This window comes from Callithrix jacchus, chromosome X (assembly GCF_049354715.1).
Source record: "Callithrix jacchus isolate 240 chromosome X, calJac240_pri, whole genome shotgun sequence".
Taxonomy (NCBI): Eukaryota; Metazoa; Chordata; class Mammalia; order Primates; family Cebidae; genus Callithrix; species Callithrix jacchus.
This window is the reverse complement of record NC_133524.1, coordinates 89,759,665-89,831,753: the sequence shown is the minus strand read 5'-3', so window position 1 is coordinate 89,831,753 and position 72,089 is coordinate 89,759,665. Positions and strand designations below refer to the sequence as shown.

At 35.5% G+C, this 72,089-nt stretch overlaps 1 long non-coding RNA gene across 1 annotated transcript; it reads left to right on the top strand.

Annotated features, from left to right (window-relative positions):
- Positions 1-50,135: 50,135 nt before the first annotated feature.
- Positions 50,136-55,719, top strand: LOC144581246 (uncharacterized). The gene is made up of 2 exons (XR_013531824.1): positions 50,136-50,285; positions 51,898-55,719. It is a non-coding gene; the product is annotated as an uncharacterized LOC144581246 (long non-coding RNA).
- Positions 55,720-72,089: the final 16,370 nt, after the last annotated feature.

Genomic DNA, 72,089 nt, shown 5'->3' with positions numbered 1-72,089 from the left:
TCTCAGAACTTTTATATCTTTTTATGGCCTGAGGCCTCAAAACAGTCTTACCTGTTAAACAAGAGGTAATCTCATTCTGAATTTAGGATAATTTCTCTTTCTTGATCATTTTGTAACATTTATTTCTAAAATGTTTCATAAGCAGGTTTATAATTACCATATGCAATAGGAAGTAACATGACCATTTTATAAACTCAGCATAACATTGCTAGAAAATCAGTTTTAAGAGGATAATTGCTACATTAAAGATAATCCTCACAAATAAGCAGTTAGGGAAAATTAACTCCCACTGGATACAGGCAATTTAGGTTAACAATATACCTATCAGGAGGCCCCATGATCCCAGGGAGGAATATGAACCTAAATTGCCTTATGTACTTTTTAAATATTGGGTAAATACATTTGAAAACTGTGTTATTTATTCTAGGTAATAGCAATTTAAATTACTGCAGCTTTCAACTTTTGTATCAAATACAGTGACATTTTATAGGTGAAAAATAATATCATTTTTGAAGGGAAAAAGCCATTGACAAAAGGATTGACCTAGCTTAGATGAAGATCAAAAAAAATTGAAAAGTACATTACAAAATCCATGATAAATCTCTAGAACAGTTCGTTCTGGCAGAAAATAAGTATCTATAAATATCAAGGATTTCTAATTAAATACAGGAAGTTCTGAAGACTTGCATTTGTCTCTTTGATATATGGCAATTTAACAGACAAATAAGAAACTTTGTTTCTCTTTCTATTTTTTGCATTAAGGAAGTAAGGTGAAGACTCCTCATTCTCTGGAACCCTCCCTTGCATTTCACCATTTTCCCAACTCTCCTCACCTTTACTTTTTGATAGCTTTCTGCCCACCTTTAGTGAAGATGAGGGGAACTGAAGAGCAGCCAGGTAGCTAATGAGGTTTGAAACACAGGTTTCAGAAAAATTGTGTGAAGTGCCAAGTATTGAATTAACTTACTGAGGAAATAATTAGGAAAGGTGATGAAGACTACGTAGAAAATGACTAGAAGTCCAGTGCTTTTCTGTCAACTCTCAAGGTAGGCAGATATCATGAGTTACTAATCCAGTCTTCGTGGCGTAATATGTAGCTCAAGACTGAAAATTAGAAAATCTTTCCTGTGTTCTGTAGCAAACTATAAACTGTAGATTCCATCACGTACGTTAGAAGAAGACAATTTAACAGAACCTAAGTTTAATGAACCATTGTTGCTAATGTCTTATAAATAAACATCTATTCTCTTGCCCATATAATCTAATAATAATGCATATATTTAATATTAGACCTTCATGTTATAATATATAATAGTGTGGAACATAGGTTCCTGGAGAGGAATAAAATTTGTTAGTTGCAAACATTTAATTACTATTTTGGAGATATTATAACTTTGGGAGTATTTAACATTTTTTCATGCAATAAAATTGGTACCCTAGAAGGTAAAAAGGTGAATACTTTTGTCACTTACTCCCTTATTCTCTTGTATATATCTTTAAAACTTTCAAATAATTCTAATAACCATATATATCCAGATATCAAAGATGCAATTCTGTTTTTGAGTCTTCCTTATGCATTCAATTTATAGTAATAATTATATGTAACATTGAATGTATTTCATGTCTCATAAATATTTATTTTAAAAGCTCTTGATCATCAAATATTTTCATTTTAATTGTATACATTGATTTGTAGTTTAACATTTTATATCTGAATGAGTAGAGACTAGTCATCATGTGGAAACATAACATCTAGAGAGATTCTGGACAATTTACCTACTATGGGAGAGCTATTGGCCTCCAACAAGTGGATGAAAGAAATAAGCTTTTTACCCTGGAGAATGAGCAAGAGGCACGTACAAGTGTAATGTCATTGATACCACGTAACAATCCAGAAAACTAGCAATCTAGATGGTCAGAGTGAGTAGGAGCTTACAGCTAAACAGAATTATAGTATAATGTATTAAAGAAATACAAATCATTTCTTATAAGATAAAGCATTCAGTGTTATAAATAGCTCTGATAGTTATCTTTACTCCTTGACCCAAGAACTTATGAAATTAAAACTGATAAACCATACACACTATCATTTTCCATTTGAGAGCCTTGTAGAAATAGCTAAATGCTTTGAGAGATAGGAATTAGGAAATTGGAGAAAATTAGTAAGAATGATTTAAGTATTTGAGAATGCCCAGAGAAAGTCAATATAATTTAAAAGGCAAGAAAATATCTGAGAAGTTCAAAACTCAGTAGAAACTGGTTTTAGGTAATTTTATATTAGTTCTGCTCTCCATTTTTGTCACTAGAGTAAAACTAGTTCTTACTGCTGTGCTTCATGCTGCTCAAAGGAGGGGTCTAAGTAAGAAGATGGGCTTGTTCTTATCATGCAACCTGAATACATTCATTTACTGGATGTCAACGTCAGACAGCAGTCCAACCTTGATTAAGGAAAGACATTGTTTTTGATATCATGAAGACACAAATAGCAATGTACTCATGAGCTCTAAGAAAAATAGAAATGCTTTTCAGGAAGGATCATGAGTGATTCATTCTGTCAGTGGTCTTGATGTAAGGTCATAAACATGACCAGCTCAAACATGAATTCAGGAATTTTCATGCCAGAATGTGTATTAGATTGTTATGGCATATTTGACCAGATGACAGAATAATAAAGCTGAAGGGGAAAAAAGTATGAAGCATGAGGGATTTAGCAGTTAATAAGTAGGTATATTTCTCACATCTAAAATGTTAAACCTTTGATATCAGCAGTTAGCTGCATCAAAACGAAGTAATGCAATCATCTTATGATCTTTGACACTGATGAAGTGTCCAGGGTCTTGGTTCAACACAGACAATTGCACCACAATGTGTATTTTCTCTCTCTCTTCCTCTCTTTCTCTCTCTCTCTCTCAATTTCTCAAAAAAACCGACAAACAGAAAATGTGTGAGTCAATTTAAGGTGTTCTAGATATCATAAGAATTAAGTACTAATTTACCAAAGATTACTCAGCAAATGACCTCTTTTGATTATGTTTACATTGACTATTTCATTTACTTCCCTGCACGATCTGTGAAGATCACTAATTATATTATAGTACATTCTCTTCGATCTTGTTCAGCTTCTTTTCTCTATTCATTTGAACTCTGAAGTACCCTTGATATTCAGTCTGGCTACCTTACTTTAGTTTTGTAACTGTAGAATTTTTTAATTTAGTTTTTCTCACTATTTTGGGGAATCACAAAAATAGGACTCCTCTGATGCTTCTAGTGTCAGAGAGATGATGTGACTGATGAAAAAAAAAATAGAAATCCCAAGAATACCAAAGGAGATGAGATGCATGTTTGTTTTCCCAAATAAGTTTTTAAAATGATAACCCTATGGGTCAGTGTTAATTAAGTGGCAAATTTAACAGCACTAGTCGTGCTCAGTAATGTTATAGATTTCTTTCTGTAGCACTGTAAGTAGAAAGCATATAGAGCTAATTCATTGTTACCAATATACACTATTGACCAAGTCTTGAAATATTCCACTAAAGCAGACAATTTATAAGTCTCAAAGAAATATACATGAAGTATTTCATTCAGTCTAATTACTCTCCAGAAAAAATAAATGCTAACTAGTGATTTTAACTCAAGTTGCAGCTGATATGACTCACTCATATCCAAAATAAAGAAGATATATGGAAAACATCTTATAAAAGAAGAAATATCAGATCTTACCACTTGATCAGCAGAAGAGTTTAAATGCTGTGCTCTACTAGGAGGTGTAAAACCTTTAGACCAATTATATTAACTATTATAATTTCAGTTTTCAGCCACATGTATATTATTTGTATATTATTTCATAGACATTATAAACTTCTAATTTACTGTTTCTGGATATGTCAAACACTTTGTTTTGTACCTTCATGTGTACTCATGTGCATCTCATTACCTTATCCTATTATGTTACCTGTGAAAATTCTCCCCATCCTCTAAAAACAATTTCAGATGTTATCTCTTCTCTTAGGGCTTTTCTTACCCCCTTTAGCTAGTAAAGATTGCCATAAATATGTTGGTACTTCTCTCATTGAAAGGTGGGGTCTATGTCTCCTCCCCTTTAATTTATCTTGGCTCTGTGACTACTGTGACTAATATAAGATGATAGAAGTGACACTATGACAGGTCTCAGATCTGGGCCTTAAGCGATTAGCAGTTTCCACCCTGAGACTTGGATCGTTGGCTCTAGGGTAAGTCTACATCCATGAAAGAAGTCTGACTATCTAGGACTATCAGTGGTATAAAGAAACCCAAGCTTCCAACATTGAGGGGCTGTGTGTAGAGAGAGGGATGCTCGACCAGTCCTTGTTATTCTGGCCATCGCATTATAGGTAAAAGATACATGAGTGCAAAAGACATATAGGCCATTACAGTCTTGGCCGACAAAACAGAGAGGAAAAAAATTCAGCCAACGGCCAGAGTCAGTACCCAAGACATATGTAACCCCTTGAGTTATCCCAGCCACAACTAGCTGTTTGAGGAACCTGCAGCTATTTAATCCACGCTAGCTGAGGCGACAGTCATTGCTCTGTAATAATAAACATAATTGAATATTAATTGTTTTATGCCACAGAACTTTTGGATACATTGTTATGCAGCAATATTTAATTAAAACGTCCCATAAATTGGATATTCTCTACCTTGTTTTTGAAAACCAATAGTAAGCACTATACGTGTTAATTCATTAAATTTGTCATATTCTGCCTGCTTTACATTTAAAAATTTGTCTTTGGACACCGAATTTAATTTACATTCCTTACTTGTAAACAGTTGTATTTGTCCAAGTACCTAGCTTGATATATCCTGCACAAAGAAAGTGTTCAGTAAATATCTATTGAAATAAATTTCCTAGCTGACAATTCTCATAATACTTTGTCACATAGTTTATAGTTTCAGTATGTATAGAAATGCAACATTACAGAACCTTGATTTCCAACCAAATAATTTATATTATTAACTAGAAGCTGCAGCTAAAAGTAGGGATTAATCACAATGTGTCCCTCTAAAGATATACTATAGTGAAAAGAAAAGATTTAAATCCTAGCAGAGGAATTCATCTTTAACTTGAAATACTATTTCCAATGAATATTACAGGATGAGCAAAACTAAAACGAGAAGCTCAGACCTGAGTTTCAGGGTATGTGAAAGAAAAATATTAAAAGGGAGTCCAGCTATCTGCCCAAATGAACAACATGCAGAGACTGTTTCTTCAGGTCAGCATGTGATCTGCTAACATACAATTAATGAAAGTACTGAAATAACAGGCAAGATTGCTTGCTTCAGAGAACACTGATAATATTCTGCTGAAACTGATGACATGCAAAGTAGCACATTCAAAAGCAATTAAAATATGCCTCTAAGAAATTACAAAAACACATTTTATGAAATTTAGCCTAGGCAGAAGTCCGTTTATTGGATTATCAAGATCCCAGCAGCCGATTTGCTCACCTTTCAAATATAACATCTTATCATATCAGAAAAAATTCAAAACATTTATTATTTTCTTGTCAAAACAAGTTATCTGTTACTTCTAAGCTACTTCTTTTTTTATCATAAGACAATGTAGGAAATCAGCAATTCATTGCAAATGTATGCTCAGTACTAATCTACTTTTTAAAATATTACATATACTTTAAAAGCATGTTCCAAAAGTATCTTCTTGGTTAACAGTTGTTACTTTTATTGCAATTGTTTATATTTTCCATGCCTCCTCCAGTTGGTTATACACTTAACATTAAGTTTATTCTTTCAGAAGTCATTAAGAATTGACTGTGTATCAGGCCCATGAACTCAACCCTGGGCATAAAAAGATTAATAATATTAGAAGAAACAGATTTCCTCACCCTAGAGTTTTCATAAGGAAGCATTTGTAGTTAAGCACATGCTGGTCCTCTGTCCACGCTGGACATTTAATCACTGTTTCTGGGAACCATGCTTGACTTGTTCGCGAAATTTGGAAGCAATAACTAGAAATGCATAAGCTCTATTCTTCTTTTGCTTCTTCCAGTTGAGTCTTTTCCCAGAGTTGTCAGTTATCTTCTACCCTTCCTTAATGTTTACCTGAGCAGTGTTTCCATTTTAAGTAGAAAAATTTGGATTTGGGGTGACGGTGACTGGATGGGTAAGTCTGCCTAATTGTGGGGTTAATTCAGCTTGTTCTTTTGTTTCTTAAAGTAAGATTACCTTTTACAACTTAGCCCCTCACAGTAATAAAAGCAATAGATTGGCTACCAATTTTGCCATTTGTTTTTTGTTCTCAATATTTTCAGAATCAGGTAAAATATTTTGTACTAAGTCTTTGAAACCTCCTGTGTTTTTCACATACAGATAACAATCCTCAATTAGGCTTATCCACATTTCTAGTGCTCAGTAGTCACATGTGGTAAGTGGATAATGTATTGGGAGATAGAAGACATTATCAAGCACACATGTACTTAGAATATGTAGTACTCATGAGTGATGAAAAAAGAAATTAGATGATAACCACATTCTATTGATAGTGAAATATGATCATCCAAGGAAGTAATACACATTAAGAATCCAGTAATGGAAAAGACATGATAAAATGACTAGTAGTATGAATTAAATCATCTTCACTTTTTAAATATATTTATCAATTTATCAAACATGTTAGATTTATAAATATATTTATAAATTTATCTATTTATCAAATATATTAGAAATATGTTTCTCTTCTAATATTATTAATGTTTTTATTCCCAGGGTTTAGTTCATGGGCCTGATACACAGTCAATTCTTAATGATTTCTGAAAGAATAAACTTAATGTTAATTAATGTTAATTAACTGCAAGATTAATGATTACTGGAATTGTTATGGAAAATACATAATCATTTTTATATTATCAATGTTTGTTACTAACAAAACTCCAGAGTTGGAGGTGCATACTTTGGAAGAAACCATAGACTAGTTTTCTCACTTTTCCTAGCAGGAAGTTAATAGATACTATGTCTAATAGAAGGTATATGTACCAGACAGTATTGAGAGTACTTGACAGGAGTGATCTTGTACAAACCCCACAACAATGCATGGAGACAGGTATCATTATTTTCCTAATATTAAAGGTAACAAAACTCAGACTCATAAATGTAAACTAACTTGCCACCTTTCTAAGTGGTGGAAAAGGTTTCAAACTCAGAAAATTTGATTCTCGTGCCCATGTTGTTAACCCATTTGCTATGTAGCCTAAGGTAGAAAAGCATGACAAAAATACATGTATAAAATAATGAAAAACAATGATTCTGATCACTTAATATTTATGTAATGCTTAAAAAAAAGAACATCAGATAATTCTGTTAGAAACTAATGTCTCGTGTTATAATGAAATATTTACCTGAAGTGCAGTAATTCCCTATTTTTTTCTCTGCTTCTTTTACTGCTAAAAATGAATGAAATTAAAAATGTTTTCCATAAACAGTATTTGTTTCTATTGGTAACTATTGAACTATCTCTCAAGTGTGAGAGTACTTATTTTTGCCTGTGGATGGTTTTCATGCAGAGAACAATCAGCAGAATGAAAAGACAGCCTATGGGATAGAAAAAGCATTTACAAGCCATATATCTGACAAAATATTAGTATCCTAAATATACAAGCAATCAAACAACTAAGTAGTAAAAACAAAAATAACCTAATTAAAAAATGGGCAAAATGTCTGAACAGGCATGTCTCAAAAGAAGACATACAAAAGGCTAACACGTATATGTAAAAATGCATCTATTGAGATAATCATGATTTTTTTTTTGGTCCTTGGTTTTGTTTATGTGATGGATTACATTAATTGATTTGTGTATGTTGATCCAGCCTTGCATCCCAGAGATGAAGCTGACTTTATCGAGGTGGATAAGTTTTTTGATGTGCTCCTGGATTCAGTTTGCCAGTATTTTCTTGAGGATTTTCACATCGATGTTCATCAGGGATATTGGCCTGAAGTTTTCTTTTTTTGTTGTGTCCTTTCCCGGTTTTGGTATCAGGATAATTCTGGCTTCAGAAAAAGAGTTAGGGAGGTGTCGCTCCTTTTTGATTGTTAGGGAAAGTTTCAGAAAGAATGGTGCCAGCTTCTCTTTTTATTTCTGGTAAAATTCAGCTGTGAATCCGTCTGGTCCTGGGCTTCTTTGTTGTTGGTGGTGGGCTATTAAATACTGCCTCAATTTCAGAACTTTTTATTGGTCTATTCAGGATTTGACTTCTTTCTGGTTAGTTTTGGTAGGGTGTATGTGTCCAGGAATTTATCAATTTCTTCTAGATTTTCTAATTTCATTCTGTAGAGGTGTTTATAGTATTCTCTGATGGTAGTTTGTATTTCTGTGGGGTCAGTGATGATATCCCCTTTATCATGTTTATTGTATCTATTTGATTCTTCTCTTTCTTCTTCTTTATTAGTCTAGCTAGTGGTCTATCTATTTTGTTAATGGGTTCTATGATTTTTTGGAGGGTTTTTGTGTCTCTATCCCCTTCAATTTTTCTCTAATCTTAGTTATTTATTGTCTTCTGCTAGCTTTTAGATTATTTTGCTTTTACTTCTCTAGCTCTTTTCATTGTGATGCTAGAGTGTCAATTTGAGATCTTTCTAGCTTTCTGATGTGGACATTTAGTTATATAAATTTCCCTCTTAACACTCCTTTAGTTGTGTCCCAGATATTCTGTTACATTATCTCTTTGTTCTCATTGGTTTCAAAGAAGTTCTTGATTTCTGCCTCAATTTAATTATTTATCCAGGAGTCATTCAGGAGCAGGTTGCTCAATTTCCATGTAATTGTGTGGTTTTGAGTCAGTTTCTTGATCCTGAATTCTAAGTTGATTGCACTGTGGTCCGAGAGACTGTGATCATTTCTGTTCTTTTGCATTTGCTGAGGAGTATTTTACTTTCAATTATGTGGTTGATTTTAGAATAAGTGCCATGTGGAACTGAGGAGAATGCATATTCTGTTGATTTTAGGTGGAGAGTTCTGTAGGGTCTACTGGGTCCACATGATCTGGAGTTGAGTTCAAGTCCTGAATATCCTTGTTAATTTTCTGTCTCATTGATCTGTCTAATATTGACAGTGGGGTGTTAAAGTCTCCCACTATAGTTGTGTGGTGTCGAAGTCTCTTTGTATGTCTCTAAGAACTCGTTTTACGAATCTGGGTGCTCCTGTATTGGGTGCATATATATTTACAATAGTTAGCACTTCTTGTTGAATTGTGCCCTTTACCATTATGTAATATTCTTTTTTGTCTTTTTTGACCTCTGTTGTTTTAAAGTCTGTTTTATCAGAGACTAGGATTCCAACCCATGATTTTTTTTCTTTCCATTTCCATTTCCATTTTTTTCTTTCCAATTTTTCCTCCATTTCTTTATTTTGAGCCTATGTGTGTTTTTGCCAGTGAGATGGGTCTCCTTAATACAGCACACCAATGGGTTTTGACTCCTTATCTAGTTTGCCAGTCTGCATTTTTTAATTGAGGCATTTAACACATTTACATTAAAGGTTAATATTGTTACGTGTGAATTTAATCCTGTCATCATTGTGCTATTCAGTTATTTTGCACAGAGTTGATGCAGTTTCTTCATAGTGTCCTTGGTCTTTATATTTTGGTATGCTTTTGCAGTGGCTGGTACTGGTTTTTCCTTTCAATAGTTAGTGCTGGTTTCAGGAGCTCTTGCAGGGCAGGCCTGCTGGTAACAAAATCCCTCACCATTTGATTGTCTGGAAAGGATTTCATTTTTCCTTTGCTTACAAAGCTTAGTTTGGCCGAATATGAAATTCTGTGTTGAGAGTTTATATCTTTAAGAATGTTGAATATTGGTCCCCACTCTTGTCTAGCTTGTAGAATTTCTGCTGAGATGTTTGCTGTTAGCCTGCTGCTCTTCCCTATGTAAGTGACCTGGCCTTTCTGGCTGCCCATAACAGTTTTTCCTTCCTTTCTACCTTAGAGAATCTGGTAATTATATGTGTTGGGTATCTTAATGGTGTTCTCTGTATTTCCTGAATTTGCATGTTGGCCTCTTGCTAGATTGGGGAAGTTCTCTGGGATAATATTCTGATATTTGTTTTCCAGTTTGTTTTCATTTTCCCTGTCCCCTTCAGGTATTCCAGTCAATCCTATATTCAGTCTTTTTATGAAGTCCCATATTTTCTTGGAGGCTTTGTTCATTCTTTTTTATTCTTTTTTCTCTATTCCTGTCTACATGTCTTATTTCAACAAAGTGATCTTCAAACTCTGATAAACTTGGTCAACTCACCTGTTGATGCTTGCGTATGCTTCACAAAGATCTTATTCTGTGTTTTTCAGCTCCATCTGGTCATTTATGTTTCTCTCTAAACTGATTATTCTAGTTAGCAATTCCTGTAGCCTTTTGTCAAAGTTCTGAGTTTCTGTGCATTGGGTTAGAATATACTCCTTATCTCAGTTTAGTTTTTTTATTAATATAAAGATACATGCACACATATGTTTACTGCAGCAATATTTATAATAGCAAAAATATGGAACCAACCTAAATGCCCATCAATGATAGACTGGATAAACAAAATTTGGTAAATATACACCATGGAATACTATGCAGCCATAAAAAGGAATGACATTATGTCCTCTGCAGGGACATGGATGAAATTGGAAGCCATTAACCTCAGCAAACTAACACAGGAACAAAAAACCAAACACCACATGTCCTCATTCATAAATGTGAGTTGAATATTGAGAACACATGAACACAGAGAGGGAAACAACACAGGGAAACAACGTTTACCATGGCCTGTTGGGGGTTGAGGGTTTAGGGGAGGGAACTTAGAGGATGGGTCACTAGGTACAGCAAACCAGCATGGCACATGTATAGCTATATAACAAACCTGCATGCTCTGCACATGTGTCTTTTTTTTTTAGAAGAAATATAGAAATTATTTAAAAAGAAAAAAATGCTTAACATCACTAATCATCAGGGAAATGTAAATTAAAACCAGAATGAGATATCATCACTTATCTGTTAGAATGCTATTATCAGAAAAACTTAAAGTAACAAATGTGGGTGAGAATGTGGAGACAAAAAGAAACCCTTGTCCACTGTCTATGGAAAGGTAAATTGGTATAGTCATTGTGGCAAACAGTATAGGGGTCCCTCAAAAACTTCAAAATGCAACTACTATTTGATCCAGCAATCCCATTACTGGGCATATACTCCCCACCCACCAAAAAATAAAATATTTAAGTTGAAAAGATAGCTGCACTCCACTGTTTGTTGCAGCATTATTCACAATAGCCAAGATATAAAAACCACCCATGTGTCCATCAGTAAATGAATGGATAAAGAAAATGATAAATGATAAATACCCCCTATTATTTATACATGGAATCTACAAAAGTTGAACTCACAGAAATATAGAGTAGAATAGTGGTTGCTAGAGGCTGGAGAAGAGTGATGTACAGGAAATGGGAGATGTTAATCAAAGAGTATACAATTTCAGTTAAGAGGAATATGTTTTGGAGATCTATTGTACAGCATTTTGAGTTTAGTTGATTTATTGTATGCTTAAGAATTGCTAAGAGTAGATTTTATTTTCTCATCAACAAATGATGCATATGTGAGTTGATGGACAGTTTTATTAGCTTGACTTAGTCATTTAATATGTGTACATCTAGCAAAATACATTTTATGTCATAAATATATAATAAAAATTATGATAGGTTGAACACAGATAGATTAGATAAATAGATTTTTAGACAATAATTTGAAACAGATGAATCAATATATAAATAAAATCATAAGAAAGAAAATATGGTGTGTGTGCTAGACAGAGAAAAGTTTTCCATTTATCTTAGTGTAAGTGGGTGAAAAGATATAGAGGAAGATAGGACTGAACAGCTAGTTTGAGTTTTCATCTAGGAAGACTTTCGGTGCTGAATTTAATTTGTTGGGAAAAGTCAGGGAAGATGAAGGGCATCTTAAGATTAATAAAGAAAAATACAAGGCAACTCTCACACTTTGCTTGATGGCAAAGAAAGAAGTTACACCTATAGGCTCCTAGTGATCTAATTTATTTCCCGATATGCCCCCATTTTAAAAAAATATTAGCATACATATTTGTATGTCCTAGCATATTTTTTCTAAGGTCTTCGCTTGAACTTCAAAACTAACACAATTTTCTAAGATATTCATAAAAGGAGTCTAGAAACTCTTGTGGTAATTTTAGTGCTGACCAGAATTTACATGTTCTATATAGCTCTTACCAAGATATTTTACTTTAAATTGTATTGATTGTCTTTTCAAATAAAATCTTTCCCTTGAGTGACATTTTTATGTTAAAATTATATTGCATTTGATTTGAAAAGCAGCCTTTTTAAGGTAGACATCTGTATGTGATTTAAACCTGACATCCCAATGGAATCATGAAACAGAAAAATAATGAACTACATCTTATATAATCTTTATTTCTACTTTAAAAATGAGTAATATATTCAGTTTTAGTAGAAATATCTCTGAGGAACAATTTGTTTTCACAAGTTAGATTGGTTCCTCAGATGGAAGATTATTAAGTATTAAACAAGAGGATATTGGACATTGTATTCCCTGTTGGAGTAGTTTTTTTATTTTGAGAAATAAGCTCTGTTCACTGATTGATGGCAAAGGAAGTTGATAATAAAATAGAAAAGGACGATGCTCCTCTTTTCTTAACTTTTTACTCTTCTTACCTCCTTTCATTTTTAACTGGTTGTGACTAAGTGAAAGTTAAAACTTGGCAGTGTTTACTTTAGGAATTATTAAAATTACTCAGGTTAATAGTGTAGTTATATGATCATCTTTAGTAAAAAAAATCATTTGGAGTCATAATCACACCTATGAATATCACAGAAGAAATATGTGACTTTGGGGTTTATTTGTGGAATTTCTTTGAGATATTGAAGGCAAAGTGCACTTTTACTTCATTTATTTTTATCACCCCCCTTTTTGATCTCAGAATAGGTAAGGTTTTCAAAATGCTAGAGGCATTTATCTACTAAAACTATGAACTAATTGAAACAAATGGAATATTATTTACTTAAAGAGAGTTGAAATCATTGAATTATTTAAACAAGGTGATTTACAATATGTCTATTTTTAGCCTATTTTCTTTATAATAGTTAAGACAATTAATAGAAATCACATAATGTTGAAGCAGAAAGGGCCAAAGGACATGAGTAAACTAATTTCTAGAAGCCTCTGCAGAACAAGGAAAATTTAAAAAAATTAAATATTTAATTGACAAAAATTGTATATATTTAAGGTGTAAAAGATAATGATTTAATACACATATGCATTGTCTAATGATTATTATAATCTAATTAATTACCACATCCACCACTACCTATCCTGTACATTAGATTCCCAGGACTTACTAATTTTGTAACTGAAATTACATATTATTTAACATAAATCTCTCCAGTTCCACTATCCACAGATGGGGGCAACCTTATTCTATCATCTGTTTTTATGAGTTCAACTTTTATGGATTCCATATATAAGTAAGATCGTGTAGATTTGTCTTTCTGGGCCTGGCTTATTTTACTTAGCGTAATGTCCTCCTAGTTCATCTGTATTGTTGCAAATTGCAACAAGATAAAATTTATAATAAAATGTCTTTCATTGTTAAGTCTAGATATGGTTCAGGCAAACAGAAATGACTACTAAATCCTTTTGCCCGTTTTTTATTGGATTATTAGATTTTTTATAGATTTGTTTGAGCTCCTTATATATTCTGCTTATAAATCCCTTGTCAGATGGGTAATTTGCAAATATTTTACTCCTTCTTCTGACTGTCTCTTCATTCTGTTGATTGTATTCTTTGCTGTGCAGAAGCTTTCTAACTTGGTGTGATCCAATCTGTTTATTTATGCTTTGGTTGCCAATAGTTATGGTATTTGAATTTTTTTGCCCAGACCAGTATTCTGAAGATTTTCCACAGTGCTTTCTTGTGTTAGTTTCATATAGTGAAGTGTTATATTTAAGTGTTTAATCCATGTTTTTTTTTTCTTTTTGTATATGGTGAGAGGGGTCTAGTTTCATTCTTCTGTAGATGGGTATCCAATTTTCCCAGCACCATTTGCTGAAGAGACTGTCTTTTCACCAGCCTGTGTTCTTGGCACCATTATCATAAATGAGTTCATGTTAGGTGTGTGTATGCATTTCTGAGTTCTCTATTCTGTTCCATTGGTCTATGTGTCTGTTTTTATTCCAGTACCATGCTGTTTTGCTTACACTAACTGTGTAGTGTACTCTGAAGTCAGTTAATGTGATTCCTCCAGTTTTATTCTTTTTGCTTAATATAATGTTGGCTATCCTAGGTCTTTTGTGGTTCCATATAAATTTTGGAAATTGTTTTTCTATTTCTGTGAAGAATTGTATTTGTATTCTGATAGGGATTATATTAAATCTGTAGACAGTTGTGAATGGTATAAACATCTTAAGAATACTGATTCTTTCAATTCACGGACATCAAATATTTCTCTACTTTTTAGCGTCTTCTTCGATTTCTCTTACCAATGTTTTATAGCTTTTATTATGGAGATATTTTATTTATTGGATTAAAGTAATTTGTAGATATTTAATTTTATTTGTGGTAATTACAAATTTGATTACTTTTTTATTGTACTTTAATTTCCGGGATACATGTGCAGATCTTGCAGGATTGTTACATAGGTATACACGTGCCATGGTGATTTGCTGCATCCATACCATCAACTACATTAGGTATTTCTCCTAATGTTATCCCTACACAAGCCCCCCACCCCCTGCTATTCCTCCCCTAGTGCCCCAACCCTCCAACAGGCCCCAGTGTGTGATGTTCCCCTCCCTGTGTCCATGTGTTCTTATTGTTTAACACCCACTTATGAGTGAGAACATGTGGTGTTTGATTTTCTGTTCTTGTGTCAGTTTGCTGAGAATGATGGTTTCCAGCTTTATCTATGTCCCTGCAAAGGACATGAACTCATCCTTTTTATGGCTGCATAGTATTCCATGGTGTATGTATCACATTTTCTTTATTCAGTCTATCATTGATGGGAATTCGGGTTGGTTCCAAGACTTTGCTATCATAAACACTGCCACAAGGAACATACATGTGCATGTGTCTTTGTAATAGAAAGATTTATAATCCTATTGGTATATACCCAGTAATTTGATTGCTGGGTCAAATGGTATTTTTATTTCTAGATCCTCAAGGAATCACCACACTGTCTTCCACAATGGTTGAGTTAATTTACACTCCCACCAACAGTGTAAAGGAGTTCCTGTTTCTCTACATCCTATCCAGCATCTGTTGTCTCCTGATTTTTTAATGATCGTCATTCTAACTGGCGTGAGGTGGTACTCAACATGGTTTTGATTTGCATTTCTCTAATGACCAGTGATGATGAGCATTTTTTCATATGTTTGTTGGCCACATAAATATCTTCTTTTGAAAAGTGTCTGTTTATATCCTTTGCCCAGTTTTTAATGGGGTTGTTTGTTTTATTCTTCTAAATCTGCTTTAGTTCTTGTAGATTCTTAGCCCTTTGTCAGATGGGTAGCTTGCAAACATTTTTTCCCATTCTGTTGGTTGCCTGTTGACTCTGATGATTGTTTCTTTTGCTGCGCAGAAGCTCTTAGTTTAATTAGACTCCATTTGTCTGTTTTGGCTTTTGTTGCCATTGCTTTTGGTGTTTTAGTCATGAAGTCCTTGCCTGTGCCTATGTCCTGAATGGTATTGCCTATGTTTTCTTATAGAGTGTTTATGGTGTTAGGTCTTATATTTAAATCATTAATCCATCTGTAGTTAATTTTAGCATAAGGTGTAAGGGAGGAGTCCAGTTTCAGCTTTCAGCACATGGCTAGCCAGTTTTCCCAACACCACTTATTAAACAGAAATCCTTTCTGCACTGCTTATTTTTGTCAGGTTTGTCAAAGATCAGATGGTTGTAGATATGTGGCGCTACTTCCGAGGCCTCTGTTCTGTTCCCCTGGTCTATATCTCTCTTTGGCTACCAGTGCCATGCTTTGTTGATTACTATAGCCTTGTAGTTTAGTTTGAAGTCAGGTAGCATGATGCCTTCAGCTTTGTTCTTTTTGCTTAGGATTGTCTTGGCTATGTGGGCTCTTTTTTGGTTCCACATGAAGTTGAAGGTGTTTTTTTGTGTTTTTTTTGCTTGTTTTTTTGTTTTTTTGTTGTTGTTCTGTGAAGAAAGTCAATGGTAGCTTGATGGGGATAGCATTGAATCTATAAATTATTTTGGGCAGTATGGCCATTTTTATGATATTGATTCTTCCTAAACATGAGCATGGAATGTTTTTCCATCTGTTTGTCTCCTCTTTTATTTCCTTGAACAGTGGTTTATTGTTCTCCTTGAAGAGGTCCTTCATGTCCTTTGCTGGTTGTATTCCTAGGTATTTTATTCTCTTTATAGCAATTATGAATGGACGTTTACTCATAATTTGGCTCTCTGTTTGTCTCTTTTGGTGTATAGGAATGCTTGTGATTTTTGAACATTAATTTTGTATCCTGAGACTTTGCTGAAGTTGTTTGTCATCTTAAGGAGATTTTGGGCTGAGACCATGAAGTCTTGTAAATATACAATGATGTCATCTGCCAATAGAGACAATTTGACTTCCTCTTTTCCTAGTTGAATACCCTTTATTTATTTTTCTTACCTGATTGCTCTGGCTAGAACTTCAGTACTATGTTGAATTAAAATGGTGAGAGAGGGCACCCTTGCCTGGTAACAGTTTTCAAAGGGAATGCTTTCAGTTTTGCCCATTCAGTATGATATTGGCTGTGGGTTTGTCATAAATAGCTTTTATTATTTTGAGATACCTTCCATCGATACCTGGTTTATTGACAGTTTTTAGCATAAAGGGCTGTTGAATTTTGTTGAAGGCCTTCTCTGAATCTGTTGAGATTATCATGTGGTCTATGTCTTTGGTTCAGTTTATGTGATGAATTATGATGATAGATTTGCATATGTTGAAGCAGCCTTGAATCCACGAGATGAAGCCTACTTGATCATAATGGATAAGCTTTTTGATGTGCTGTTGGATTCAGCTTTCCAGTATTTTATTGAAGATTGATTTTCACATCAATTTTCATCATGAATATTGGCCTGAAATTTTCTTTGTTAGTTGTGTCTCTGCCAGATTTTGGTATCAGGGTGATGTTGGTGTCATAAAATGAGTTAGGGAAGATTCCCTCTTTTTGTATTGTTTGGTGTAGTTTCAGAATGATTGGCTCCAGCTCCTCTCTGTACCTCTGGTAGTATTCAGCTGTGAACCCATCTGGTCCTGGAGTTTTTTGGATTGGTAGGCTATTAATAGCTACCTCAACTTCACCTTTTTATTGGTCTATTCAGGGATTCAACTTCTTTCTGGTTTAGTCTTTGGAGGGTGCAAGTGTCCAGGAATTTATCCATTTCTTCTAGATTTACTGGTTTATGTGCATGGAGACGTTTGTAGTAATCTCTGATGGTAGTTTGTATTTCTGTGGAATCAGTGGTGATATCCCTTTTATCATTTTTTACTGCATCTATTCAATTTTTCTTTCTTTTCTTTTTGATTATTCTGCCTAGTGATCTATCTATTTAATTGGTCTTGTCAAAACACCAGCTCCTGGATTCATTAATTTTTTGAAGGGTTTCTGTATCTCTATCTCCATTTCTGCTCTGATCTTAGTTATTTCTTGTCTTCTGCTAGCTTTGATTTTGTTTGACCTTCCTTCTCTAGTTCTTTTAATTTTGACATTAAGGTGTTGATTTTAGATCTTTGCTCGCTTCTCATGTGGGCATTTAGTGTTATAAATTTCCCTCTAGACACTGCAGTGTCCTAGAGGTTCTGATATGTTGTGTCTTTGTTCTCATTGGTTTCAAAGAACATCTTTATTTCTGCCTTCTTTACATTATTTATTCAGTAGTCTTTCAGGAGCATGTTGTTCAGTTTCCATGTAGTTGTGTGATTTTGAGTGAGTTTCTTAATCCTGAGTTCTAATTTAATTGCACTGTGATCTTACAGACTGTTTGTTATGATATCCATTCTTTTGCATTTGCTGAGGAATGATTTGCTTCCACTTATGTGGCCAGTTTTAGATTAAGTTTGATGTGATGCTGAGAAGAATGTATATTCTGTGGATTTTGGGTGGAGAGTTCTGTAGATGTCTCTTAAGTCCACTTGGTACAGACCTGAGTTCAAATGCTGAATATCCTTGTTACCCTGCTTTTTTATTTTTTCTCTACATTTGCTTGGTAAATCTTCCTCCATCCCTTTATTTTGAGTCTATATGTGTCTTTGCACATGAGATGGGTCTCCTGAATATAGCACGCCAATAGATCTTGACTCTTTATCCAATTTGCCAGTCTGTGTTTTTTGATTGGGGCATTTAGCCCATTAAAATTTCTTTTCCTGATTGTTCACTGCTGGCATATAGAAATGCTACAAATTTTTGTATGTTGATTTTGTATCTGCAACCTTATTCAATTTGTGTGTCAGTTCTAATAGTTTTTTTGGTAGAGTCCTCAGGTTTTTCCAAATATAACATTATATCATCTACAAACAAGGATAATTTTACTTCTTGCATTTCAGTTTTTATTCTTTTTTCCTTCCTTCCTTCCTTCCTTCCTTCCTTCCTTCCTTCCTTCCTTCCTTCCTTCCTTCCTTCCTTCCTTCCTTCCTTCTCTTTCTCTCTTTCCTTCTCTCTTTTTTTCTTTCTGTTGCTCCTTTAAGGACTATGAAAAGTAACTCTGATGGAAGTGGGCATTCTTGCCTTGTTCAATATTTTAGAGGAAAGGCAGTTTGTTTCTCCCCATTTAGCATGATACCAGCTATGGATGTTTTACATAGCTTTTATTATGTTTTGGTATATTTCTTCTATTCTGAGTTTTTATCATAAAGGAATCTTGAATTTTGTGAAATTCTTTTTCAATGTCAATTAAAATAATCATATATTTTTTATCTTTCATTCTGTTGATACGATGTATCACATTGTTTGATTTGTACATGTTGAACCATCCTTGCATCCCAGGGATAAATCCCATTTGGTTATGATGAATGACCTTTCTATTCTATTTTTGAATTTGTCTTGCTTATATTATGCTGAGGAGTTTTGTGTCAATATTCATCAGAAATATTGGCCTGTAGTTTTCTTTTTTAAATTAGTCGTTGTGTGCTTTTGATGTCAGGGTGATGCCAGTCTCATAGAGTGAGTTTGAGAGTATTCTGTACTCCTCTATTTTTCAGAACAGTTTGAGGAGGATTGACATCTCTTCTTTATTTATTTTTTTTCTTTTATATTGCATTTTAGGTTTCGGGGTACATGTGCAGAACGTGCAAAATAGTTGCATAGGTACACACATGGCAGTGTGTTTTACTGCCTTCCTGCCCTTCACCCACATTTGACATTTCTCCCCAGGCTATCCCTCTGCAACCCCCCCCCGCTGTCCCTCCCCATTCCCCCCAATAGACCTCAATGTGTAGTACTCCCTTCCCTCTGTCCAAGTGTTCTCATTTTTCCTCACCCGCCTATGAGTGAGAATATGCGGTATTTCATTTTCTGTTCTTGTGTCAGTTTGCTGAGGATGATGTTCTCCAGATTCGTTCATGTCCCTACAAACGACACAAACTCATCGTTTTTGATTGCTGCATAGTATTCCATGGTGTATATGTGCCACATTTTCCCAATTCAGTCTATCATCGATGGGCATTTGGGTTGGTTCCAGGTCTTTGCTATTGTAAACAGTGCTGCAATGAACATTCGTGTGCATGTGTCCTTACAGTAGAACGATTTATAGTTTTTTGGATATATACCCAGTAATGGGATTGCTGGGTCAAATGGAATTTCTATTTTGAAGGCCTTGAGGAATTGCCACACTGTCTTCCACAATGGTTGAACTAGTTTACACTCCCAACAACAGTGTAGAAGTGTTCCTATTTCTCCACATCCTCTCCATCATCTGTTGTCTCCAGATTTTTTACTGATCGCCATTCTAACTGGCGTGAGATGGTATCTTAGTGTGGTTTTGATTTGCATCTCTCTAATGACCAGTGATGATGAGCATTTTTTCATATGTTTGTTGGCTTCATGTACGTCTTCTTTTGTAAAGGGTCTGTTCATATCCTTTGCCCAATTTTGAATGGGCTTGTTTGTTTTTTTTCCTGTAAATCTGTTTGAGTTCTTTGTAAATTCTGGATATCAGCCCTTTTGCAGGTAAACTGCAAAAATTTTTTTCCATTCTGTTGGTTGCCGATTCACTCTAGTGACTGTTTGTTTTGCCGTGCAGAAGCTGTGGAGTTTCATTAGGTCCCATTTGTCTATTTTGGCTTTTGTTGCCAATGCTTTTGGTATTTTGGTCATGAAGTCCTTGCCTACTCCTATGTCCTGAATGGTTTCGCCTAGATTTTCTTCTAGGGTTTTTATGGTGCCAGGTCTTGTGATTAAATTTTTAGTCCTTCTGGAGTTAATTTTAGTGTAAGGTTTCAGGAAGGGGTCCAGCTTCTGCTTTCTGCACATGGCTAGCCAGTTTTCCCAACACCATTTATTAAACAGGGAATCCTTTCCTCCTTGCTTGTTTTTGTCAGGTTTATCAAAGATTGTATGGTTGTAGATATGTTGTGTTGCCTCCGATGCCTCTGTTCTGTTCCATTGGTCTATATCTCCGTTTTGGTACCAGTCCCATGCTGTTTTGATTACTGTAGCCTGTAGTATAGTTTGAAGTCCGGTAGTGTGATGCCTCCCTCTGTGTTCTTTTTGCTTAGAATTGACTTGGCTATGCGGGCTCTCTTTTGGTTCCATATGAAGTTCATGGTGGTTTTTTCCAGTTCTGTGAAGAAAGTCAATGGTAACTTGATGGGCATAGTGTTGATTCTGTAAATTACTTTGGGCAGTATAGCCATTTTCATGATATTGATTCTTCCTAACCATGAACATGGAATGTTTCTCCATCTGTTTGTGTCCTCTCTTATTTCTTTGAGCAGTGGTTTCTAGTTTTCCTTGAAGAGGTCCCTTACGTTCTTTGGTAAGTTGTATTCCTAGGTATTTTATTGTTTTTGTAGAAATTGTGAATGGCAGTTAGTTCTTGATTTGGCTCTCTTTAAGTCTGTAATTGGTGGATAGGAATGCTTGTGATTTTTGCACATCAATTTTATATCCTGAGACTTTGCTGAAGTTGCTTATCAGTTTCAGGAGTTTTTGGGCTGAGATGATGGGATCTTCAAGATATACTATCATGTCATCTGCAAATAGAAACAATTTGGCTTCCTCCTTTCCTATTTGAATACCCCTTATTTCTTTTTCTTGCCTGATTGCTCTGGCTAGAACTTCCAGTACTATATTGAATAGGAGTGGGGAGAGAGGGCATCCTTGTCTAGTGCCGGATTTCAAAGGGAATGCTTCCAGTTTTTGCCCATTCAGTATGATATTGGCTGTTGGTTTGTCATAAATAGCTTTTATTACTTTGAGATACGTTCCATCAATACCGAGTTTATTGAACGTTTTTATCATAAAGGGCTGCTGAATTTTGTCAAATGCCTTCTCTGCATCAATTGAGATAATCATGTGGTTTTTGTTTTTGGTTGTGTTGATGTGGTGAATTACGTTGATAGACTTGCGTATGTTGAACCAGCCTTGCATCCCCGGGATGAATCCTACTTGATCAGGATGGATAAGTTTTCTGATGTGCTGTTGCAATCGGTTTGCCAGTATTTTATTGAAGATTTTTGCATCTATGTTCATCATGGATATTGGGCTGAAGTTTTCTTTTCTTGTTGAGTCTCTGCCAGGTTTTGGTATCAGGATGATGTTGGTCTCATAAAATGATTTGGGAAGGATTCCCTCTTTTTGGATTATTTGGAATAGTTTCAGAAGGAATGGTACCAGGTCTTCTTTGTGTGTCTGGCAGCATTCTGCTGTGAACCCATCTGGAGTTGGGCTTTTTTTGTGTAGTAGGCTCTTAATTGATGCCTCGACTTCAGACCTTGTTATTGGTCTATTCATAGTTTCGGCTTCCTCCTGGTTTAGACTTGGGAGGACACAAATGTCCAGGAATTTATCCATTTCTTCCAGGTTTACTAGTTTATGTACATAGAGTTGTTTGTAGTATTCTCTGATGATGGTTTGAATTTCTGTGGAATCTGCAGGGATTTCCCCTTTATTGTTTTTTATTGCATCTATTTGGTTTTTCTCTCTTTTCTTTTTTATCAGTCTGGCTAGTGGTCTATTTTTTTTGATCTTTTCAGGAAACCAGCTCTTGGATTTATTGATTTTTTTGAAGGGTTTTTCATGTCTCTATCTCTTTCAGTTCTGCTCTGATCTTAGTTATTTCTTGTCTTTTGCTAGGTTTTGAGTTTTTTTGATCTTGCTCCTCGAGCTCTTTCAATTTGAACGATAGGGTGTCAATTTTGGATCTCTCCACTCTTCTCATATGGGCACTTATTGCTATATATTTTCCTCTAAAGACTGCTTTAAATGTGTCCCAGAGATTCTGGTATGTTGTGTCTTCATTCTCTTTGGTTTTGAAAAACTTCTTTATTTCTGCCTTCATTTCATTGTTTATCCAATCAACATTCAAGAGCCAGTTGTTCAGTTTCCATGATGCCATGCGGTTCTGAGTTCGTTTCTGAATTCTGAGTTCTAACTTGATTGCACTATGGTCTGAGAGACTGTTTGTTATTATGTCAGTTGTTTTGCATTTGCCGAGGAGTATTTACTACCTCTTATGTGGTCAATTTTAGAGCAGGTGTGATGTGGTGCTGAGAACAATGTATATTCTGTGGTTTTGGGGTGGAGAGTTCTGTAAATGTCTATCAGGTTTGCTTGTTCCAGGTCTGAGTTCAAGCCCTGGATATCCTTGTTAATTTTCTGTCTGGTTGATCTGTCTAATATTAACAGTGGAGTGTTAAAGTCTCTTACTGTTATTGTGTGGGATTCTAGGTCTCTTTGTAAATCGTTATGAACTTGCCTTATATATTTGGGTGCTCCTGTATTGGGTCCATATATATTTAGGATCGTTAGCTCTTCTTGTTGTATCGATCCTTTTACCATTATGTAATGATCTTCTTTGTCTCTTTTGATCTTTGTTGCTTTAAAGTCTATTTTATCTGAAATGAGAATTGCAACTCCTGCTTTTTTTTGCTCTCCATTTGCTTGGTAAATCTTCCTCCATCCCTTTCTTTTGAGCTTTTGTGTATCCTTGCATGTGAGATGGGTTTCCAGGATACAGCACACTGATGGGTTTTGGCTTTTTATCCAATTTGCCAGTCTGTGTTTTTTGATTGGTGCATTTAGCCCATTTACATTTATGGTTAATATTGTTATATGGAATTTGATACTGCCATTTTGATGCTAGCTGGCTGTTTTACCCATTAGCTGATGCAGATTCTTCTTTTTGTTGATGCTCTTTAGCATTTGGTGTGTTTTTAGAATGGCTGATCCTTGGTGTTCCTTTCTATGTGTAGTGCCTCTTTCAGGAGCTCTTGTAAAGCAGGCCTGGTGGTGACCAAATCTCTGAGTACTTGCTTTTTTGCAAAGTATTTTATTTTTCTTTCACTTCTGAAGCTCAGTTTGGCTGGATATGAAATTCTGGGTTGAAAGTTCTTTTCTTTAAGGATGTTGGATGTTGGCCCCCACTCTCTTCTGGCTTGTAGGGTTTCTGCCAAGAGATCTGCTGTGAGTCTGATGGGCTTCCCTTTGTGGGTGACCCGACCTTTCTCTCTGGCTGCCCTTAGTATTTTCTCCTTCATTTCAACCCTGGTGAATCTGACGATTATGTGCCTTGGGGTTGCTCTTCTTGCAGAATATCTTTGTGGTGTTCTCTGTATTTCCTGGACTTGAATATTGGCCTGCCTTGCTAGGTTGGGGAAATTTTCCTGTATAATATCCTGAAGAGTATTTTCCAGTTTGGATTCATTCTCTTCGTCACATTTGGTACACCTATCAAACATAGGTTAGGTCTCTTCACATAGTCCCACATTTCTTGGAGACTTTGCTCATTCCTTTTTGCACTTTTTTCTCTAATCTTGGTTTCTCTTTTAATTTCATTGAGTTGATCTCCGACTTCTGATATTCTTTCTTCTGCTTGGTCAATTCGGCTGTTGAAACTTGTGCATGCTTTGTGAAGTTCTCGTGTTGTGTTTTCAGCTCCTTCAATTCATTCATATTCCTCTCTAAGTTGTCCATTCTTGTTATCATTTCCTCAAATCTTTTTTCAAATCCTTTTTCAAGGTTCTCAGTTTCTTTACATTGATTTAGAACATGTTCTTTTAGCTCACAGAAGTTTCTCATTATGCACCTTCTGAAGTCTGATTCCATTAATTTGTCACAGTCATTCTCCGTCCAGCTTTGTTCCCATGCTGGTGAGGAGTTTTGGTCCTTTCTAGGAGGCAAGGTGTTTTGGTTTCTGGTGTTTTCCTCCTTTTTGCACTGGTTTCTTCCCATCTTTGTTGATTTATCCACCTGTTGTCTGAGTAGTTGCTGGCTTTTCGATTGGGTCTCTGAGTGGATGCCCAGATTGTTGATGCGGAAGTATTTCTGTTACTTGGTTTTCCTTCTAACAGTCTAGCCCCTCTGCTATATGACTGCTGAGGTCCACTCCAGTCCCTCCTGCTGTGGGCTCCACCCTGCTGCTGTGGGCTTTGCCCTGCTGCTGTGGACTCCACCCTGCCATCCTGGGCTCCTCCCTGTTGCCCGTGGGCTCTGCCCTGCTGTTGTGGGCTCTGCCCTGTTGGAGGAGTCTCTGTTGTGGCAGGTAGCCTTGGCAACGGCAGGCTGCATCAGCAATGGGCGTGTACCTCAGTAGGGGCAGAATGCCTTGGTAGTGGCAGACGCCCCTCCCCCACGGAGCTGCACCATCCTGGATTCAGCTGTGCCCGCAGTGAAACTCTCAACCCTGAGCGTTTCCAATCCCCAGTTTGTTTGTCCCTGTGGGGATGGGACCTGTCAAGCCTGATCACCTGGCTCCCTGCCTCAGAGCCCTTTCTCCCTCTTATTTTTTTTTTTTAAGTTGAACGGTTGACTCTCTCCCATGTGTTTTAGTCGCCTGCTGGTAGGGCACCGGGATCTGTGTGATTTCCCGTGCAGGGGCCCACTGCACCGGCTCAAATTTCGCTTCCCGGGAATCTCCTTGTCTGGCTCACTGTCCACATCCTGTTTAATCAGATGGATATGCTAATCTGCCCTCCCAAATCTCAGATTGCTGGTTTAACAGGGCACTCAGATCAGCATGTTTTGTGCGGGGTGCCGCTGCGCTGTGGCTCCAGCTGAAACGGCCTGCGCTAGCCGGGAGGGCTGCACTGGCTTCCCGCATCTCTCCCACCCCTGGGAATTTCTTCGTTCTGTGGGCAACAAAGATCCGTCTGGAAATGTGGCTAGGACTCACCCTCTGCGCCTTCACTGAGAGCTGCAATCCTAAGTTGTTCCTACCACACGATCTTGGAAAACTCCAACATCTCTTCTTTAAAAATGTGGTTGAATTCAGCGATGAAGCCACTGAGTTATTGGCTGTTGTATACTGAGACTTTTTATTATGGCTTTAATGTAGTTACTTGCTATTGGTTTGTTCATGTTTTAGATTCTTCCTTTGTCAATCTTGGTGCGTTGTATATGTCCAGGAATTTGTCCATTTCTCCAAGATTTTCCAATTTATTGGCATGTAGTTGCTCATAGTAGCCACTAATAATCCCTTCCATTTCAACAGAATCAGTTGTAATATCTTCTTTTTCCTTTCTGATTTCATTTATTTGTACCTTTTTAAATTTTTCTTAGTTTGGCTCACGTTTTGTCAATTTTGCTGTGAGATACAGCAAAAACAGAACTAAGAGCAAAGATTAGAGCTGTAAGTTCTTATATCAAAAAGGAAGAACTTCAAATAAACAATTTAATGATGTATATTAAAGAACTAGAAAAATCAAGTACAAACCAAACCCAATCTTAGTAGAAAAAAAGAAATAATAAAGATCAGAAAAGAAGTAAGAAAATTGACATTGAATAATCAACATCTTTTAAATAAAACTACTCAACCAGCTACAAATCTACCTAATATTATTTGCATATAGAACACGTAGTTCCATTCTGTATTCAAAGATATCTCAGAGACCTTTCCTAATATATAATTACACTGTCTACAGAATTTTCTTAATCTATCAATCTGTAATAACAATCCTGTAAAACAGAGAATAAGGTTAAAAACGATTAAAAAATGAAGTTATTTGAATCTCCTTGGATTATTAGGCAAGCCTCAAGAAAAGTAGCGATAAACAAAAGAAAACAAGTTTAGTCAAAACTAGATTGGCAAGACCCAAGACTATCAGCAGTCAAGGCCTTCTTAAGTAACATAATAGTGAAGGTATTACTGGAATTAACAAAGTATACCCCACTTCTGGACTTCTCAGGTTATGATTTATCTGCTAATTCCACTAAGAATGCCCTTGGTGATTAATCTTTTTTTTCTTAGTTGCCCTCCATACATTAAAAGAGTTAAATAAAACAACACAATTGGGGAAGTTCCTCAAAGAATACCTAATGAATAAAATTTTTCATAAATAAGGTTCCTTGTTTTCACTATCTAGTTTCTCTGATATCATAGAAAACATAACAAGCATGCATTTGGAAGAAGTTTAATAAAAATCCATGTTGTGAGAAAGGATCCATGTGCTTTGTAATGTTTATTTTCTGTTTGTCATCACTTCTTAATAACCTCTTCTCTGCTAACAGAACAATGATTTGGCAGTCACCCAGGGTATTCTGTAAAGATGTCATGGTTAATTCAGAAAAAATATTAGATTATCTGCATATCTGTAAGCAGAGGTTATTGTTCCATACTAATGCTTCTAGCAGTAATAAATATTATCTGTGGGTGCATGTTGGCCAAAAGGTAACTTGGGTAAAATATTAGTTAGTAAGAAAGAAATAGTAAGAAGAAAATATTAGTTAGTAAGAAAGAAATGTTAGTAAGAAAGAAATATTAGTAAGAAAGTGATTGCTTTCATAGCCACTTTTTCAGAGTCTCATTTTTTTTCTTCCTTTAACCCGTTTTATTAAGAGATGTTTTTATTTTCATTTCAAATGCTATTGGCTGTGGAAGTAGAATTGAGTGTCACTCCTTTGACTCTGTATTCAAAATTTGTATAACCTTTTTTTTAAATATTGCCTTCTCTCTAAATATTTGTATATAACCTTAGATTTGGATTTTCTTGATAAAACTTGTGTCTAAGATATAATTTGAAGCTCCTTATACATATTGCTGTTTTACTATTGATCACTTTTCATTGTGTTACACCATAACTTCCTACCTCTTCTGATTTCTCATCTATGCATTATTAGCTATTAAAAATAAAGATTAGCTTTTGTTTTAATTTCTGTCTTATCAGATATTTGAATCATTAGCTTAATTTATTTGTTCTTCATTTCACAAAATTATAACAGAATAAGTGAATTGTTAGAGGTTTATACTATTGCTAAAAAAGGTTATTGGTGACATAAAGGAGGCATCATCTAGTTTCCTGGTCATCAGGAAAGGTTTCTAAGAGGAAATAACATCTGTTTCCAGGCTTCAGAGATGAATAGGACTTTACAATTATTATTATTTTTTAAAGTGAGAAGGGCATGGTAGGCAGAAGAAATGCTATATGTGGAGGCATGTAGGCGTAGTAGGCATAAAGCAGGATGGCATATATGGAGAAATCGTAGTAATTCAGGATGACTAATGTAAAGTGGGAAGGGGAAGGAGGCTGGAAATAAGTATAAATGAATATACAGAATCCAGATCACGAAAAGCCTTATACCTCAGTGGATGATGCCGAGCAATGAATGAATTTTGAGAAGAGAGTGATATGATTAAGGTTGCGTGTTAGAAGTATTATTCTGTGGATATTTTAAAGCTATATTGGCAAAAGTGAAAACTGGAGGCAAAAAAAATTATTAAAATAATTCAAGTGAGAGTCAATGAGTGCTTGACCTAAAGCAGTGACAGTGGAGATGGAGAGAATGGGATAGGTAAAAAAGAAATTCAGAACTTGATGATTAATTGTGTGCAAGGGAAGAAAGAATAAAAGATTACTTCCTGGTTTCTGGCGTAGGTGACAGGGTGCATCATGATGACATTCAGCAGGATGGGGAGTATACGGAGTAGGGACAGAGTGGAAAAAAAATTTTAGTTTTAGAGATATTTGTTATGAGAGTGATTAGGGCCAAGCAGTAGGGAGATGTTTAGTATGAATTTAAGGGCAGGAGAAAAAAACTGGGAGCTTTTGGCAGATGTGGGAGTCAGCATAAACATGGTATTTGAGGTTGCTCACACTGAGTATGGGAAAATATATACAGAGGGAAAGAGAAAGAGTACCCTGCTGAATTTTTCATAGTATTTAGTAGAATTATTATTCATTCTGTGTAAATTTTTAATCATTTTAGTGGGTCTCTAATTCTCTGCCTCTCCATTGTGATAGCAGAATTGTGTTTGAAAGTTGAAAAGACATAGCTAAGTTTTAAATACGATTTAAATATCTAAGTTTTAAATATCCCATTCAGAAACTATTTATCTTCAGGAAACAATGTTGAAATTATTTCAATGTTAGTGGCTGAATGTATATTTTTTTAAGCTTTATAGTTTAACCCTTACTTTATATTTAAATTAAAATGCCTCAGGTACTCATTTCAAAAATGATTAAAAAAACCTCAACATTTCTCAACATCTAATGATTCACATGAAATTTGTTTCTTTTCATCTCTTCTGGTTATCTCTTTTTGCTTCTGAATTTTCATTATATTCCTGTTTTGCTTTGTGTTTTTTTCTTTTCCCTCAGGTTTGTGCACTTAAACATGGAGTATTTTCTTCTTTCTTTCTCCAAAGTCCTTCACATACATTGGTGGTATTTGTTACAAATTCACTCAAGTCTCTGGGGGATGATGAATGGGAGCTTTCATCACAAAACTGCCCACCAGAAAAGTAAAATTAAAAAGTGGAGATCTTTGTTCTTAAAAATTCTTTTGTTATATTATGCACAGGAAATACTTTTGTCTGTTTTTTTTTTTTCCTCAATACATCTGGCCTCTTTCCATGTTTTTGGCTGATTTCCTAACTATGTATATTGGTTCTAGAACTCAATTGCTTTCGTGTGAAGTCTGGTCTTCACTATGTACTTGTGATGTGATTTGGGGAAGTTATCTAGTCTCTCTGTGGCTTTCTTATCCAATCAGGAAAATAAAGAAATTACTTTCCTCATGTGATGGTATTGAGGATTAAATGAGCTGATGTATATAAAAGTGATAGGACAATACCTAGCAAATTCCATAAGATTAGCTCTTAGTAATTTTTTTTTGATCGTTACCTTGTCCTTTCCTCTGATACTTAGCATTGTTTTCCTACAAAACCCTCTTCGCCTCTAAAATTAAAAATTGCTACAAGTTTATGTGAAAAACAACTCACCTGTTTGTTTAAAAACTTCCTTAGAGAAGCAATAACTGTGCCAAAATACGTATTAGACATAGAAATAATTCAGAAGATACCTTATAAGTGTATTAGGATTTCTATGCAGTTATATTTTTACAGATAATGTATCTGTAAACAGAAGTCAGTTTTTATCTGGTAACAAAGAATTATTTCTTAAATAAAAGAGAATGAGAAAACTAGGGGAAAATATTCTCTTTACATCAAATAGGTTCAGTATTGAAAAATACAGTTCTTATCTTTTTTTTTTTTTTTTTTTTTTTACCTAAGGCAATTCACATATTTTCTACCGCAAGGGAGATTACCTCAGTGCTGTCATGTACTGAGGTTTTCTAAAGTGTTTGTATTATATGACAAATATGTTTTATTCCAACTGATACACAAACTACATCCCAAAACTTTTCTGCTATTAAAGGAAATTTTCAGACAGAAGAGGTACAGCAAGATAAGAATAACACTCAGTTCCATAACATATCTTCTTATCATAACCCATTAGAGCTTAGAAATATTTCTTTCCTTTTACATATTGAAAACAGCATTATTCAACAGTAAAGTCGTCCTTTTTACCTGATTTTTTGGTAAATGAGTAATTAAAAATCTATTAAACAGCTATTAAGGGATAAAATTATATTGAGAAAATGGTCTTATTTTGTAGTCAAACAGACCTGAATTGGAAGTCATGCTCTTCCACTTACCAGTTGTGTTTTCTTGGGTAAGTTATCTGAATATTCTGGGCTTTAGTTTTCTCATCTGAGAAATGAGAATAAAAATATCGCATACTATAAAAGTCACTGTAAAGATTACCATAATGCATACAAAATACCTAGCAAGATTTCTGATTCATACCATATGCTCAAGAGGTGACAGCTTTGAGTATTATAAGGAATAATTATTTATTTGAAAATATTTATCTAGTAGCTTTCATAAGCAAGCTACTAAGTTTGATGCTCAATATATTGTGTTGAACAAATGATACATGGTCCCTACCTTCATAGAAAGTAATTATCATTATTATTGCTACTATTTTTTACTCCCATATATGGATTACCAATTTCCACAGACTAGGAATACAAAAGTAAGCACAACAATGATATTTATGATGAATATGGCTTGTTCTTTTATTTTAACATCATTTCAGTATTTGGAATATCTTAGGACCATTGTTTCAACTACTTAATTCTTCTATTTGATGATTATGGAGATTCAAATGATGTAGGCGTTTATAATGGTTCTGTATCAATTCGAGGGCATATCCTGTTCTGTGGACTGAATGTGTTCCTCCCAAGTTCATATGTGGAAATTCTTACTCCCAAAGTGATGGGAGTAAGGAAATGGGGTCTTTGAGAGGTGATCGGAGTAGAGCACTCATGAATGAAACTAATGCCTCTGAAATGGAGACCTGAGAGAAACTTTTGCTCCTTTCATTATGTGGTGACTCAGAAAGAGCTGTCTATGAATGAAAGTGAGTCCTCACCAGACAATATACTGGAATCTATCCTTCTTTTCTCAAGAACTGTGAAAAATAAATTTCTGGTTTTTTTAAGTTATCCAGTACATAGTGTTTTTTCATAGAAGCTCAAATGGATTGGCACTGTGGAAGCTGACTGACATTTAATATTTTTAAATGACCTATTGCTAATATGTTTTGAAATATAGACAAAAACATTTTCAGGATATTTTAGCTTTCTGACATTTTGAAATCTGGATAAATTGAGGTAGAGTAATATTTTGAATAATATTGTGTAAACATATGGGAATAAACTATTATTACTTTCCAAATAATAGCAATACCATTAATTTTAAAAATAATTTTGTTTTTTAAAAAATGGTTTGTATTTCTCAAAACTTATACCTGAGGAAAACTTAAGTACTGAAGCAATTAATATATGCTTAAGGATCTCTGAGAAATAGAAAATTTTTCAGTTTAAGATATCAAGTGATATTATACTTAGTAAGTAGAATAAAGAATACTAATAATGATAACTAATGATAGCTAATACCTTTTGAGATACTACTATTTTCAACTATTGTAGTAAGTGCTTATATTAATTGAAGTTCTTCATTCAAAGTTCACAGCAACCTGTAAAATAATGTATTAATTTTCCAATTTTATACTTATTTTCTGAACATGTTCTATGCCTACAACGCACTCTTCTGGGTACTTTGGCAAAGAGATGTCTGTCAATCACATGAAAAATATGATGTATATAAGAAGTTCCAGATAAGTGATAAGGAGGTTTCTGATAAGTGATAATCAGATTTCTGATGGTAGGATTACTAGATATCACATAGTGGGACAAGAATGTGATCAGAACCTTAAATGATGTGTTTCACTTCACAAGGTAAAGAAAATGAAGGCAGAATTTTAAGGCAGATAAATGTCATGACCAAACATATTAAGGTAAGAATTACAAAGTTGTAGTTCAACTGGAATAGAGTGCTTGGGCTGTTTGGAATATGAGAGCTTATGATGGAGATAAACGCCTGGACCAGAATTTAGAAGACCCTGAATACAAGGCAAATAAGTTTGACCCTAGCCTACAGGATATATTTACTTTTTATTTAAAAAAGGGGACAGTATAATAAAAGCAAAGTTTTAAATAAAAAATTCCTAGACATAAGCAAATTTATGGATCTAAAAATCCAAGTTAATTAGCTACTGTAATAGATAATATTGAAGGCATTAAAAGATTCCAACTAAGGAGTTGAACATGAGAATGGATAAGAAAATGAAGGTAAACCTTATCATCAAAACTAGGGAGAGATTCTTAGCTAAATAAAAGTATATTCGGAAATGGTTCAAATATTTGGTATCCTGTTAGGTGAATAAACACATTAACTGAGATAAGAAACTAAGGTAATGTAATGGAATGTGGGAGAAAAAAGAAGAAAGTTTTCATTCCTCCACATCCTAACCAGTATTTGTTATTGCCTGTCTTTTGAATATATCCAATTTTAAATGAGGGGAGATATTTCAATGTCATTTTAATTTGCATGTCTCTGATGATCAGTGATGTTGAGCACCGTTTCATATGCCTGTTTGCCATTTGTATGTTTTCTTTTGAGAAATGTTTCTTCAAATACTTTGCCCAATTCTTTATCAGATTGCCACAGGTTTTTTTTCCTGTAGAGTTGTTGAGCTCCTTGCATATTTTCGTTATGAATCCCTTGTCAGATGAGTAATTTGAAAATATTTTCTCACATTCTGTAGGTTATTGCTTCACATTATTTTATTCTGTGCTGTGCAGAGGCTTTTTATCTTGATGTGATCCCATCTGTTCACTCTTTGATTGCCTAGGCTTATGGTATGTATTAGTCTGTTCTCATACTGCTGATAAAGACAATCCAATATTGGGTAATTTATTTAAAAAAATAGGTTAAATGGACTCACAGTTCCACATGGCTGGAGAGGCCTCACTATCTTGGCTGCAGGTGAAAGGCACATCTTACATGGCAGCAGGCAAGACAGAAAGAGAGCCAAGTGAAAGGAGCCATCAGATCTTGTGAGACTTATTCACTACCAGGACAACATTATGAGGAAAACCAACTATATGATTCAATTAATTCCTACTGGTCCCTCCCACAACATGTGGGAATTATGGCAGCTACAATTCAAGATGAGATTTTGGTGGGGACACAGCCAAACCATATCATTGTGCCCCTGGCTTCTCCCAAATCTCTTGTTCTCACATTTCAAAACCAATCATGCTGTCCCAACAGTCCCCAAAAGTCTTAACTCATTTCAGACTTAACTCCAAAGTCCACAGTCCAAAGTCTCATCTGAGATAAGTCAAGTCCCTTCTGCCTATGAGTCTGTAAAATCAAAAGCAAGTTAGTTACTTCCTAGATACAATGAAGTACAGGCATGATGAAAATATATCCACTGCAAGTGAGAGAAATTGGCCAAATTGAAGGGACTACAGAATCCATGCAAGTTCAGAGTTCAGCAGAGCAGTCAAATCTTAAAGTTTCAAAATTATCTTCTTTGACTCTATGTCTCACATTCAGATCATGCTGATTCAAGGAGTGGGTATCCATGGTCTTTGGCAGCTCCATCCCTTTGGCTTTGCAGGGTACAACTCTTCTTCTGGATGCTTTCAAGGGCTGGCATTGAATGTCTGTGGCTTCTTCAGGTGCATGTTGCAAGCCGTCCACAGATCTACCATTCTGAAATTTGGAGGAAAGTGGCCCTCTTCTCACAGCTCCACTAGGCACTACCCCAGTGGGACTCTGTGTGGGAGCTCCTACTCCATATTTTTCTTCCGCACTACACTAGCAGAGATTTTCCATGAGGGCTCCACCCCTGCAGCAAAGGTTTGCTTGGACATTCAGACATTTCCATACATCCTCTGAAATCTAGGCAAAGGTTCCCAAACCTCAATTCTTGACTTCTATACACTCGCAGGCTCAACACCATGTGAAAGCTGCCATGGCTTTGGGCTTGCACCCTCTAAAGACATGGTCCAAGCTGTACCTTGGCACCATTTAGCCACAGCTGACATGGCTGGGATGAAGGACATCAAGTGCCAAGGCTGCAAAAAGCAGGGGTTCCCCAGGCCTGGCACATTAAACCATTTTTTTTTCTCCTAGACCTCCAGGTCTGTAAATGGAGGGCTACTGTGAAGACCTCTGGCAGGCCCTGGGAACATTTTTTTCCCCATTGTCTTGATGATTTACATTTGGTTCCTTGTTACTTATGCAAATTTCTGCAGCAGGTTTGAATTTCTCCCAAGAATATAAGATTTTCTTTTTATTTGCATCAATAGGCTGCAATTTTCCAAACTTTTATGCTCGCTTCCCTTTTAAAATTGAATGCTTTTAACAGCACCCAATTCAAATATTGGATTCTTTATCAATTAGAAATTTTTTATGCCAGATACCATAAATTATCTCTTTTAAGTTCAAAGTTCCATAAATATCTAAGGCAGGGACAAAATGCTGCCAGTCTCTTTACTGTAACATAGCAAGAGTCACCTTTACTACAGTTCCTAACAAGTTCCTCATCTTCATCTAAGACCACCTCAGCCTGTATTTCATTGTCCATATCATTATCAGCATTTTTGTCAAAGCCATTCAACAGGTCTCTAGGACATTCCAAAGTTTCTGACATTTTTCTATCTTCTTCTGAGCCTTCCAAACTTCCAACCTCTGCCTGTTACCCAGTTCCAAAGTCATTTTCACATTTTTGAGTTTCTTTATAGCAGTGTCCCACTCCTGGTACACATTTACTGTATTAGGCTGTTCTCATGCTGCTGATAAAGACATAATCAAAACTGGGTAATTTCAAAAGAGAAATTAAGATTGTTTTATTAAACCTGGTTCAATAAACCTGGTTCATTAAACCTGGTTAGGAAAAGTTCATTAAACCTGGTTAGAAAAAGCCTCACAATCATGGTGAAGGCAAAAGTCATGTCTTACATGGTGGCAGGCAAGGGAGAATGAGAGCCAAGTGAAAGGGGAAAATACTTGCAAAACCATCAGATCCTGTGAGACTTACTCACTTCCAGGAGAATGGTATGAGGAAAACCACCCTTGTGATTCAATTTGGGTCCTTCCCACAACATGTGGGAATTAAGGGAGTTATAATTCAAGATGAGATTTGGGTGGGGACACTGCCAAACCATATCATGGCTCAAAAAAATTTTTCCCAGACCAATATTCTGAAGATTATCCACAATGTTTTCTTGTCTTAGTTTTATAGTTTAAGGTGTTAGATTTAACTCTTTGATCCATATTTTTAAATTTCCATATATGGTGAGATATGGAGGCCTAGTTTAATTCTTCTGTATATGGATATCCAGTTTCCCTATCACCATTTATTGAAGAGACTGTCTGTTTACCAGTGTATGTTCTTGGAGCTATTATTGTAAATGAGTTCACAGTAGGTGTGAGGATGTGTTTCTGGGTTGTCTATTCTGTTCTATTGGTCTACGTGTCTGTTTTTATTCCACTACCATGCTGTTTTGGTTAGTATAGCTCTGTAGTATAATGTGTTTCTCCAATTCTGTTGTTTTTGCTTGGTATGATGTTGGCTATTCTGGGTCTTTCGTGGTTTCATATAAATTTTAGAATTTGTTTTTCTATTTCTGTGAAGAATGTTATTGATATTCTAATAGGGATTATGTTAAATCTGTGGATAGCTGTGGGTAGTATGGGCATTTTCACAATATTGATTCTTTCAAACCACAACATGGAATATTTCTCTATTTTTTGGTGTCCTCTTCAATTTCTGTTATCAGTGTTTTCTGTTTTTCATTATAGAGACATTTTACATATTTGATTAAGGTAATTTCTAGCTATTTAATGTTACATTTTATTATAAATATGGTTATTACTCTTAAAATTTCTTTTTTTGATTGTTCACTGTTGGTGTATAGAAATGCTATAAAGTTTTGTATATTGATTTTGTATCTGCAATTTTACTGAATTTATGTATCAGTTCTAACATTTTTTTGGTAGTGTTTTTAGGTTTGTTCAAATATAACATATTATCTGCAAATATGGATAATTTTACTTCTTCCATTCAAATTTAGATGTTCTTTATATCATTCTCTTTTCTCATTACTCTAGCTAGTATTTCCAGTACTAGTGAATAATAGTTGTGAAGGTTGGCATCCTTGTCATTTTCTAAATCTTAGAGAAAGCTTTCAGTATAATACTAGCTGTGGGTCTGTTGTATGTGGCTTTTATTTTGTTGAGATATGTTTCTTCTATTTCCATTTTAATGAGAATTTTTATCATAAAGTCCCATTATATTTTATTAAATGCATTTTCAGCATTAATTAAAAGAATAATATCATTTTCATCCTTTATTATGTTAAAATTATGCACCACATTGATTGATTAGCATATGTAGAACTAACTTTGCATGCCAATGATAAATCCAATTTGGTCATAATGAATGGTCTTTCTAATGTATTGTTCAATTTGGTTTACTTGTATTTTGTTGAGGATTTTTGTTCATATTCATCATAGATATTGGCCTGTAGTTTTCTTTTGCAAATGTGTCTTCATCTTGTTTTGGTATCAAAGTAATGCTTATCTCATAGAATAAGTTTGGAAGTATTCCCTTCTCCTCTATTCTTAAAGTTTAAGTAAAATTAGTATTAGGTCTTCTTTACATATTTGGCAGAATTGAGTAGTAAAGCCAATGGGACCCAGGCTTTCCTTTACTGGAAAATTTTATATTATGGCTTTGAACTTGTTGCTTCTTGTTGGTTTGTGCAGATTTTGGTTTTCTTCCTTGTTCAATCTTGGTAGGTTGTATGTATATAGTAATTTGTCAATTTCTTCTATGTTTTCAAATTTATTATCATATAGTTGTTCATAGTAGCAACTAACAATACTTTGATTTTTTTGCAGCATCAATTGTAATGTCCCCCTTTTTATTTTGAATTTATTTATGTGGCTTACCTCTTTTATTTTCTTTGTTTTGTTAAATGTTAGTTCATTTTATTTAACTTTGCAAGAAACCAATATTTTGTTGCATTGATATTTTGTATTCTTCATTTCAATTTCATTTATGTCTGCTCTGATCTTTATTATTTCTTTCTTCAACTAATTTTTGGTTTGGTTTGTTCTTGCTTTTCTAGTTATTTGAGATGCATTGTTAGATTATTTATTTGAAGTTCATCTTTTTTTGATTTAAGCATTTATAGCTATAAAATTCTCTCTTAATATGGTTTGTGCTCTATCCTGTAGGTTTTGTATGATGTGTGTTCATTGTCATTTGTTTCAAAAATTTTTCCAATATCTTTCTTAATTTCTTTATTGACCCACTGGTCATTCAAGAACATATCATTTAATTTGCATGTATTCGTATAGTTGTCAAAATCCTTCTTATAGGACTAAGTCTGGTAGTTATAAAAAACTCTCACCTTTTGTTTGTCTCTGCTTTTATTTCTCCTACACATTTGAAGGATATTTTTGCCAGATACATTATTCTAGGTTTTAAAATTTTCTTTCAGCACATTAAATATGTCATGTCACTCTTTCCTGTTCTGTAAGATTTTCACCAAAAGTCTGCTGGCAGATGTGCTGAAGCTCCCTTGTGTGGTGTTTGTTTATTTTCTCTTATAACTTTTAGGATTCTTTCTTGATCTTTGATCTTTGGAAGTTTTATTTTTCAATGCCTTGAGGTAGTCTTCTTTGTGTTAAATCTGTTTGGTTTTTTATAACCTTCTTGTACTTAGACTTGATATTTTTCTCTAAGTTTGCAAAGTTTTGTTTTTTTCTTATTTTGAATAAACTTTCTTACCCTATCTCTTTCTCTACCTCCTCTTTGGGGCCAATAACTCTTAGATTTGTCCCTTTGAAGATATTTTCTAGATTCTATATGCATGCTTTTTTATTGTATATTTTCTCCTCTGACTATATATTTTCAAATACCCTGCTTTCAAGCTGTCTAATTCTTTCTACTGCTTGATCCATTCCGTTATTAAAAGACTCATGCATTTTTTAATATGCCAATTGAGCTTCAGAATTTCTGCTTCATTTCTTAAAATTATGTAAATCTCTTTGTTAAACTTATCTGATATAACTCAGAATATATTTTCTGAGTTATTTTCAGCTGTTTTTTGTATCCTCAACACAGGTATTTTGAATTTTCTTTCTCAAAGATCATATATCTGTCTTTCTCTAGGATTGGTTTCTGGAGGCTTATCTAGTTCACTTGGTGAGGTCGTGTTTTCCTGAATTACCTTGATATTTCTAGATGTTCATCTGTATCTGGGCATTGAAAAGTTAAATATTTATTGTAGTTATCACTGTCTGGTAAAGTTTTTCCCCATTCTTCCTGGGAAGGCTTTTCAGACATTTGAAAAGACGTGGGTGTTGTGGTCTAAATTGTATCTACTTTAGGGGGAAGCCAAAGCTCAGTAATGTTGTGGTCCTGGCAGACTCATAGAGGTACTGCTGGATGATCCAGGACAAGTTCCCTGTGGCCACTACCTCTGTGACTGCAGTGGGTCAGATTTGAAGCCAGCACAGTACCGGATTTCACAAAAGCCCTGCTACTCATTGATTACTGTCTGTGTTCACTTAAGACCTTGGGGCTTGGCCGGGTGCGGTGGCTCAAGGCTGTAATCCCAGCAATTTGGGAGGCCAAGGCGGGTGGATCACAAGGTCAACAGATCGAGACCATCCTTGTCAACATGGTGAAACCCCGTCTCTACTAAAAATACAAAATATTAGCTGGGCACGGTGGCGCGTGCCTGTAATCCCAGCTACTCAGGAGGCTGAGGCAGGAAAATTGCCTGAACCCAGGAGGCAGAGGTTGTGGTGAGCCGAGATCGCGCCATTGCACTCCAGCCTGGGTAACAAGAGTAAAACTCCGTCTCAAAAAAAGAAGACCCTGGGGCTCTACAATAAGCAAGTGGTAAAGCCAACCCGGCCTGAATCTTTCCCTTCAGGGCGGCGAATTTTTTCAAGTCACAGGTTTTATCCTGGAGTTAGAAACTAGTCACAGAATTTAGAAGTCTATCTGGTATTCTACTGTATTGTGACTAAGCTGGCATTCAAACGACAGGATACAGCCTTTTCTACTTTTCCCTCCCCTTTCCAAAGACAGAGGAGCCTTACCTCATTGCCACTACCACCCCAGGTCCATGCAGAAAACTTCCAGACTACTGCCCATGTTTTCTTAAGGACCAAGCACTCTTAAATCTGCTTGTGTTGAATGTTTCCTGACCTGTGACTTGCCTTTCAGAGTAGTATGCCCCTCTTTAACCCAGGGCATGTCCAGAAATGACATCTACACATCAAGTTCTATAATTGAGAGGCCCAAATGTCCACTTGGTGTTCTACCACCCTGTGGCTGAGCTGATACCTGAAGCCAGCAAGACTTAGAAGCTCATTCAAAGCCTTCTATGTAGTACCTGGGTATCACTGGTAGATGTTCAGGGAACAAGAGCTCTTCAGTTGCAGGTGATGAATGCTGCCAGGACTGGATTTTTTCCTTTAAGATGGTGTGTTGTATTCTGGCCTGGGTTGTGTCTATAAATGGGATCTGGCAGCTAGCCTTAACCAGGTTCCTCAAGACTCTGATAAGTACCATAGCCTGGTGTGGCTGAGCTGTTATCCAAGTTGTAAGACAATGTCCTCTCCACTCTTCCCTCTCCTCTCCTTAAGGGGAGAGAAAGGATCTCTTTTGGAGATGTATGCTGTGCAGCCTGGAGGAAGGGTGATAGCAGCACTCCCTTAATTTCCCTAGCTGGTGTCTCAGTAGGTCACATGGCTCCCCAGTCCTCCGTACCTGAGCCTATTTCAACCCTAGGACACATTTAAGGTTTGCAATCTTGTGTCTTAGACTGCTTTTCAAGTATACTAAAAGACTTGAAGAACATTACCCCACGGTGGTGTGGTTTGCAAGAACTCAAGTTCCAATCGCTGGCATGGGTGATTCCCATCTGGCTAGGGCTGGTTTAAATGCTTTCTCTGTGGGTGGGCATCAGCTGAGTTTGGTCCAATTTTCCTATCAGCTCTAACAGGACAGCACTGAGTTCAGTGTCTCATAATTGCTGTGCTCTCTTTCCCTCAGTGCCCAGAGAAGTTCTCTGCACCATGCAGCTGCTAGAGGGGAAAAGGGGAGAGGTGTCTCTGGCAATTAAAGATTTTTTTTCCTACCTCTTCAGTCCTTCCTTCAATGATATGAGGTTAAAACTACGTACTATGAGTGCTATCCTGATTTTTGGTTCTTATGAATGTACATTTTTGTGTGTAGGTAGTTGTTAAATCTGTGTCTTTGCTGGAGGGTGTGATCAGAAGAGCCTTCTATTCTGCCGTCTTGCTCTGCCTCTCTCCCACTCCTCCAAATTAACACTGTTTTCTTCACACAATAATCAGAATGATTCTCACGAAATGGTCAAATTATGGCTCCTGAATTATCTCTTGGCTATCCACTCACTATATGTAAAATCCACATCAGGAGCAACAAGGTTCTACATTATCTGTCAGATTAATGTGACTTTATCTACCATCACTTTCCTCTTACTCTGTTCATGCTGGCCTTTTTATAGTCCCTTAAAAACATCAAGTTCTTTTCCTCTGAAGAAACTTTCCATTGCTATTACCTTTGCCTGTAATATTCTTCACCATCAAAGCTTCTTTATTTCATTCAAATCAGGTCTCTGCTTAAATGTCACTTTCTCAAGGAGGCCTTCCTTCACCACCCTATATAAAACAGTTCCCACTTTAGTAGCCCCATTCCCCACTTTGTTTTTCCATATAGCATGTGTCCCTGCCTGGTGTTATATATTATATTGTATTTTATTATATTATATGAAAGTATGTTTTTATCTCAACCATATCACTTTCTCTTTACCTCTTAGCTTTATTATAAATAATACAAATGTATTATTACTAAAACATGAGCTCCATTACAGTCAAACTCTTTTGGTTAATATTAGTTACAAGTATTAAATGTTTGCTACAAAATTTTCATTATTTCTTGAAATCACAGAAATGGTGAAGCTGGCATGTACTCTAACCCCATGAGAAATGATTTTGTAAAAGTTTTAATGCCTGATAAAAGAGTTCTGATCCTTCGCTAGTTGAGAAAAATAAAAACACAACGAAGTTCATAAAGTAAGTGCTTCATGGAGCTTACTATTTGATAATTTGTATTTTTAAAAATAGGCTCCTTTATAAAACACCATTCTTATGCAATCGAAAAAGTATAGAAATATCTACACACATCAAAAACTCCTATATTGACTAATCTAAGTTTCTTCTCATTTTCATTCATAATTAGAAACAATCTCCAGTGCAACCCCTGTCTGAAGTATAGTGTATCTTCAATTTCCCCACTTTCATTATTGTTTTTTTCTAAAATAGAGTCATTGGTCCTAGGTAATACGTTTTTTGTTTGTTTTGCTGAAACTATTACAGTGATAGGATATGGAAGTGTTTTCAAAATAAAGTATGTATGCATATTGAAAAACTAATGGCTAACCACAATATCCATTGTGTGGAAGACAGCATTTTGAAAATATCTATATGAACCATTTGAGATAAAACTTTCTGAAGAGGAAGTATGTGAGGTCTTAAAAATTTTATCTGGATCAGCTTTTACAAAATATCCCATAATCGATAATTGAATCCTTCCACTTAACACATGTCTTCTACTTATGATTTTTATGCTTGTTAAAACATAAATGCCTCTATGAAGACTCATGGCTGTAGCTGTAAAAGATTTATTAGATCATCTGCAGAAAAGTGTTCAAAGGTAAACAGAACTTAAAGGCATAGAGTACACTTAAAAGGTACTATATCATTTAGAAAAGGAAAGAAAAAAGACTGAAGAGTGTAGAAGATAAATATAAACTTATCTGTAACAAGTTTTTCAACCCACCATCCCTCCTCTTTTGTTTTCCTTCTTCCCTTCTTTCCTAATTCTTTCTTTTTTTCCCAAGATATATAACTTGCACTCTGCTAGGGTGATTGGAATACAATAGTGAATATACTTCTTGCCCTCATGAAACTTACTATCTGATGAGCGTGGGGGGCTAATATTAATCAAATAGTTAATCACTCACACACAGTTAAAAAGTAGATACATTTCTTGAAGTTGTGATAATTACGTACTCAAAGTCTGTAATGATGGCTTATCAGTTAGGGTTGGATTTAACTGAAAATAAGAGACTATCCCATGAACAGTTAATTTAACAAGATAAATATTCTCTCACACATAAAAGTCTAGAAGAAGACCACCTAGAACTGACATGGTGGCTTTGCTTCAAGGTGTTCTTAGAGACTCAAATTCCTGTTAGCTATTGCTCTGTCCTCCTCAGATAGGGTAATGTTATCATCATTATGTTCAAACATGTTAGCCAACCTATCAGTTCTCCTAGAAGCAAATAGAAAAAGAGAGAAGGAAGAAAGAATTCAATAATATATTTTTAATAACTTGAGTTAAGAACTCTGTTTTAGCTCTGTAACTTAAACTAAGAGATGAGATAAGAATAAAATTTAATAAGGATAAGAATCAAGGAAAGAACATTTCAGTAAAGGCAGATAAACAAACACAAAGTTTCTGTGATATGAAAAGCAATGGTGAGTAGAAATATCTTTGCTTCTGTTTACTGCATCTGAGAAAACAGTAGTGTTATACCCCACACTGTAAATAACCATATTTATTAAAATGACTCAGGACAGGAAAAAAAAAAACCTTAACAGCTTCTTCCATTTCTGGAAAAAGTTTGCTTAATTTTTTGATGAGTGTTAGTTAAATCACTTGGTTTAAAATATATATATATATATATATATATATATATATATATACACACACATACATATATATATATACACATACGTATGTGTGTATATATATATGATATCAAATATCATATATATATGATATATATACACACATACGTATGTGTATATATATATATGATATCAAATTTCACATGAAATTTTTTTGCAACATAATTTTTTTGCCACATCTTATACAGAAATGTATTTTAAAACACAACACTGCCGTGCTTAACTTTAAAATAATGGATTTTTACCCCTTAGAAAATGGGTCAAGGAATTTTTATGGATGTAAAAAATACTTTGCAATAATTTGAAAAGTCTAGTAGTAAGATGAAGTGTTATTAAATGTCATTTAAAAATTATTTTTTAATATTTATGTGTACACAGTAGGCATAGGTATTTATGGGGTACATGAGGCCTTTTGATATAGGCATGCAATGAGTAATAATAACATCATGGAAAATGGGATATTCATCTTCAGAAACATTTATCCTTTGTGTTATTAATACATAATCTTACTTATTTTAAAATGGACAATTAAATTATTTTGACTATTGTCACAATGCTGTGCTATCAAATACAAGTCTTATTGATTTTTTCTAAGTTATTTTGTTACCCATTTACTATTCCCACCTCACCCCTTCCCCAGCTACTTTCTCAGCCTTTAGTAACAATCCTTCTACTCCCTGTTTCCATGAATTCAATTGTTTTGATTTCTAAATTTCACAAACAAGTGAGAATATGTGATGTTGGTCTTTCTGTGCCTGGTTTATTTCACTAAACCTAATGATCTTAAGCTCCATCAATGCTGTTGCAAATGATGGAATCTCATTCATTTTTTATGGATGAATAAAAGTATCACATTTTCTTTATTTATCTTTTTTTATTATTATACTTTAAGATCTGTAATACATGGGCAGAACATGCAGGTTTGTTACATAGGTATACACTTGCCATGGTGGTTTGCTGCACTCGTCAACCTGTCCCTTACATTAGGTATTTCTCCTAATGCTATCCCTCCCAAATACCCCTAGCCCACAATGAGGCATAGTGTGTGATGTTCCCCTCCCTGTGTCCATGTGTTCTCATTATTCAACTCCCACTTAAGAGTGACAACATGCAGTGTTTGATTTTCTGTTCCTGTGTTAGTTTGCTGAGAATGATGGTTTCTAGCTTCATCCATGTCCCTGCAAAAAATATGAACTCATCAATTTTTATGACTGCATGGTATTCCATGGTGTATATATGCCACATTTTCTTTATCCAGTCTATCGTTGATGAGCATTTTTGTTGGTTCCAAATCTTTGCTATTGTTAATAGTGCTGCAATAGCTATACGGTGCATGTGCTGTTATAGTAGAATGATTTATAATCCTTTGGTTATATACCAAGTAATGGGATTGTTGGATGAAATGGTACTTCTAGTTCCAGATACTTAAGGAATTGTCACACTGTCTTCCACAATGGTTGAATTAATTTACACTCCCACCAATAGTTTAAAAGCATTCCTATTTCTCCACATCCTCTCCAGCATCTTCCTGAATAAACTGATAACAAGTTCTAAAATTGAGGCAGTAATTAACCGCCTACCAACTGAAAAGTGACCAGGACCAGAAGAATTCAAAGCCAAATTTTACCAGAGATACAAAGAGGAGCTGATACCATTCCTTCTGAAACTATTCCAAACAATACAAAAAGAGATGCTCTCCCCTAACTAATTTTATGAGGCCACCATTGTCCTGATGCCAAAACCTGTCAGACACAACAAAAAGAGAAAATTTCAGGCCAATATGCATGATGAATATAGATGTGAAAATCCCCAGTAAAATATTGGAAAACTGAACCCACAAGCACAACATAAAGCTTATCCACAATAATCAAGTTGGCTTTATTCCCTGGAATGCAAGGCTGGTTCAACATATACAATCAATAAACATAATCCATCACATAAACAGAACCATTGACAAAAACCACATAATTATCTCAATAGATGGAGAAAACATCTTTGATTAAATTAACACCCCTTCATTCTAAAAACTCTCAATAAACTAGGTATTGATGGAATGTATCTCAAAATAACAAGAGCTATTCATGACAAACCCACACCCAATATTGTACTGAATGGGCAAAAGCTGGAAGCATTCCCTTTGAAAACTGGCACAAGACAAGGATGCCCTCTCTCACCACTCCTATTCAACATAATACTGGAAGTTCTACATAGTATTGGTGATTGGGCAAGAGAAAGAAATAAATGGTAATCAAATAGGAAGAGAGGAATTCAAGTTGTCTGTATTTGCAGATAACATGATTGTATATTTAGACAACCCCATCGTTTCAGCCCAAAATCTCCTTAAGCTGATAAGCAACTCCAGCAAAGTCTCAGGATACAAAATCAATGTGCAAAAATCACAAGCATTCCTCTACACCAATAATAGACAGAGAGCCAAATTATGAGTGAACTCCCATTCACAATTGCTACAAAGAGAATTAAATACCTAGGAATACAATTTACAAAGGATGTGAAGATCCTCTTCAAGGAGAACTACAAACCACTTCTCAGAGAAATAAGAGAGGACACAAACAAATGGAAAAAAACATTCTATGCTCATAGATAGGAAGAATCAATATTTTAAAAATGGCCATACTGACCAAAGTAATTTATAGACTCAATGCTATCCTCATCAAGCTACCATTGACTTTCTTCACATCATTGGAAATAACTACTTTAAATTTCATATGGAACCACAAAAGAGCCCATATAGCCAAGACAGTCCTAAGCTAAAAGAACAAAGCTTCACATGTAACCCAAAACCTAAAATGCAATTAAAAAATAAATTAAAAAATATACACCCTTGATTTATATTCTGTTATAAAAAATATACAAACTCTCAAAATACTATGTTATAAAAAATATACACACTCTATTTGTACTGTGTTATAAAAATATGCAAACTCTATTTGTACTCTGTTATAAAAAATATACTAACTCTCAAAATACTCTATTATAGGAAATATGCACACTCTATTAAAAAAAAAAAAAAGAACAAAGCTGGAGGCATCATGCTACCTGACTTCAAATTATGGAAGGCTACAGTAACTACAACAGCATGGTACTGGTACCAAAACAGATATATAGACCTGTGAAAAAGAACAGAGGCCTTAGAAATAATGCCACATGTCTACAACTATCTGATCTTTGATAAACCTGACAAAAACAAGCCCGGAGGAAAGGATTCCCTATTTAATAAGCGACGTTGGGAAAACTGGTTAGACATATGCAGCAAACTTAAACTAGGCCCCTTCCTTACACCTTACACAAAAATTAACTCGCGATGAATTAAAGACTTAAACGTAAGACCTAACACTGTAAAAACCATAAAAGAAAACCTAGGCAATACCATTTAGTACATAGGTGAGGAGCAAAGACTTTATGACTAAGACATCAAAAGCAATGGCAACAAAAGCCAAAATAAACAAATGGGATCTAATTAAATTAAAGAGCTTCTGAACAGAAATAGAAACTATCATCAAAGTAAACAGGCAACCTACAAAACGGGAAAACATTTTTGCAGTCTATCCATCTGACATAGGGCTCATATCCAGAATCTACAAGGAACTTAAACAAATTTATGAGAAAAAACAACCCAATTAAAAAATGTGTGAAGAATATGGTCAGACACTTCTCAAAAGAAGATATTTATGCAGTCAACAAATATATGAAAAAAGCTCATCATCACTGGTCATTAGAAAAATGCAAATCAAAACCATAGTGTTATACCATCTCACGCCAGTTAGAATGGCAACCATTCATCTTTTGATGGACACTTAGTTTGCTTCCAAACCTTTGCTATTGACTATTGTGAAAAGTATTGCAACAATCATATTCTGTGTTTTTTTGTGTGCTTAGTGTTACCAGTGATTTTGTTGCTTTGTTTTGATACTGGGTCTCACTCTACCACTCAGTTTGGAGTGCAGTCATGTAATCAAAGATCACTGTGTCCCCAACTTTCTGGGTTCAAGTGAGTCTCCCACCTCAGCCACTTGATTAGCTGAGACCACTGGTATGCGCCACTACACCGGCTAATTTTTGTATTTTTATGTATAGACAGGATTTCGCCATGTTGTCCAGGCTGGTTGCAAACTCCTGGGCTCAAGCATTCAGCCCACCTCAGGCTCCCAAAGTGCTGGGATAAGAGGCATGGGTCACTGAACTTGGCCACCACTGAGTTTTGTACCTTTAGATGATTTCTTCTTGCTCATCAGAATCTTTCTCTTTCAGATGAAGAAACTATCTTTAGCATTTCTTGTAGGACAAATATGGTGTTGATAAAATCCCTCAGCTTTGGTTTGTCTGTTTAGTTCTTGATTTTTCCTTCATACATGAAGGACATTTTTACTGCATAAAGGATTCTAGGATAAAAGTCCCCACTCCCCCTCCCTGGAACTTTAAATATGTCATGCCAGCCTCTCCTGGCCTGTGAGGTTTACATTGAAAAGTAGATTGCCACATGTGTTGGAGTTTCATTCTGTGTTATTTGTTTCTTTTATTTTGATGTATTTATCATCATCTTTATCATTGAAACTTTAGCAGTTTGAAGATTAGATATCTTCTTTGGGTTAATTCTGCTTAGTGTTCTATAACTTTTTGTACTTCAATGTTGGTATCTTTCTCAAGATTTGAAAAGTCCTATAGTATTATTTCTTGGAATAAATCTTCTACCCCATATTTTCTTATCAACCTTTACTTTTAGGACAATCACTCTTAGATTTTTCCTTTTGAGGCTATTTTCTCAATCTTGTAGGAGTGCTCTATTTTTTTGTTAATTTTTCTTGTCTCCTAAGTATGTATTTTTAAATAACCTGCCTTCAAGTTTACTAATTTTTTCCTCTGCTTAATCAATCCAACTATTAAGAGACTCTAAGTCATTTTTCCGTATGTAAATTGTACTTTTCAAATCTGGAATGTTTACCTTATTTGTTTTAATAATTTTAATCTCCTTGTTAAATTTATTTGATACAATTATAAAATTCTTCTGTGTTATCTTACATTTTATTGAGTTTCCTCAAAATAGATGTTTTGAATTTTCTGTTTCAATATTGAACATGTTTCTCTCTCTCCAGGATTGGTTTCTCATCGTTATTTTGTTCATTTGATGAGATCAAGTTTTCCTGGGTAATCTTGATGCTTTTAGATGTTTGTCAGTATCTGGGCATTGAAGAGTTAGGTATTTATTGCATCTTCAGAGTCGGGGCTTGTTTGTGCCTGTCGTTCTGGAGAAGTCTTTCTAGGTATTTGAAGGGACTTGGGCCCCAAGTCTAATATCACTGTGATTTTTGCAGATTTGCAGAGATACTGTCTTCGTGCTCTTGGAGAAGACCTGGAAGAATTCTCTAGATTACAATGCAGAGACTATTGTTTTTGTTTGTTTTTTTTTTTCCTCTTACTTTCCCCAAATAAATGGAGTTTATTTATTTGTGCTGAACTTCCTGGAGCTTGGAGTGTAGTGATGCAAGTCCCATTGTGGCCCCCACCACTGGGTCAGACTTGAAGCCAGCGCAACACTGGATCTCACCCAAGACCTGTTGTAACCACTAACTGGCAACCATCTATGTTCATGTAAGGTTCTAGGGCTCTGTTATCAGAATACAATGATGTCAGCCACATTTATGACTGTTCAGGACAATGAGTTCCCCCAAACCCCAGGTGGCTCCAGAGATGCTATTTGGGAGTCATAAATTGGAGTCAAAAAGCTCAGAATTGTGCCTGATGTTCTATTATCCTGTGACTAAGCTGGAACTGAAACCACAATACAAAGTTCTTCCTACTCTTTCTTCCCCTTTTCACAAACAGAGGACATTCTTTCTGTGGCCACCACCACCACTGGCCCATAGTGAGGTTCTTTCAAGTCATTGCCAGTGTTTGCTTAAAGCCCAAGGGCTCTTTGTTTAGTTTTTGATAAATCCTGCCAGGCCTGGGACTCACCCTTCAGGGCAATGGGCTCTCCTCTGTTCCAGGGCAGGTCCAGAAATGCTGTCCAAGAGCCTAAGCTTGTACTCAGGACCCCAAGAGTCTGCCTATTACTCTAGCCACTGTGGCTGAGCTGGTGTCTAAGGTGCAAAGCAGAGTTGCCTTTTCTTTTCTCTATGCTTTTTTCAAAGAGAAGGGGTATTTCAGTATATCCAACACAGCTGGGGATGTGCTGAGTCACACGTATAGTCAGCACATATCAGAGCCCAAGGTTCACAGCCTACTACCTTCATATTACTGTTGGTTATTCAGGGCCCAAGGGCTCTTTAGTCAGCAGGCAATGAATCCTGCCAGGACTATGTCCTCTCCTTCAGGGCACTGGGTTTCCTTTTGGCCCAGCACGTGTCTAAAAATACTACCTGGACTATAGGGCCTCACCCTGTTCTACTGAAGCTGAGCTACTATACAAGTTACAAGACAAAATCCTCTTTACTCTTTGCTCTTTCTCCTTAAGCCAAAAAAATTAGTCATTTTTGTTGCTGTGAGCTGCACTGCCTGGTGTTGGGAGAGATGTGGCAAAGCCCTCCCTTGGTTGTGCCAGCTGGTCTTTCCCTAGGTCACATGCCATCCTAGTCATCTGGCTCTGAGCCCAAAGCAGCACAAAATATTGCTTAATTGCAGCCCTTTTGTCTCTCAAATTTACCTAGGACACCAGAGAACTTGGCTTACAGTGGTGAGGTTTGTCAATAAACTCAAGTTTTGTCTATTGGGATAGGTGATACCCTTCTGGCTAGGTCAGATCCAAATGCTCCTTCCATGCTCAGGTGCTGACTGAGCCCAGCACAGCTTTCCTGTATGCTATCATAGGGCAGCACTGAGTTCAATGTAAAGTACCCCAGTTACTGCACTCTCCCTCTTTCAAATGCACAGACTTTCTATGCTAGATGGCCTCTGAGGGGGGATGGAGGAGGATCAGTGTCAGTGATCCAAGACTGTCTTTCCTACCCTCTTTAATGCCTTTTTATCAGTGATATGAAGTTACTTCTAAGTACTCTGATTGCTCACCTGAATTATGGTTCTGTGACAGTGCTTTTCTGTGTGCAGATGGTTTTTTAAATATGGTGTTCCTGCAGGGGCAAAGAATGGGGAAAGCTTCTATTCCAACATCTTGCTCTACCTTCCTCCATTTACTTCTTGATATTGCTTTTTTTTTTTTTTTTTTTTTTGGCTAGTGGCAAGCCTAACTCAAAGTTGAGAATAACTGATCTACTTATTTGCTTTGTTAACAATTCTTTCATTACTAGGTAGCCCTTAAAACTAAAAGAATATTAATGATCCCAACAAGAAAAGGAGATTTCTAGTATTATCTCTCAAGTTTGAACCATTTAGAATAGGCTTCATCTTCACCAGTGCATATCCTATAATGCCAACTCTTTTTTATTTTTATTTTTTGAGACGGAGTTTCCCTCTTGTTGCCCAGGCTAGAGTGCAATGGTCCAATTTCAGCTCACCACAACCTCCACCTCCTGGGTTCCAGCAATTCTCCTGCCTCAGCCTCTCAAGCACCTAGGACTATAGGAGTCTGCAATGATGCCGGCTAATTTTGTAAGTTTGGTAGAGACATTGGGGTGGTGGGTGTCTACATGTTGGTCAGGCTGGTCTCGACCTCCCAACCTTAGGTGATCTGCCTGCCTCAGCCTCCCAAAGTGCTGGGATTACAGGTGTGAGCCACCGTGCCCAGCCAAGTACATATCAGTTTACTACATTTATTTTCCAAATTTCAAAACAGTTCCTTGGTTAACTGTATCACTCTATTAGAAACAATAGTTTAGTTAAATTGGAAAGCCAGGTAACGTATCAAAATAATATGGAATATTTTCAGAATTATTGTGTAGCTTTCTTTTTTTCAGAAAATTACTTTTGAAAAAATATTTTGTTTTAAAAAAGGAATCAAAGTAGGCAAACAGGATGATCAAAACATTAGCCATAAAAGTAAGTAATGCAAGAATTTTTAAATGTCTGCGGCTTTCCCAGAATTGTAATTTATGATTGATGATATATGTAATTTTTCATCAAATTTTTTAAGTTGAGAGAAGATTAAATAAGTTTATTTACTGTGCAAGGCATTGATTTACTTTGTCTTATTCCACCTTTAAATTTATAGGGTTAATTTTTACAAGATTTTTCCAATTAATTACCTTTTAAAGACATAAACAGCCCCATTTTTCTTTATTACATCCCTTAAAAGAAATGGAAGAGAAGTGGACAATGAGAATTGATATAAATGATCATAGAGTTTCTGGTGTTAAGGATAGCTAGAAAAAAATGAATTAGGAATTCAAAGAGTTTACCACATATCAAACATGATGGCTGCCAAATTTTCCAAATTTTTAGTTCTGATTTTTCATAAGAAATCAGATAGCACTACACAGATTTAAGGGAATTTAGTTATAATATTAACTAGTTGTGTGGCCTTTGATCAGTGGTTTTCAAACACACTTTTCATAGTAGAACTCTGCTAAAATAAACAAGTGAAAGAGATGAGGCTTTGGCTGAAGCAGAGTGAGTCATCTATAGTCCCAACACTAGTTCTTTTCCTTTTCTTAAAGCCTCTGAGACACCTCTGATGACTTTAGAGATGCTTCTGCAATCTGATGCCTCCAGAGCCTTGATGCTGAATAGGGAAATCACATCAAGTAGTCTGATATAAATTGCTGGAAAGAGAGTGTATTATATCAGCATAAAAATGTAAGAGAATTCTGGTGATTTTGATTTTTTGGGTTTATATTTTTCCTGACTTAATTTACTTTTACTGAATTATAGAAACTTAGTATTGGGAAATTAAAAAGAAAGTTCTTCCAAACTTTGTTTTTACTGCCTTTAAATGAAAATAGAAATAGGGTGGACAAGTAAGATAAGCTCAGTCATTTGGACTCTCTCTGAAATCTGGATAATGAGACAAGTGAACAAGAATGGAAGAAAATGTTGGAGTTCATTAAACTCAGCAACAGTGTCATGATGATTGAATAGTTTATCACCGCCCCTCCAACAAATGAGTGCAAAAGCAATTGTGGTTTTTGCATTGTTGGAATTGCCGTTTGATATTGAAATACATTCTTAAGAAAATACGGTTATGTTATACACCATTTTAATGCATGTTACTAGCTTTTTTTTTTTTTTGCTAATTACTTACTACTTGCTGTTTATTTTATTTTAGACTATGGAAATGATGTTAGACAAAAAGCAAATTTGAGTGATTTTCTTACTCAAGTTCAAAATGGGTCGTAAGGCAGCGGAGCCAAATTGCAACATCAACAATCCATTTGGCCCAGGAACTGCTAATGAACATACAGTGCAGTAGTGGTTCAAGAAGTTTTTCAAAGAAGATGGGAGCCTTGGAAATGAGGAGCATAGTGGCTGGCCATCAGAAGTTGACAATGACCAACTGAAAGCAATCATTGAAGTTGATCCTATTACAACTACATGAAAAGTTGTTGAAATACTCAATGTCCACCATTCTACTGTCATTCAACATTTGAAGCAAATTGGAAAGATAAAAAGTTTTAATCCCAAAGCATGTATTTTTATGCTACAGAAATAAACAAACTTACTTCTCCTTGGAAAAATATGTTGATTGTAATTCTTATCTTAGCTTTTGCTAAGATTTGAGTATTTATCCTCTCTAAAACTCACTTAATCTTCAATGTGGTGGGAATGAAAGTTGGGGCTTTTAAGAGGCTATTGGTTCATGAGGGCTCTCATGAATGGGTTAATCCATTTGTGGATTAATGAGTTAATGGTTTAATGGGTTATCATCGGAGGAAAACTGGTGGCTTTATATGAAAAGAAAGACCTCAGTTAGCACGCAAGCAAACTCTGCTCATCTGCCATGGGATACACTGCACTGCTTCAGGATGCGGCCCCTTGAAATTAGCCTTCATAACAGTAAGAAATAAATTACTTTCATTATAAATACTCAGTTTCAGATGTTTTGTTATAAGTAACAGAAAATTAACTAAGACACTTAGAAACTTACTCCTCCAGGGTTTCTGTGCACCCTATGAGCTGTCTAATATTAAGCAACATACCCCTGATACATATGCATCCTCAGTAGCCATGAATATAAAAGCTTGATATTGAAGGGCAAAGATTTGCATGCCAGTGTTCTCAGGGATTGTGGAGAGTCTATAACCATAATGTTTGAGATATCTATATCTAAGGCTTTCTTTTAGTTAAATTATTCCAATCAAATTATATTCTGAGGTCTACCAAAACTTGTAGTTAGTAGGTCTATGCTTCTCTGTTTATAAATAAATCCTTGGCTCTGTTAATCAAAGATGTGGGTAGGAGAGTCTTCATTTTGATGCAATGCCATTCAGTCACGAATATGGTTTGGATCTATGTCTCCACTCCAATCTAATGTCAAGATGTAATCCCCAGTGTTGGAGGTGGAGACTGGTGATTTGGGTAAAAATGCCGGACAGTATATTTGTTTCCCTTAGAACCCCAAGCATCCCTTCCACTTGCTGACTTTTCACATTATTCAGAATTCTCTTCCTTAGGCTTATGCTAACATGAATACAACACAGATCCATAAGAATGCAACGGAAGGTCTCAACCACTCTGTCAATAGAATAACTTATCACCATTCTCCCTAAAGTATTCCATGGGCTGTTTGAATACTATGTGATGGGAACCCATACACAGAAGTCTGTCTTATAACAGAACAGGACATGAACAGCCCACAGTGATAAAATGTAACCAAATACACTATTTCTGTAGAACAGAGAGAGAAAAACAACTAGTAGATAAACCTAGAATTTCACTTATGTCTGTTTAATGTACAGTTATATGCTGTTAAATAAACAACTCTAGTTTTCTTAATACCACTTATGACATGAATTATAAGTAAGACACATGTATTTTGCAATATAGACCTAATTCTCTGTTACATGAAATTAAGGAAATTTGTTTCTTGGACTCACTGTCTGTAAAACTGCTGCAGCTGACTCTTTTCACAATCATTTTGGATAGTGGGTTTGAAATAGTTGTATGTTATAAAGATAGAAACAAACATTTTTGAATGTTTGCATAAATTGTAATTGTCTGCTCAATTCAACTTCTACAATTTACTTAATGTTTAATAATAAAATAAATAAAGGCTATTTTCCTTGGGCAGTGGAAAATCTTGGGGTTTGCATGAGCATTTTATGGCAGGAAAATTGGATATGAAAATAAAGAAAACATAATTAATCTTAATTAAAATGCAATAATTGCCTCATTTGTTCAAATAAGTGGATAGAACTGAAGAAATTCAGAAATGGGAGAGATGAAGGAAATTACACACACACACACACACACACACACACACACACATACACAGAAGAGGAATTGTGTGGAGGAAACATGACAATTCATGTGTATTATTGTCTCTAGCAAGAATGTAGTTAATCAGACAACAAGAAACTGATTCAAAATAAAGGAAACTCGTTAGGTTGTAAAGTTTGGGTTTTTTATTGGCTATATCTATTCCTTTTTTGTTGCATTCAAATGAAAGACTGCCCCTTCTCATTCATCAGAAGAGGGTCTCTGAAAGTGAAAAACCACATTTATCAATTATTTTTAAAATCATAAATTTCATGATTGTTTAATAGCAATGGCTCATGGGAAGTTATGCCATAACATAATAAACAAATTACACGAATTACAATTTTTACCTTTCATTATAGAGACGTAATTTTCCTATTAAAAATAAGGATCCATCTTAAGGGTTTTGAAGATTGAATTGGGTCTGAACTGAACTCGCATAAACAATTAAACTTACTATACTACATGAATTTTATTATCTTTTAGTTGAACACATTTTTTGACCTGGGGTTTCAATTTATTTTCTCAATTTAAAAAAGAAATTTAGAATTAATTAGACTTGTACAGAAATGTACTCTCATTTTTACCTACATTGCAATACTGAGAATTGCATGAACATATTGTGCAGCTGCTCCTCTCAGAAACAGACAGTATATGCAAGCATCTTGCTAACTATGCTGCTTATTTTCTTTGACTATTTAGGGCTAGTTGTAAACAATAATAAACTGTTATCACTAATATATTTTCTATTTAAAAAGTCTTATCATATATCACTGAGTAACTGGGAGAAATAAAATATACAAAGATTACTTGAGTCTTTTATGACACTATTTTTTTCTTTAGATGTATAAAATAATCTGAATTCTAGAATCAATTATTTGAAATAGATAAGAAACATAAGTTAAAAACAATGTCATCAGTATTAGTGAGCAACTCTATCTAGTTAGAGAACCACAACAAGCATGAAAAGATATTTGCCAGTAATGAGGATGAATTTTGAGATAGAGCTGCTAAACATTCCTTCAGTTCAGCTGTGCATAGTTGCTGAATTCAGAGCCATGCCCTCTCTACAGAAAGTCTGAAAAAGATTCCTATTCAAGGTAGTTTAAATTTGTATTAAAGAGCTTCACCCTTAGGTGCTGAATGATGAAGTGCTTTGAAGTGAAAGAATCATCTTTTATAACCCAAAGAAAACTTGACTCAATTAGAAAATTCAGATCTATTCCATAATTTCTGGTACCTCCATGCTTTCCTTGTCTATTTTTCACTGAATTATCCTGTGCACTTAGAACACTTACAGGTTTATACATTATAATCATGCCCCACAATATATTATTTTGGGCAACAAGGGACCACGTATATAAATGGCAGTCCAATAAGATTATGATACTGTATTTTTACTGTAACTTTTCTGTGTTTATATATGTTTAGATACATAAATATTTACCAGTGTGTAACAATTGCCTACAATCCTGAGTACTGAATCATGCTGCACAGGTTTGTAGTCTAGGAGGAAAAAGCTATACTGTATAGCTTATGTGTGTAGTAGTCTGTAACATATAGATTTGTGTAAGTATGCTCTATAGTGTTCACACAATGACAAAATTGCCTAAAAGCACAATGATCAGAACATATCCCTGGAATTAAACAATGTATGACTATACTTCAAAAATATGTGTTGAATTGCTTTTATAATTTCTGTTCCTTTCATTTTTCTTTTCAGCCTTTCTCCCTATATTCTTTAAGTTACATGTTCTCTTAAAATACAATATTCTCCTTTATTCTCATCCAGTTTCTACAGTTAATTTTTTCAACGTTTTTAAAAACTAGGCATAATTTATATTTAGTGTGTTGGCTAAGGGTATAGACTTTAAAGATGAAATATTTGTATTTGAATCCCAGCTATACCACCATTGGTTTTGTGTCTTTGGACAAGTTAATTAATCTTTGTCTGCATTTGTTTCTTAATTTTCAAAATGGAAACAGTAACACCTGCCTAATAATGTTAATATGAGGACTAAATTAGTTAATATATATACAACACTGTGAATGGTACCTGGACAGAAAAAACACTATTTAAGTGATAGTAATAACTGTAATAGTTACTTAATATTATTACGGTGATGTCTTAATTTGTTCATCTTCGCTGACTTTTAAAAGTAATATATCTTTTAATCTCTTAAAAATTGAACCTAATATTATTAGGATTTCCACAAAAATGTCTTTTTTTTTCCATTGGTCTCAAATTTATTTCAGGTGTTTTATTGATAGATGTGTAGACATTTCATTTAATTGCTCTTGGTAATAATATATTCTATTTAGGTAACCAAACTCACTTCTAAAACTCTTTGGATAAAAGGGCCACAAGATTTTTAGTCCCTCTACAGGAGTTTTACTTCTATTCCCAAGGTCAGTCTTCCATGACATCGGTAGACACTACTGTAGTCCCTCCCCTTATTTCCTTTTATTCCAAAGATTCTCCCTGTTATGTAAGCTAGGCTTTTGATGTCTACATTAAGGGTTCTCCAGCAAGACAGAACCAATAGGATGCATAGGTGATAGATGATAGATAGATAGATAGATAGATAGATAGATAGATAGATAGATATAGATGATAGATAGATAGATGAGAGAAGATTTATTAGGAGAATTGGCTCATGTGATTATAGAGGCTGAGAAGTCCGACAGCAGGCTGTTTTCAAGTTGGAGAAACTGGGATGCTAATAGAGTGACTCAGTTCAAATTTGAAAACTTCAGAACCAGAAAAGCTACTGGTGTAATTCTCAGTCCAAGATTAAACTCCTGGGAAACTGGATGACCAGTAGTTTACATTCTGAAGTAATTGTCAGTGAGTCTTTTACTTTCAGATAATTTCTTATTGCTTGTTAATGTCCTTTTGTTTCAGATTGAATACTTTCCTTTAGCATTTCTTGTAGGATAGGTCTTGTATTATTGAAGTCACTCAGCATTTTTTTTTTTGGTCTGAGGAAGTCAGTACTTACTCATGTTTGAAGTATATTTTTGCTGGATATACTATTCCATGATAAACATTTATTATTCTTCAGTCACTTAAAAGTGTCATATCACTGCCCTGACCTATAAGATTTTCAGTAAAAGTCAACTTCTGGAAGTATTTTAGCTTTGTACTTGACCCTTGATAGTTTGATTATCGGATGTCTCGAAGTGGTCTTATTTAGGTGAAATCCACTTGGTGGCCTGTAAGTTTCTTGCAGTTGAATATCTGTATCTCTCTAGGTTTGGAATGTTCTTTATTATGATCCCTTTGAATAACTTTCTTTTTTTTTTTTTTTTTTTTGAGATGGAGTTTCACTCTTGTTACCCAGGCTGGAGGGCAATGGCGCGATCTTGGCTAACTGCAACCTCCACCTCCTGGGTTCAGGCAATTCTCCTGCCTCAGCCTCCTGAGTAGCTGGGATTACAGGCATGTGCCACCATGCCCAGCTAATTTTTTGTATTTTTAGTAGAGATGGGGTTTCACCATGTTGACCAAGATGGTCTCGATCTGTTGACCTTGTGATCCACCCTCCTCGGCCTCCCAAAGTGCTGGGATTACAAGCTTGAGCCACCGCATCTGGCCCTGAATAACTTTCTATCACAACCTATCTCTGTCTACCTCCTCTTTAAGTCCCAAAACTCCTAGATTTTCTTTTTGGAGGCTATTTTCTAGATTTTGTCAGTGTGCAATATTATATTTTTCTTTTGTGTCCTCTCACTGAGTATTTTCAAGTAGCATTTCTTCAAGATCACTTATTCTTTTTCTGCTTGATTGGTTCTGCTATTGCCATACTCTGATGTATTCTTCATAATGTCAACTGCATTTTCAAGCTTCAGAATTTATGCTTAAAATAACTTGAAAAATATTTCAGTCTCTTTGTTAATTTTATACAACACTATTCTCAATTCCTTCTCTCTGTTATCATGAATTTCAATAGGCTTCCTAAAAAAAGCTATTTTAAATTCTCTGTCTGAAAGGTCACATATCCCTATCACTCCAGGATTCCCCGCTGGTGCCTTATTTAGTTTTCTTGGTGAGGTCATGTTTTCCTAGATTGTCTTGATGCTTGAAGATATTTCTTGACATCTGGGAACTGAAGAGTTAGGTACTTACTATAGTTTTCACAGTCTGGGCTTATTTGTACCTTTTTTCCTTATGAAGGTGTTCCAGGTCGAAGGGAATTGAGTGTTGTGATCTAAGTCTTTGGTGTCTGCAGCCATATCTACATTAGAAGGCACCCAAGGCTAGTGTCACTGACTCTTCCAGACTCCTAGAGATACTGCCTTGATAATTTTGGGTAAGATCTGAGAGAATCCTCTTGATCACCAGCCAGAGACCCTTATTCTCTTTCCTCACTTTCTCCCAAACAAATACCATCTCACTCTATGTGCTGAGCTTCCTGGAGCTTGGGGAGGGGTGACACAAGCACCCTTGTGGCCACCAGCACTAGGACTACACTGGGTCAGACTTGAAGCCAGCATAGCACTTGGGCTAACCCTAGGCCAATTGTGACCACTACCTGTTCACTTAAGGCCTAACAGCTCCTTAGGCAGAATGTAATGAATCTAGCCACGCTTGCATCCTTTCTTCAGGGTAGCAAGCTAGCCACCATCCCCTCCCAAGAATGAGTCCAGAAATGCCATCTGGTAGCCAAGGCCCAGAGTGAGAAAACTTAGGAATCTACTTCACACTCTATTATTCTGTGGTTGAGCTGGAACCCAAGCCACAATACAAAGGCTTTTCTACTCTTCTTCCTCATTTCCTCAAGCAAAGGAGACTATCCCCATGACCACTACTGGCCCTGGCCCACAGGTAGTACTGCTTTTCTACCACTGATGTTCACTCATGGTCTAACGACCCTTTAGTCAGCTTGTAGTAAATGCTGCCAGGCCTGGGTCTCTCCCTTCAAGGCAATGAGCTCCCTTCTAACTGGCTTGAGTCCAGAAATTCTTTCTAGAAGCCAAGGCCTAAAATTAGGCACCTCAGAAGCCCACTTGGTGTTCTACCTTACTATGGCTAAGGCAGTACCTAAACTGCAAGACAAAGTCTCCTTTACTCTTCCCTCTCCTTTACTCAAGCTTAAGGAGTCTGGTTCCATAGCCACCACCACTGGGAATATGCTGGGTTATACCAGAAGTCAGCACAGCCTTGGGACTCACCCAAGACCCATGGGCAGTCCTACCTGACTACCATTGATGTTTATTTAATGCCCAAGGGCACTTGAATCAGCACGTGATGTATCCTGCCAGAAGTGGGTCCCTTACGCTAAGGCAGTAGGTTCCCTTCTTGGCCTACAATGTGCTAGAAATGTCATGTGGGAGACAAAGCATGAAATATGGGTCTCAGGATGCTGCTTATTGCCTTATTCTTCTGTGGATGAGCTGGTATCTACGTTACAAGACAGAGTCCCCTTTACTCTCCCTTCTCCTCTCCTCAAGCAAAAGGAAGGTGTCACTCTAGAAATTGCAAGCTGGGGTTGTGGGGAATGTAATGTAATCACATCCTTGGCTGCTGAGGCTAGTGTCTCACTAGGTCATATACACTTCATATTAGCTCTGAGCCCACACAGTTCCAGGACTTGCCCAGGAATTGTAGTCTTTGTGGAATAGACTACCTTTTAAGTTTATGTAGAACTCCAGAGCACTTTAGCCTGTGGTACAGGGGCCAGCTAGAACTCAGGTTCTGACCACTGGGGTGGATGAGATTCCTTTGCAGCCAAGGCTGATCTAAATGCTCCCTTGGCTTCTGGCTGAATTCTGCCCAGTGTCGTATTCCATGGTGACAGGCAGCACAGAGTTCCAATGCAAATTCTCACAATCATTTTGTTTTCCCTCCTCTAAGCACACAGATTTTCTCTGGGTGCCGTGAAGCTCCTGCTAGAGGAAGGGAGAGGAGTGATGTTGTCAGTTCAAAACTGTCTTTTCCACCTTCTTCAGTGCCTCTTCCCTTGCTTGATATTAAAATTAGGTACTGTGAGCACTCACCTTATTTTTGGTTCTTATGAAAGTTATTTCTAATGTGAATAGTTGTTCAAATTGATGTTTCTGTGGTGGGGCAATTGCTGGTGGATTCTATTTGACCATCTCATTCCATCTTTGTTCAACTAATTGGAGCAGTTTTAAAAAATACTTTGTGATATAGGGAAACCCTCTTTACATTTTCTACATATAGTAAGGCCATTTCACCAATAGAAAGCAATTTACTCCTTTTTCACTGATTTCATAAATAGATTTTGTTTTTTAAAATTGAGGTTTAGATTTGCCAAAAAAATATGAGAAAAAAGTACACAGCTCCCACACATATGTAGCCTTCCACTATCAACTTCATCTGTTAGAGTGGTCTATTTGTTATAATATAAGAACCTATATTGGTACATCATTATCACCAATATTCCTAGTTTTTATTAGTGCTCAGTCTTGCTATTGTACATTCCATGTGTTTAGATAAAGAAATAATGGCATGTATGTATCATTATAACATCATACAGACTATTTTTACTGACTTACAAATCTTCTGTACTATGTTCATGCCTTCCCACCTTCCCTCCTGGCACCTGCTGATGAGTGTGTAGGTGTGTGTATGTGTTGGGGAGACAGATGTGAACCTTTGAGTAAGAACATTAAAATTTAGGCTCAGCAACTTTCCTTGGGAACATCTGCCCCTACAAAACATCACCATTGTATCTTAGCATCAGATAGTGTTTTATTGAAGAGCTGCTGTCTTTGTTTTTTACTACCTAACTAAAAGGCTGTGTGTAGGAAATGTTCAGAGGCCTGATGGATCTCAATTTATTATCAGTACCTCCACCTCAGCTGTGATCTAGCACTGTCCAGATATTTCACATCTGTTTCTGGTTGCTGGTGGGTTGATGCTGCTGTTTTTCACTCACCACATTGGTGACAGGGAAGACAAAGAGAAGGGTCCCAAAACAAGAAGCTGTATCTGAGTATTTCCCTACCCATAGTGTCAGGTCCTCTTTTGTAAAAGCAGTTTATTTCCCATCCCATAACCCAGCTCAACCAGTTTTTGCATCTCTGAGTATTTCTTATTTTCATGTTTGCTTCTGAGATCCATTGACATCCCTCTCACTTTTGTGACATCTACATGGTTTGCTTTCAGAGGAGTGAGTTATTAGCTACTGTTTGTTTACTCTCTTGTCAGAGACAAGACAGTACCAATATGTCTTCATTTATTTGTTGAGGGCATCCAACTATTTCTTTTTTGAATTGTTAAAGAGAATGAGTGACAGTATCCATAGTTTTTCAAAAAAGTGTGGATCAATGGAAAAGGAAAGCAACAACACTTATGCTTTAAGTTACAAGAAAAAATGTGCTGATTATTATATAAACTATAAGGGCAAATTTTGTGAAAACGGATACTCATAAATCTGAATAAACAATGATTTCTTTTTATTCTACCCCTTTTTACTTCAAAGCACAACAAAGTGAGAGACTAAGAAGTTTGCACAGTTCAAGTTTATAATACCCATGGAAGAAGGCAAGAAGCTCCCATATTTATTTATTTATTTTTAAAATTTTCATTGCACATCCTAGCTTTATTATTTCCATAATCATAGGCATATGCATTTTAGCTATTTGCATAGCAGAGAAAATGATAGTATAATACTGTACTCTACATAACTGCAACTGATTGCTGCTTGTGTTAGTTTGAACTTAGTGCAAAGCACAATGAAAAATATTATATTTAAACACACACACACACACTGTTATTCAGTTATAAGTGCAACAAATTAAAAAAGTTTAGAAGGGAAATTATAATTAGTTACCTTTAGGTATAGTATATAATACAAAAGTCTGTTCATTTACATTTAAAGACATAGTCATATACATACTTTTTTTTTTTGCCTAGACCACTGTCTAGAAAGGTATTATTTAGGTTTTCATTAAGATTTTTTTACTGTTTGAGTTCTTATATTTCAGTCTTCAATCTATCTTAAGTTATTTTTGTATATGGTGAGAGATAGGAGTCTTCATTCTTCTGCATATAATTAGTCAGTTCCCTCAGCATCATTTGTAGAATAGGGTATATTTTCGCCATTGCTTATTTATGCTGTCTTTGTTGAAGACAAGTTGATTAGGTATGTAGCTTTATTTCAAGAGTTTCTATTCTGTCCCATTGCTCTATGTGTTCAAAACCAAAAACTGACAATTGAAACCTAATTAAACTAAGCAGTTTCTGCACTGCAAAATAAATTATCAGCAGTTTAAACAGACAACATACACAATGGGAGAAAATATTTTCAACCTATTCTTTCAACAAATAATTAATATTCAGAATCTATAAGAAACTTAAATAAATCAACCAGGAAAAAAATGATCTTATTAAAAAGTGGACCAAGGACATGAACAGACAATTCTCAAAAGAAGACAAATAAGCATCCAACAAACATAAACATATGCCCGACATCACTAATCATCAGAGAGATGCAAATAAAAACCACAATGAGATGCCATCTCACACCAATCAGAATCATTATCCTTAAAAGGCCAAAAAACAACAGAGGTGAGGTTATGGAGAGAAGGGAACACTTGTGCATTGTTGGTGGGAATACAAATTAGTTCAGCCTCTGTGGAGAGCTGTCTGGAGATTTCTCAAAGAAATAGAAATGAAACTGTTTGTCCTAGCAATCTCATTACTGGATATATACCCAAAATAAAATAAATCATCCTACTGAAAGGACACCTACAACTGTATGTTTAGCACAGGGCTATTCTCAATAGCAAAGACACAGAATTAACCCAGGAGCCCATCAATAGTGGAATAGATTTATTTTTTTAATGTGGTACATATACACCATGAAATATTACACAGCCCTTAAAAGGGAGGAAATCATGCTCTTTGCAGCAACATAAATGCAGCTGGAAGACATCATACTGAGCAGATTAACGCAGAAACAGAACACCAAGCACCACACGTTCTCACTTATTAATGGGATCTAAACATTGGGTAAGAAACCTGCAGATGTACCCCCAGAATCCAATAAAATGATCTCTTCAGGTTTTATATGTTTTAAATGTATATAGAATCAACATTCCCTTTCTATTCGCATCTTTTTGCTCCATTGAAGTTTTTATTGTAAGAAAACTTCATTTTTTTGGAGATGTAAGTATAATTATGCCTATTCACACAAATTGGAAACTTTGAGTGATAATTTTAGAAATCACTATGGAACCTACATTGATTTAAATCAGTCACAGCAGGTTATACTTTAATTATTGCAGAAATTAAAAGTCTGAAGCCAGCAGTAATATAAATCTGTTTTCTGGAGATGTGTAATAACTTTTTGAAAACTACCTACTCAAAGCTAAAATATAGATAATAAAATGTTGTCATAGCAATTCCTTCAACAGAATTTCAAAAAGTATAATTTTTAGAGCTAGAAAATTAGAAAAGTATTCATCAGGGAATTAATAAAGATTTTATTGATTTTTCAATAAAAATTATTTTCTATATTATTTCAGAATTTGTTTTATTGCTTTTTTTTACTTGTTTACTTTTTTTACTTGCTTACTTTTTAACTTGTTGCTGATGTTAATGTAACTGGGTTATGAGTTGAATATTTATTTGAAGAAATCAAAGGCTGTTTCACATGGATATTTGATAGTAATAGATATTAGTAAGTAAAACTAGGGGGATGTCCGTTTTCCATTGTGAACATAATTTAACAACCATTATCTTTTAAAATTACACATTGCTGAATCTTGTCATGAGGCAACAAAAGTACACACTATTTCATACTGAGGAACATTCTGTTAAATAAGTGACTTAGATTCTTAGAAATGAAAGACCAAATAATAAGGGGCAGTGTGACTGTCCTGGCTATAAAACCAACATGATAACCAAATGCAATGTATAATTCTTTTTTGGGTCCTGGTTTTAAATACAGTTATAAAATACATTATTTGAGTATTGGGAACACTTGAGTATGGCATATATATTAGGCAATATTATATAGTGTATCAATGTTAAATTTCTTGGGAATAATAATAGTAGTGTAGTTACATAGGAATATGTCTTTTTTCTTGGGAGAAATCTACCAATATATTAAGGAGTAATGTGTTATAATGTACGCAACTCATTTTCATATAGTTCAGTAAAAATATATAAATATGAAGAGAGTGGAAGAGAGAGAAGGAAGTATATGCACTGGTACATATAACTGTTAGTATTTTTTATATAAATGTTATGTAGATATGAATTGTGGTACCCTTTCAACTCTTATGTATACTAAGAAATTTTTAACATAAAAATTTGGAATATAGTAAAAACAGTCATAAAATCATAAAAATGATACATTCACTTTTTTTGAATTCTTGCAAGTATGTCAATGACAGCTTGACACATAAACATTGATTTAACCTATATTAGTAGTCTACTTTCTGTGTGTCATACACTGGGTAAACTTTGGCAATAGAAATAAGAAATAAACAACTCTATGGTCAAATAGCATATCTATTATTAGAATCAGACATTTACATAGTGAGATAAATAGAGTGAATACACAAGAGTGAAACTGGACTGTCACATATGTATAGCATAAATATTTAAAGCATACTGTTACCAGTAGAGATTGTTTCAAAATAAGAGCACAAATTGAATTTTAAATATCCTTTACTTCACCCACAAAACAAACAAAATGTCATCAAAATTTAAATGTTACTACAAAATAAAAGCCTATACCAGTGTAAAATTATAATAAAAACCCATAATTTAATTATATTGTTTATATCACCTTGGTGTCCTCTAATTTCTTGAATAACAACTAATCCCAAAGAATTATAGCCTCATTTTTCTTGATAAAAGTTGTTTCTTGTCATTTACTGTCATACTTACTAAACTGATAAACAAAATTCTAAGATGAAGAAAAAAATTAGTCATCCTATCTTTGAGGTATTAACTAGAGAAAATAGATTATGAAGCTGAATTAACTAGTAATAAACAGTGACTTTGTTCATTAGAAAAGCTAAAGCAATTGTAATGCTCTGAATGATCATAGAGTTTACCTTATCCACGAAATGGAAAAACAATACGTTTTCAACAACTACTTGACAAATGTATTAAGTTTCAGCCTTTGTAATTTAAAAATGTTAGCATAAGATTCTATTATATTCAAATAAGGGTTTAAAAGAATGTAATCTGGAATTTAATAAAAAGTGTAGGTATAATTTTTGGTTAAAAAATCCTAAATATAAATCAATATAATAAACAAAATAAGTAAATTGAAACCAATAATACACTTGACAGCTTTACACTGAATGAAGTAGCATACACTAACAATTGGAAGTTATTAGTAAAAATTGGGTTATAGAATACAGACAATAGAGATTTGACAGCCAATGACTGAAATGCAAGAAGATAGGACCAGATCAAATAAACAGGAAAAAATTCTCTATAATTTAATGGAAGTACATTCTCTTAAAACAAAAAAAGTGATTTGGCAGTTCAAATGGGCTTTTCATGAGTAAAAAAATAGTAATAGAAGTTGACAAACACCAATACTGAAATGTATTATATATTATATATGTTACATATTACAAAACATATTAAGAAACAAAATATTCTGATGAGACTTTCTCTCAGTAACATTAGTTGCCAGAAGGAAATAGATATCTAAGAGACATCTATTTTTAGGGAACAGGGTATGATCCCCAAAGCTTATACTAATCTAATTTGTCATACATGTGTAAAAGGATCAGAGTAAATATTTAATATATTCTTAAATGTACAAAAACTAAAGAAGTACACCAATTATGTCCCTTTTCTGATAAATCTACTTGAAGACATAATCTATAATCTATGCAACTGAAAAATAAAATAAAAATTAATAAATCAGTGAATAAAAAAGTTGAGTTATGAAAGGAATTTTATCTTTCATAAAGATTGAATTTTATCTAATAAACTTAAATTTTTATGACTATAAATTCCTACCAGATTTAAATTTTAGTTTTGAACTAAAGTACAAAATTTAAAATCCGGGAATAAAAGGTAGGAGGTAGGAAGAAATTTTAAAGTACTAATATTCTTATGTTTCAGATAAACTCAATGTATATAATTTTATTTCTACGAGTGACAAATAAATTAATGTAGCCCTATGCATTTTATTTAAAATTACAAAAATAACCGCTAGTGAAACTAACAAGAGAGGATACATTTTCTAAGTTTCTAGAGAGAAGAGTAAAAGACAGAAGAGATTATGCAGAAAAAGTTAGAAAATAAATGAAAGGCTAAAGAAACATAGTAAATGGGGTTTAGAAGGGGATGACAAAAGTGAGACCAGAATTAGACTTTAAATAAAAATTGGCAAACCTATTAAACAATTTTAAAAATCAAAAATCACAAGTTGGGTGAAAACCATTTCTACCTATATTTTATCTAAAAAAAAAACCTCAAACCCAAAAAGTAGAAAGTAAAAGACCAGGCAAATTACATCAAATAAATGGAAACAAATCACAAAATGAAAGCAGTATAGCTCTATTAATGTCAAAGGCAACATCAATTGAGAACATTAAATGAGACAAAATGAGTCAAAACAGCAGTATTGTTTATGAAAGTCAAATCCTACAGTGACTATTTAAATGTCATGTATACTTATGCACAGTATAACATAACAATACATATTAAAATATTACACGAAAGATGTTGAAATCTTTTGAAATTACAAATATTTTAAAAAATTTTTTGAGACGGTCTCACTTTGTTGCTCAGGCTGGAGTTCAGTGGCATGATCTCAGCTCACTGCAGCCTCACTTGTGAGGCTCATACAACCCTCCAATTTCGGCCTCCCCAGTAGCTGGTACATGCCACCATGCCCAGATAATTTTTGCATTTTTTATAGAAACAGGGTTTCACCATTTTTCCCAGGCTGATCTCTAACTCCTAGGTTCAAGTGATTTGCACATCTCAGTCTCCAGAAGTGTTGGGATTACAAGTGTGAGCCACCATGCTCGGTCTCAAATAGAATTTGATAGAAACAACACTGAATGATTTATGGTACATCTCTGCTTTTTAGAACAATTAAGCCAAACATATGTAAATATATATGTATATGAACTGAATAACATAATTAGTAAGATCATGATAATATGTGCTTATCAAATACTTGTCCCTGAATTCAGAGGATTCTCATTATGGTTATGACGGTTCCCTGGGTAATTAAAATAACTTGGTAATACCTTAGGCCAATAGGAAAATCCTCAATAAATTGAAAAATATAAAAAATTGTAGCTTACATTTCTGACTGTGTTGCAATATTAGAAATGTGTCAAAAACTAGTAAAAGGCAAATAAAAAATACTCAAACTCATCAGACACCCCCTTGTTTCCATTTGCTTCCTTCTTCCCACATGAAGGTCAATTTTGCGTACAACTTATGACTAGGGATGATTCTGTTTCACTTTACTGATGTTGATGGATATGCATATTATTTTAATTATTCACGGAAATGTGATAAACATTCTTGGGGATACATTGTTTTGTAAATTCATAAAAGATAAATTCATACATTTGAAATTTTTTTATATCTCGCCAAACCCTAGCTCAGAAAATTTTTATCAAGCTATATATTTATCAATACTGCTTGAGAATGCCTTGCAGGTATATTTACATAATTTTTAAGAAATCAATATTCACTAGATTATTTATACTCTTCCAGGAAATATTTTTAAAAAAGAAAGTTCCTTGAAGTTTTTAAAGTCAGCAAAGTACCTGAAAAAACTAACACTCAAATGGAGCACTATAGTGCAATCACACCTATGGATCTAGAGGCTAGAATTCTGAACAAAATATGCAAAAAATTGCATCTAGAGATATATTTAAATAATATCGTACAATGACTAAGGGAGCAAATATGATAAATTAATAAATTTATTCCTATTACTTAATATAATTCAAAGAGAAAGGCCAGGTGCTTATTTTGGTAGCTGCTAAAATGACATTTGTTTTTTTTAAAATTTATTATGACAATATATCCTAAATAAGAAGAATACAATGTTACTACCTTAAAATTAAAATTATTGGAGAGGACTCAAGATGGCGCTGTGAGAACAACCCAGGATTGGAGCTCACGTTGAATCCGCAAACAGTGAGTCAGAGCTGCATTTACAGACTGACCTTTGTTGCCCACAGAACGGGGAAACTCCCAAGTATAAAAAGACACGGGATGCCGGGCAGTAGGTCTGCTTGGTGAAGCCGGCAGCCGGGGCGGCGGGGGCCGGCCCTACCCAGCAATCCACACAGGGCGCGCGTGTCTGGGTGCCCTGTTGAACCGGCAACCTGAGACTTGAGAGGGCTGGACTTGAGACTGAACTAGACTTGGACAGTAGCCCAGCCCAGGGGATTGCAGGGACAGATCGTATGGGATACCCAGTGGGACAAACAAAACCGCGATTTCAAACTATCCCAAGCAGACGGTCCGAGATGCTCTGTGGGGGAGGGGCATCCACCACTACCGAGGCAACCCGCCCCAACTGAGATACACGCCCACTGCTGATGCAGCCAGCCATTGCCGAGGCAACCCGTCCCTACTGAGATACACGCCCACTGCTGACGCAGCCTGCCGTTGCTGAGGCAACACGCTACAATGAAGAGACTCCGCCGCAGGGCATGGCGGAGACCACAGCAGAGCCTGCAGGAACAGGGCGAATCACACAACAGCAGGGCGGAGCCTCAGCAGCCAAACAGTGGCTAGTCTGCCTTCTAGCTGGGCAGGACACCTCATCGAACATCCAAAAATAAAGCCCAAACCCCTCAACACAGAGCATTTGAGAAAAAAAAAAAAGGTTTTTTAATGAGCTCTGTTGCAGCAGAATCAAACATAGCAGCCTAACAGCCCTGAATGAACAACAGAGTGCACAGCGCAGCAATTAAGCCCGTATAAAGTACAAAATGTCTCCTCAAGCAGCTCCCTGACCCCTCTATATCCAAAAGACTGACATTAGGCAGGCATCATCCTGGGACAAAGATAGCAGAAAAAGAAACTGGTAGCATCCCTCGCTGTGCCACAGCTGCTAGAGGTGAACCCCAGACAAGCAGGGTCTGGAGCGGACCTCAGCAGTCATACAGCAAAGGGGCTAGACTGGTAGAAAGAAAACCAAGTAACAGAAATACTTCATCATCAACATTCCGGGTGTCCACTCAGAGACCCAATCGAAAAGTCAGCAACTACGCAAACGACCAGCAGACAAATCCACAAAGATGGGAAGAAACCAGCGCAAAAAGGAGGAAAACACCTGAAACCAGAACACCTCGCCTCCTACAAAGGACCAAAACTCCTCACCAGCAAGGGAACAAAGCTGGACGGAGAATGACTGTGACGAAATGACAGAATTAGACTTCAGAAGATGGATAATGAGAAACTTTTGTGAGCTAAAAGATCATGTATTAAATCAATGCAAAGAAACTAAGAACCTTGAAAAAAGATTTGAAAAAAGATTCGAGGAAATGATAACAAGAATGGATAACTTAGAGAGGAATATGAATGAATTAAAGGAGCTGAAAAACACAATACGAGAACTTCGCGAAGCAAACACAAGTTTCAATAGCCAAATTGACCAAGCAGAAGAAAGAATATCTGAAGTCGAAGACCAACTCAATGAAATAAAACGAGAAACCAAGATCAGAGAAAAAAGCGCAAAAAGGAATGAACAAAGTCATCAAGAAATGTGGGACTATGTGAAAAGACCTAACCTACGTTTGATAGGTGTACCAGAAGGGGACGAAGAGAATGAATCCCAGCTGGAAAATACTCTTCAGGACATCATCCAGGAAAATTTCCCCCACCTAGCAAGACAGGCCAACACTCAAATGCAGGAAATACAGAGAACACCACAAAGATATTCTGCAAGAAGAGCAACCCCAAGGCACATAATCGTCAGATTCAACAGGGTTGAAATAAAGGAGAGAATACTAAGGGCAGCCAGAGAGAAAGGTCAGGTCACCCACAAAGGGAAGCCCATCAGACTCACAGCAGATCTCTCGGCAGAAACACTACAAGCCAGAAGAGAGTGGGGGCCAATATTCAACATTCTTAAAGAAAAGAACTTTCAACCCAGAATTTCATATCCAGCCAAACTGAGCTTCAGAAGTGAAGGAAGAATAAAATCCTTTGTGAACAAGCAAGTACTCAGAGATTTTGTCACCACCAGGCCTGCTTTACAAGAGCTCCTAAAAGAGGCACTACACATAGAAAGGATCAACCAGTACCAGCCATTCCAAAATCACACTGAATGCTAAAGAGCTTCAACATAATGAAGAATCTACAAAAACTAACAGGCAAAACAGCCACTTAGCATCAAAATGGCAGTATCAAATTCACACATAACAATATTAACCTGAAATGTAAATGGACTAAATGCACCAATCAAAAGACACAGACTGGCAAATTGGATAAAAATCCAAAACCCATCAGTGTGCTGTATCCAGGAAACCCATCTCACATGAAAGGATATACAAAGGCTCAAAATAAAGGGATGGAGGAAGATTTACCAAGCTAATGGAAAGCAAAAAAAAGCAGGAGTTGCAATTCTCATCTCTGATAAAATAGACTTTAAAGCAACAAAGATCAAAAGAGACAAAGAAGGCCATTACATAATGGTAAAAGGATCAATACAACAAGAAGAGCTAACGATCCTAAACATATATGGACCCAATGCAGGAGCACCCAGATACATAAGGCAAGTTCTTAATGACTTACAAAAGGACTTAGACTCCCACATAATAATAGTGGGAGACTTTAACACTCCACTGTCAATACTAGACAGATCAACCAGACAGAAAATCAACAAAAATATCCAGGGCTTGAACTCAGACCTGGAGCAAGCAAACCTGATAGACATTTACAGAACTCTCCACCCCAAATCCACAGAATACACATTCTTCTCAGCACCACATCACACCTACTCTAAAATTGACCACATAATTGGAAGTAAAGCACTGCTCAACAAATGCAAAACAACTGAAATCATAACAAACAGCCTCTCAGACCATAGTGCAATCAAGTTAGAACTCAGAATTCAGAAACCGACCCAGAACCGCACAGCTTCATGGAAACTGAACAACTGGCTCTTGAATGTTGACTGGGTAAACAACGAAATGAAGGCAGAAATAAAGAAGTTCTTCGAAACCAATGAGAACAAAGACACAATGTGCCAGAACCTCTGGGACACATGTAAAGCAGTCTCTAGAGGAAAGTATATAGCAATAAGTGCCCATATGAGGAGAATGGAGAGATCCAAAATTGACACCCTATAGTCAAAATTGAAAGAGCTAGAGGAGCAAGATCAAAAAAACTCAAAACCCAGCAGAAGACAAGAAATAACTAAGATCAGAGCTGAGCTGAAGGAGATTGAGACATGAAAAACCCTTCAAAGAATCAATAAATCCAAGAGCTGGTTTTTTGAAAAGATCAGCAAAATAGACAGACCACTAGCCAGATTGATTAAAAAGAAAAGAGAGAACAACCAAATAGATGCAATAAAAAATGATAAAGGGGAAATCACCACAGATTCCACAGAAATTCAAACCATCATCAGAGAATATTACAAACAACTCTATGCGCATAAACTAGTAAACCTGGAAGAAATGGATAAATTCATGGACTCCTGTGTCCTCCCAAGCCTAAACCAGGAGGAAGCTGAAACTATGAATAGACCAATAACAAGGTCTGAAGTTGAGGCAGCAATTAAGAGCCTACCACACAAAAAAAGCCCAGGTCCAGACGGGTTCACAGCCGAATTCTACCAGACACACAAGGAGGAGCTGGTACCATTCCTTCTAAAACTATTTCAAACAATCCAAAAAGAGGGAATCCTTCCCAAATCATTTTATGAGACCAACATCATCCTGATACCAAAACCCGGCAGAGACCCAACGAGAAAAGAAAACTTCAGGCCAATATCCATGATGAACATAGATGCAAAAATCTTCAATAAAATATTGGCAAGCCGATTGCAACAGCAAATCAAAAAACTTATTCATCATGATCAAGTAGGATTCATCCCGGGGATGCAA